Below are 60,948 nucleotides of genomic sequence, written 5' to 3' on the forward strand. Positions count from 1 at the left end.
CTCTAAACACTCATATACACATGAACCTCTCTTGGACTATTTTATTTCATTCACCAATTTGCCACTTTCTACACCAGTATCCCCCATTTCCAGTAGCCACATTTAAAAAGTAAAAAAAAAAAAAAAAAAAAGAGATTCTAGAAACGATTTTTGACATAGTCAGTTTTCTCCAATATATATCTTGTTTCAACTCATTTCCATACTGAAAATAAAATAAAAAGAAAGAGATGAAATTAATCTTGAGAATATACTTCATTGACTCCAATTATCAAAAATATTTTTCAACATGAAATCAATATTAAAAATTATTAATAAGACAGATCCACCAGAGGGCAGACAGCAGAAGCAAGAAGAACTACAATTCTGCAGCCTGTGGAAGGAAAACAACATTCACAGAAAGATAGACAAAATGAAAAGGCAGAGGACTTTGTACCAGATGAAGGAACAAGATGAAACCCCAGAAAAACAACTAAATGAAGTGGAGATAGGCAACCTTTGAGAAAAAGAATTCAGAATAATGATAGTGAAGATGATCCAGGACCTTGGAAAAAGAACGGAGGCAAAGACTGAGAAGATGCAAGAAATGTTTCACAAAGACCTAGAAGAATTAAAGAACAAACACCTAGAAGAATTAAAGAACAAACAAACAAAGATGAACAATACAGTAACTGAAATGAAAAGTACACTAGAAGGAATCAATAGCAGAATAACCGAGGTAGAAGAACGGATAAGTGACCTGGAAGACAGAATGGTGGAATTCACTGCTGCGGAATAGAATAAAGAAAAAAGAATGAAAAGAAATGAAGACAGCCTAAGAGACCTCTGGGACAACATTAAACACAACAACATTCGCATTATAGGGGTCCCAGAAGGAGGAGAGAGAGAGAAAGGACCCGAGAAAATATTTGAAGAGATTATAGTCAAAAACTTCCCTAACGTGGGAAAGGAAATAGCCACCCAAGTCCAGGAATCTCAGAGAGTTCCAGGCAGGATAAACGCAAGGAGAAACACACTGAGACACATAGAAATCAAATTGACAAAAATTAAAGACAAAAAAAATTATTGAAAGCAACAAGGGAAAAATGACAAATAACATACAAGGGAATTCCCATAAGGATAACAGCTGATTTCTCAGCAGAAACTCTACAAGCCAGAAGGGAGTGGCATGATATATTTAAAGTGATGAAAGGGAAGAACCTACAACCAAGATTACTCTACCTGGCAAGCATCTCATTCAGATTGGATGGAGAAATCAAAAGCTGTACAGACAAGTAAAATCTAAGAGAATTCAGCACCAGCAAACCAGCTCTACAACAAACACTAAAGGAACTTCGCTAAGTGGGAAACACAAGAGAAGAAAAGGACCTACAAAACAAACCCATAACAAGTAAGAAAATGGTCATAGGAACATACATATCGATAATTACCTTAAATGTGAATGGATTAAATGCTCCAACCAAAAGACACAGGCTCGCTGAATGGATAAAAAAACCAGACCCATATATATGCTGTCTACAAGAGACCCACTTCAAACCTAGGGACACATACAGACTGAAAGTGAGGGGATGGGAAAAGATATTCCATGTAGATGGAAATCCAAAGAAAGCTGGAGTAACAATACTCATATCAGATAAAATAGACTTTAAGGAACGTTACAAGAGACGAGGAAGGACACTACATAGTGATCAAGGGATCAATCCAAGAAGAAGATATAACAATTATAAATATATATGCACCCAACATAGGAGCACTTCAATACATTAGGCAACTGCTAACAGCTATAAAAGAGGAAATCGACAGTAACACAGTAATAGTGGGGGACTTTAACACCTCACGTACACCAATGGACAGATCATCCAAACAGAAAATTAATAAGGAAACACAAGCTTTAAATGACACAATAGACCAGATAGATTTAATTGATATTTATAAGACATTCCATCCAAAAACGGCAGATTACACTTTCTTCTCAAGTGCACACGGAACATTCTCCGGGAGAGATCACATCTTGGGTCACAAATCAAGCCTCAGTAAATTTAAGAAAATTGAAATCATATCCAGCATCTTCTGTGAGCACAACGCTATGAGATTAGAAATCAATTACAGGGGAAAAAACATAAAAAACACAAACACATGGAGGCTAAACAATACGTTACTAAATAACCAAGAGATCACTGAAAAAATCAAAGAAGAAATCAAAAACTACCTAGAGACAAATGACAACGAAAACACAATGATCCAAAACCTATGGGATGCAGCTAAAGCAGTTCTAAGAGGGAAGATTATAGCAATACAATCCTACCTCAAGAAACAAGAAAAATCTCAAATAAACAATCTAACTTTACACCTAAAAGAACTAGAAAAAGAAGAACAAACAAAACCCAAAGTTAGTAGAAGGAAAGAAATCATAAAGATCAGAGCAGAAATAAATGAAATAGAAGCAAAGAAAACAATAGCAAACATCAATAAAACTAAAAGTTGGTTCTTTGAGAAGTTAAACAAAATTGATAACCTTTAGCCAGACTCATCAAAAAAAAGAGGGAGAGGACTCAAATCAATAAAACTAGAAATGAAAAAGAAGTTACAACAGACACTGCAGAAATACAAAGCATCCTGAGAGACTACTACAAGCAACTCTATGCCAAAAAATGGACAACCTGGAAGAAATGGACATATTCTTAGAAAGGTTAAACCTTCCAAGACTGAACCAGGAAGAAATAGAAAATATGAGCAGACCAATCACAAGCACTGAAATCGAAACTGTGATTAAAAATCTTCCAACAAACAAAAGCCCAGGACCAGATGGCTTCACAGGTGAATTCTATCAAACGTTTAGAGAAGAGCTAACACCCATCCTTCTCAAACTCTTCCAAAAAACTGCAGAAGAAGGAACACTCCCAAACTCATTTTATGAGGCCACCATCACCCTGATACCAAAACCAGACAAAGATACTACAAAAAAAAGAAAATTACAGACCAGTATCCCTGAGGAATATAGAAGCAAAAATCCTCAACAAAAGACTAGAAAACAGAATCCAACAACACATTAAAAGGATCATACACCATGATCAAGTGGGATTTATCCCAGGGGTGCAAGGATTCTTCAATATATGACAATCAATCAATGTGATACACCATATTAACAAATTGAAGAATAAAAACCATATGATCATCTCAATGGATGCAGAAAAAGCTTTTGACAAAATTCAACACCCATTTATGATAAAAACTCTCCAGAAAGTGGGCATAGAGGGAGCCTACCTCAACATAATAAAGGCCATATACGACAAACCCACAGCAGCCATCATTCTCAATGGTGAAAAACTGAAAGCATTTCCTCTAAAATCAGGAACAAGATAAGGATGTCCACTCTCGCCACTATTATTCAACATAGTTTTGGAAGTCCTAGCCATGGCAATCAGGGAAGAAAAAGAAATAAAAGGAATACAAATGGGAAAAGTAGAAGTAAAACGGCCACTGTTTGCAGATGACACAATACTATACATAGAGAATCCTAAAGATGCCACCAGAAAACTAGTAGAGCTAATCAATGAATTTGGTAAAGTTGCAGGATACAAAATTAATGCACAGAAATCTCTTGCATTCCTATACACTAATGATTAAAAATCTGAAAGAGAAATTAAGGAAACACTCGCATTTACCATTGCAACAAAAAGAATAAAATACCTAGGAATAAACCTACCTAGGGAGACAAAAGACCTGTATGCAGAAAATGATAAGACACTGATGAAAGAAATTGAAGATGATACAAACAGTTGGAGAGATATACCATTTTCTTGGATTGGAAGAATCAACATTGTGAAAATGACTCTACTACCCAAAGCAATCTACAGATTCAGTGCAATCCCTATCAAACTCCCAATGGCATTTTTCAGAGAACTAAAACAAAAAATCTCACAATTTGTATGGAAACACAAAAGACCCCAAATAGCCAAAGCAATCTTGAGAAAGAAAAACGGACCTGGAGGAATCAGGCTCCCGGACTTCAGACAACACTACAAAGCTACAGTAATCAAGACAGTATGGTAGTGGCACAAAAACAGAAATATAGATCAATGTAACAGGATAGAAAGCCCAGAGATAAACCCACGCACCTATGGTCAACTAATCTATGACAAAGGAGGCAAGGATATACAATGGAGAAAAGACAGTCTCTTCAAAAAGTGGTGCTGGGAAAACTGGACAGCTACGTGTAAAAGAATGAAATTAGAACACTCCCTAACACCATACACAAAAATAAACTCAAAATGGATTAGAGACCTAAATGTAAGACCAGACACTATAAAACTCTTAGAGGAAAACATAGGAAGAACACTCTTTGACATAAATCACAGCAAGATCTTTTTTGATCCACCTCCTAGAGTAATGGAAATAAAAACAAAAATAAACAAATGGGACCTAATGAAACTTGAAAGCTTTTGCAAAGCGAAGGAAACTACAAACAAGACGAAAAGACAACCCTCAGAATGGGAGAAAATATTTGCAAACGAATCAATGGACAAAGGATTAATCTCCAAAATATATACAGCGCATGCAGCTCAATATTAAAAAACAAACAACCCAATCAAAAAATGGGCAGAAGACCGAAATAGACATTTATCCAAAGAAGAGATACAGATGGCCAAGAAGCACATGAAAAGCTGCTCAACATCACTAATTATTAGAGAAATGCAAATCAAAACTACAATGAGGTATCACCTTACACCAGTTAGAATGGTCATCATCAGAAAATCTACAAACAACAAATGCTGGAGAGGGTGTGGAGAAAAGGGAACCGTCTTTAATATACAATAATATACAATATTAATTAATATTGTATATTAATGCATATATGTGGAACCTAGAAAAATGGTACAGATGAACCAGTTTGCAGGGCAGAAATAGAGACACAGATGTAGAGAACAAACGTATGGACACCAAGGGGAGAAAGTGGTGGGGGGTGGTGGTGTGATGAATGGGAGATTGGGATTGACATATATACACTAATATGTATAAAATGGATAGCTAATAAGAACCTGCTGTATAAAAAAGTAAATAAAATAAAGTTCAAAAATTAAAAAAAATAGACTACGAAAGCAGAAATAAACATATTGGACTACATCACACTAAAACACTTTTCTTGGTAAAGGAAACCATCAACAGAATGAAAAGGCAACTTTCAGAATGGGAGAAAATATTTGCAAATCATGTATCTAATAAGGGGTTAATATCCAAAATATATAAAGAACTCACACAACTCAATATAAAAAAAATTCCAATTAAAAAAATTATTAATAAGACATTTAACACTCTTATTTTCATACTCAGTTTTAAAATCCGGTGTGAATTTTACACTTATAGCACATTGCAATTCAGACTAGCCAATTTCAAGTGCTCAAGAGCCGTACATGGCTGGTGGCTGTGGTACTGGAGAGTGGAAGTCTAGCAGGCAGAGGCCAAAATGTCACCTGAGTTGTGTGTCTCTGTGGTGGGTAGGAATGGATTAGAAGGGCAGAAGCTGAGAATGAAAACCTCAGCGTCACAACTTGGGACAATTCCTGGGGCCTCTCGGGTCCTTTGTGTGTGGACCCCCATAAACTCGCTGCACGCTGGCCTGGTGCAGGGCAGAATAGCCAACGCAAGTACAAAAAGCCCAGCTCCTTACCCCTCATGGGCTCTAGCTCTGCTGGCCACAGAGATAAGGAAAGGACCTCGAGTACTCAGGAAGTGATAATCTGGGGCCTGTCACAGGTTCCCCTTTCTCTGCTTCCAGAGGTACTTCTGTTCACAGCTTCTCATTGTACTTAATGAGCGTTGTACCCAATGCTCCATTTCCTTTTTTCAAAAACAGAGTGGTGTGGCAATGGGGCTCTGAGGAAAGCCCTGGCACTGGGGTTGAGGAGGGTGTGGTGTGAGGAGCCCACACTGTGGCTTACTCAACTGTGAGATCTTAACCCAGTGGCCCCCAGAGCTGCTGCGGTCCTTGGTGTCAGTGGTGACAGCCATGGCAGCCCAGCCTAGCACCTGGAATGGTGAGCATGAGCACGATTGCATACTGTGAGGGGATTTGCAGTGGGGTTTGAGGTTGGGGGTTGGCGCCTGGATGGGTGCTGGCAGTGCGCGACGAGGCAGGTGGCTGGAGGGCCCTGAGGATGGGGAAGCCAGCTTTGGCCTGGCCTGAGCCAGGCCAGGTTTGGGAAGCATTTGGACTTCCCAGCAGGCTTGAGAGCTTGCCCCCGGGTTGGCAGGAAGCTGAGAAATGTGATTATCCCCTGCAGGGCAGCATGCTGTCCCTGGGCAACGGTGGTGGCCCCATGCCCACTGCCTGACTGATTTCCAAATCAGCCCTACCCCAGCCTACCCTTCCCCTCCTGGCCAGCCACAAGAACCAACCCATGGTGGCAGGCTGGGCCAAGGTCTCACAGTGGACTCTGGAGCAGGAGAAAGGAATGTCGTCCTGTGGCAGCTGGGAGGGAGCTCTTCTTCACCTATCTCACACCCAGTTTGCCCGCGGCTGCCTTGCGGGGGCGGAGGCCCAGCATTCCTCTTTCACTCCTGCTGCTGCCTCCTCCAGCCCTGCAGCCTAGAAACTCTCAGAGGGATCAGACTCTCAGAGGGATCAGAAGAAACCCAACTGCTTTCTGCCTGGTCACCTAAGCTGAAGCCTCCCAACAAGTCGAGCCTGGGCCAGAGGAAAAGGACTAGGAAGACAGAGCAGCTTCACAAAGTGCCATATGCACATGGTGCCCTCACCCCAGTTCCACTGTGCCAGCTCCCTCCCCCAGCTGGCCAAAGGGTGGAACCCTGCTAATTAAGACTCATCCCTGAATGTCAGTAGCTCAGCACCTAATGCAGAGCCCGGTGCATACATGGGAGCTAACCAGTAGAGTTCCCATGGATGGATGGATGGATGGATGAACATGCTCTAGATTTTGTCTTTGCTGTACTACTTGCTCCCAAAGCCCTCAAACTAAAATCTCTCACATCATCACTTTAGTGCCTTCTACTCCAGGCACCTAGGCTGACACTAAACTCCAGTAACTAAGAAAAATTCCTGAGTACAACCAGCCCAAGGATTCCTGAGGGTAGGCTTGGAGAATGGTCTCACAACCTTGTCTCTCCTCACATTATTGCTTGTAGGGTCTTCTGGGGTGAATCATCCTACTTTGAGAATCAAGAGCATGGGGGTTGGGTTCAAGTCTCAAGCCTGCTTTTTCCTATCTATGTAACCTTAGTCAAAAGTCATTTTTCCTCTCCAAGACTTAGGACTCTGCTCTGTAAAATGGAGCTAAAAATACCTATCTGGGATTATGGTAAGGAATAAATGAGAAAATGTATTAGGTTGAACCCTAAGAAATTGCCCCAAAACAGTTGAACACCAGCAATTTTGTACGGTTCAACCTAATATATAAAGTGTTTTATCCCTTTCATCAGAATACAGGTCAAACTAATAGAAGCAACCACTTCTCCACCAATCATGGCTGCAGGCATTTCCTGCAGTAGTTTGGCCTGGGAACAGGGTGACTCGTGGCAGCTCCTGTCTGGAAATGATTTACCCACAAGAGCACAGTAGGAGTTGGCACCTTCTCCTGACCTGGGTGAGAGTGCCCACTCCCTAGGTCAAGTTGCAAGGCAGAGATGGCCCAGGACGGGCCTTCCTTCCCAGGGGCAGAGCCACAGGGGTCCCAGGCCACCAGGCACTTGGAAGAAACTGAAAGCAGCTGCCTGCCAGCTTTTCTCTGCCTAGTGACAGCTGTCAAGCCCAGATCCTCTTGATCCAGCAAAGATCCAGGCCTGAGAAAGCTCCAATTTGGAACTGACAGCTGTGGTGACCACAGTAGGAAAAGCCCTCTCACCATCCTACATATCTGCTACCCAATCCCAGCTCTAGCTGTAAAAGTCACAGGGATTTCAGGTGGGAGGGGGATGGGAGGAGTCAAGAGAAATGCCCATTGACTAGCCACGCCTTGGATGCTGGCGCCCCAGGCTGATGAGGACCACGGGAGCACTAAGCAGACATTTATAGAGTGACTACTCAGTGTTTCCCACCGAGGGCACGATTGTCATTTTGGTTAAGACAATTCATTGTATAGGACTGTCCTGTGCATTGCAGGACAAGTAGCATCTGACAGCAAGATAAGGATAGGGTGCACATTGTAAGCCTAAGAACTGGGTGAGTCCCAGCCACTGAGGCTCAGGAGAAGGGCCCCAGCAGAGTGGTAGCCTCTCCACCGTTCTGAATGGCACCTTGAAGGTGACTTTTTTAACTAGATGCTCCACAACTATGTGTTGGCCTGATGGCTGTGAGCTACCCCATGATCCTAGTGCCTGGGTAATCTTGCCTGGGCCAGTGGAGACATGTAAAATCACTCAGACCCGGCCTGGGACCTCAGGGGAGAAAAGCCAGGGAAGACATCCCCCAGGAGCTGCCCAAATTGAGTGTGTACCACTGGCAGGCAGTGAACCACTCTGCTGAGGGCCCCAAGCCCTGGCCAGCCTGTGCCAGAGAGTCCACATGGAGAGTGAGGCCAACTCGACCCACGGCCCAAGTGCTAGTTTCCCAGCATCAAGCAGGATGGCATGTGTGAAATTTGTTCAGGGAAGTGTGATGAATCTCCAACTTGAGCTACAGCATTGACTCCCAGAGCACAGAGGTGCCTGACCAGGAGTCCATGTACTTGGATGGGGAAAAAAATGACAACTTTGTCTTCACTAACCTCTAACTGAAATTTCGCCTTTCCTTCCCTAATGAATGCAGCAGCACACTGAAGTCATATTAGCACTACCTGCGACTTTGTCTCCAGTTAGAACTGCAGAGATTTTTCTATCTCATTACCATTGCTGCAGGTATTTTGAAATAACATTACACTCATGGCTACTTCAAAAGTGTGGTCGTTACTGGACCTGCCACTAGATCATGTTACTCAATGTGCTAATAATGAAATGTCTATTACTATATCACAAATTTTAAAACATATATATTTATAACCATCTTTAAATATGGTTGGCTTCCCTTGTAATCCTATGTATCTTATTTTATGCTTATAGAAACATTCCAAGAAGGAGTCCATAGGTGTCATCAGACTCCCAAAACGGTCCAAGCCATAAATGTGTTAAGAACTACTGGGTTCTAGAGTTGGCAGGAAATCAGGCTGATTGGGGTCAACAGGGAAGGCCTGGATGCCAGAAGAGGCAGCACGGGCTTGTGCTCTGCAGGCACCAGGAGGATGCTAAAGGTTTCTAAGCAGGAGACTGCACAAGATGATGCTGAGGTTTCCAGCCTGGGATTCCAGAGATGGTTGTAGCATTAACAGAAATAGAGAAGTCAGGAGGAAAGTTTGATCGGGGTGGTGGGAGAGGGTTTTGTTTTAAACATATTAAATTTGGGACTAAAAAAATGGACATCCAGGTGAAGTTGTCCACCCAGCTCTGGGAAATCCAAATGGGCAGACTGGGAGAGTGGCAACAGGAAAGATTTGGGCGGGGGGGGTCATCCTTCAAGATGGTCATGGAAGCATTTGGAGTAATTGCAGTCATCAGTGGAAAAAGGACAGTGGGAGAAAAGAGGCCAAGGCAAGGGGCTGTCATAGGCTGGCTTCTCTGGGAAACAGATTCTGAGATTTTTGTTCAGGTTTATGGGACTGGCTTCTAGAACAGCACCTGTGAAGAAGTAAGGGAAGCAGGATTGGTCAAAGGCAGGAGTTGAACTGCAAAACACAGTCACACTGGAGACCTTAGCTGACCCCGTGAGGAGCTCTGAGCTGGGATGGTCCCTTCAGAGGGTCCCAACTGAGGCTGGCGGCTGGGCCTTTCTCCTCCCACCACACTTGCCCCCATCTATTGACTAGTCTTTGGATGTAGGCTGCCCTCCCCCCAGGGAAGGAGCATTACCTTGGATAGGGACTCAACTGTGAGCCATCAGCCAACATCTCTGGCAGCTGGGGGATTGAGTGCCTTGGTCCTAAATGGCGAAGAGGGGAAGCTCAAAGTCTGTTCTCCCAGCCACAGGGAAAGTGCAAGTGGCTACCCGCCCCCAACCCTGCGCAGGCCTCTGAGCAAGTCCCACCCTGCCGTCCACAGCCAGTTGTAGGAGTCCCAGGGACAGTGAGTCAGGGCCTAAAAGGAATTTGAGTCCTTGGTGCCTGTAATTCAGGTCCTCAGTATCTCCTCCAACCTCTCCCATTTGGGGCTAAGCTGGGGGGAAGTTGGAGAGAGCTGAGCCGTTGCCATTCTCTGCAGTTTGTTTTTAAGAGGTTACCAAACTAAGCAAACCAACCACAGCAGAAACAGGTTCTGTGGCCTCTGTGTCCCTCCCTTCCTTCTGGGGCGACCCACATCTCAAAGAGGGGATGTCACCACAATTGAGGTTAGAGCCCTGCTCACAAGGCCTGCAGTCTGTCCAGGAAATGATACCGTTAGAGCTGCCAAATAAAAGGAGGTTGGGCTTCATTTTGAAAGCGAGAAACGTACAAACTTGACTTTTGATTTTGACATTTATGTCCTAAGACCAAAAAAGCAAACCAAATAGCAACCAAACTGATTAGGCACAAACTCTCCCCAAACTTTAAAATCCAGAAAAATTGATTCGTTCATTCATTCATTCATTCATTCCACAAAAAAATAACAGGTTCTGAGTTTGCAAAATGATAGGCTGACAGACCAAATGTGGCTGAAGACCAGCTTGTTGTTGTTGTTGTACATAGTTTTAAAAAATAATTTAAGTCAGTTGCCAATTCACTTTTTATTTTAACATCTTTATTGGAGTATTATTGCTTTACAATGCTGTGTTAGTTTCTGCTGTATAACAAAGTGAATCAGCTATACGTATACATATATCCCCTTATCTCCACCCTCTTGTGTCTCCCTCCAACCCTCCCTATCCCTCCCCTCTAGGTGGTCACAAAGCACCGAGCTGATCTCCCTGTGCTATGCGGCTGCTTTCCACTAGCTATCTAGTTTACATTTGGTAGTGTATATATGTCCGTGCCACTCTCTCACCTCATACCAGCTTACCCTTCCCCCTCCCCGTGTCCTCACGTCCATTCTCTAGTAGGTCTGCAACTTTATTCCTGTCCCGCCCCTAGGTTCTTCATGGAATCTAAGGGAAAAAAAAAAAGGTTCTGGAGACCCTAGGGACCAATTCACTTTTTTAAAAATTGTAAGATCTGACCACAATGAACCCGTCAGCAAGAACTAAGTGCTGCCCCCTTGTGGATGGGCGTGGGTCCCCCCCCTCCCCAGTTCACCTCAGACCCCATTCAAGCCTGCTGCTCTCCTCAGCAGGGGCCCTGTCATGTCAGCGTTTGTGTTCATGAACACTAGACCCAGAAAAGATGGATGCTAGGATTGCAATGCTGGATGGTGTTATGGCTCTTGCTCACAGGGCTGTCTCTGCTCTCTTCCGCTCACTACCTAGGGTGGGACTTGGACCCACCGACCTAGACATTGCAGACTCATTGTGTACCAACAGACAGGGCCTTGGGGAAGGAGCCACAAATGTGGTCAAGAGAAGTTGGGAAAACTTAACAGAGATTCTAGGAGGATGGGTAGACTTCTACTGGGTGGAAAAGAGGGCAGGGGTAGGGGAAAGAGGCGTGTCAGCACAAAGGAATGCCGAAGGATGGCGCTTCTAAAGGAAGTGGCACGTGTGTAGTGGAGAGGGGTGGAGGAGGCCTTGCCAGCCAGGCTGAGGAACTGGCTTTTTATCCCAGAGGTTTTGAGGCAGAGGCATGAGGTGATCTGACATGTGCAACTAGAAGATGACTCTGGTGACCCCATGGAGGGCAAGACCCCAGGCAGGGAGGACAGGCAGGAGGTTCCTGCCACTGTTTAGGTGAGAAGTAATAGGGCTTTGATTTGGGGAGGTGCCAGTGAGTAGAGGAAGGAAGCGATTCAAGAGGGATTTAGGAGGTCAGACTAACAGGTCCTCTTGATTCCTCAAGGTGGGTGGGAACTTGCACACCATGGCGCATTGCTGAGCTCTGCTGGCGGCCACAGTAGCGGGTGCCCTTTGTTCGGCACTTGCCCATCCGTTAATGCACTCCAACCTCAAAGCCAAAGACAGCCAATGGACTGTCTTTCCACAAGGCAAACAGCTCCTTGAAGAGCTCCCTAGCATCCCTCCGGACTCCCTGGCACATCCTGACCTTAGCCATAGTGCATAGTCTCCTCAAACCATCCTTTGCTTCAAAGCAAAGTCCAAGAGGGCAGGGACTGTGCCCATCCTGGTCATCACTGTATCCCCGAATGCCTGTGTGCCCAGTACACAGGAAGGACCCAATGTATTTGTTGAATGAATGAACTATTTTTTTGGCACCTACTTTGTGTCTGGTACTTTGCAAATATTAGTTCATTTCATCTTTAAAACATCCCCATGAGGATAAGCCAGGTGTGCTTATGATCCCCATTTTGTAGATGAGGAAAATGAGGCATGGAGAGGTGGAGAGACTTGCCCAAGGCCATGGGGCTTCGGAAGAGACAGAGCTGGGATTTGACTCCTGACTGATGCTGGTTCCCCTACAACACATTGCTCCAAAGTGTGCATTCAAACAGGATCTTGACTGAGAAGGTTGAGGTTGTCTCATTTTTTTTCTTGTTTATTAAAAAACCCACATATTTAGAGAAGTTAGATTTGCCCCTCAGAGTGCAAAGCATAATTTCCACTCAGTGAGAAAGTCATCTCACCCCAGTGGGAGATGCAGCTGAAACTCACAGGACTGAACATCCCCTGGAGGATGCAGGAACAGAGGGGCAAAATGCCTCCCTCTGGCCCAGGTGTCTTTTCTCTACCAACTTCTTCTTAATCAGAGTGTGATATGAGGACCAACAGCAATAGCGGCACCTGGGACCTAGTTAGGAATACAGCATCTCAGCACACACCCTCTTCCCACCTACTGATTCAAACCTTCATTTTAACAACATCTTCATGGGATTCATATGCATGAAAAGTTTGAGAAGCACTGACCGAGGGGGCAGCCTCTGAGAGTGACCTAGCTCCTCACCAGATCGGAGCTCCCTGAGGGCAGGGCTGTGTCTTGTTGTGTCCCCAGGTTCCTTGCACAGTGCCGGGCACCTAGCGAGTACTTAGTAATGTGTGTTGAATGAGTATATTGCTGAAGAAATCTAGCCACATACAGCCAGCTTAGGCACAGATAGAATCATGTACCAGGCACATTGTGCAGCCCCGCCCGCCCCTGTCACCCACTTCTGCAAGCTGCCCAAGGCAGAGGCCCAGTCCTGGGGCTCCTTCTTAGCCTATGGTCCCGTGAGGGAGGCCCAACACCAGGGAATTTGTCTCTATAGGCCTTAGACTTTGGACAGGATGCTGAATAGGCTTGCTTCCTCCATCCTCCTACCCCGAAAACCCCAAGGAGGAACTTCTGAGGTGCCCACACTCTGGTTTTTGCTCTCTTCACTGAGAGCCTGGCTTCCTCAGCACCAGTGACCACCGCCATCCCCATGCCACTTCTCAAATGTCCCCCCTGGAAATCCAGGTCCCTTCCAGGGTGCAGAAGGTGCTGCCAGGTGCTGGCTACCAAGCCCTTGCTGAGCGTGCAGCCAAAATAAACCTCAGTTGATATGGAAACGGGTCAAATTATTTTAAGAAAAAAATTGCTCCTTCATTAAGTCATGTTGTTATGGCAACTGGGATTAGGAAAGTAACTTGGCCGAGGAGGTTATGTGCAATGTTTTGGGACTGAGAGTTTTCAGAAGAGCGGAAAACAATTTGTGAGCTCATCTCCTCATCGCCTGGTTCTGCCTAGAAGAGGAGGAGGAGGAGGGCCAGTTGAGGATCAAGCCATCCCACCTGGGTGGGCTTGTGCAGGGGGACTGGGGGCCGCTCGCGGGGGACCCGCCTGTGGTGATGCAGGCTGAGGTCATAAAGGATACGTGGGAAAGGAAGCTACCCGGGAAGAGGATGTCCTGACCAGAGGTCCAGCACTGCGTGTGCAAGCGAGCCCTCCACTCTGCTGCCAGAGGAACGCCACAACTTCCTGGAATAAGGGGAAGGCAGGAGAGTTGAAGAAAAATCACAGTAGCTACTCTTGATTGGGTCCTAACTATGTGCTGGGCACTGAGCTAAGTTGACTCTCACATTCAATCCTTGCCACAACACTGCCAGGCATTATTATTACCTCAGTTTTGCAAATAAGGAGACTGAGTCTTAGGTCTGTGGAGTGACTTGTCAAAAGTCACGCAGTAAGTGCAGAGCTGGGATTGGAATCTTAGTCACCGCTTGTGGCCTTTGCTGCAAAGTCAAGGGACTAATCAGCTGAAACATGAAACCAGGTATTATCTTATGCCCTCATTCATTCATTCATTCAGTTAAAAATAATTTATGAAGCACCTACTCTGTGTCAGGTCCTGAGAAGAGCATAGACATATTACATTTGCTTTTTGCCTTCAAGGGGTCCAAGGACGCGCTGGGGGGAAACGTTGCAGTAAGTTGGGTACCAATACAGGCAGCCCCAGGCAAGATGCTGGGCAGCGTGGGGAGCCAGAGGGCCCTGCACAGAAGGAATGGCAAATTGGTCCCTCCTCAGAGGGGCCCTACTCTCGCTTCTTGATTCCCTCTCCCTTTCAGATATTCCAAAGGGCTCCTCAGACTCAGCAAACACTGGCCTTTGGGATGGGAAGAAGAGGGATTGAGGGTCTCAAGCCAACAAGGAGAGGGGTGGGAGCACCTGAGACTCCAAGGGTCAGGAAAGGAGGCCAATCAGAGGGCCCAGCCTCGGTCAAGTTTTCTGCTTCCTTCCCTACAAAGCTGGGCAACGCACTGTGAACCTTGGCAGTGGAGGAGGTTAGGAGGCTGCTGTGAGGTGTCCTGGGCCCATTAGAAAAAACGGGCTCCATCCCGCTAAGCTTTTATGCACCAAGGCTTTTCTTAATACATAGCAAAATCTGTTGCTGCTTTTGAAATTGCCACTTAGTATTAAATGAATAGTGCTGAGGCCCTTCACCCTCTTTTCTTTCTAGCCTTGAATAGGCTACTGTTGTGAGATTATCACCAGCCTGTTGTATGTTGGTTTGCTTGGTGTTATGTAGCTGTCAGCATGGGCTGGAGCCCAGCTGAATAACAAGGGTCTAAGAAAGAGCCCCTCACCCAGCCCAAGACAAAGCCTTCAGAGCCTGCCTGGAGGATCACCAGCCCAGGACCAAGCGGGTACACCCTCACCCCAGCACACCACAGTCAGTGCTCAGCAGGGAGCACAAAGGGGGTCCATCTGCACTCCGGAGACCCAGTGAGGGCCCTCACACGCAGATGCGCACACACACACGCGCGTGCACACACACACACACCAGGTCTTGTGCAGTTTTGAGTAGGGGAATAAAATTTGCCAGAAATTAAACATCCCCATTCCCATTTAATCCTCACTGTAAGGTAGATGCTATTTTTCCCATTTTATAAAAGATAAAACAGAGGCTCTCAGAGGGCTAGTGACATGCCCATGGTCACACAGCTGGGAAGTCACAGAGCTGGGATTAAGAACCACAGAGTTCTCATCTCTCACTGCTTCCAGGGCTAGAAGAACCCCCCAGAAAACTGCCTTATGACTCTGTCAACTGCCTCAGCAGCCCCAAGCACTATTTACATTCAGCTCGGTGTTAGCAAAGCCACTGCCCACTGGAATCACTGGGGATATATATGATTAAGAAATCATATCTATTTCTGCAAGCTGGGTTGGAAAATTAACTGTCAGAGAGACCTGAATTTAAGTGTAGGGCTACTCTTTACTGGCTGGGTGATTTACAGAGCCTCTCAATCTCATTTTTTAAATGAAAGCTTGTTGTAGGAATTAGAGATAATATATGTACGGGGCTTACCTAATGCCTGACATACAATAGGAACTGAATAAAGGTTAAAAAAAGAATCATCTGGAGAGTTTTTTAAAATAGCCCATGTTGGAGCCTTACTCCAGACCAAGTAAATCAAAATCCCTGAGGGTGGAGCCCAGGGATTAGTATTTTTAAGTTCCCCAGATAGTTCTAAGGTACAGGTGACATTCCAGGAATGACACCCACGGCCCCTCTCTTCAAGGAGCTCCCAACCAGTGGAAAAGACAGAGATCACCAGGCAACCACAGTCCACAGCAGCCAGGACTGCTGCCAGGTGCTGGGACCAGGATTGGGTAGCAGCTGACAGCAGGTGGTAAGCGCCATCGAAAGCTAAATTAAAGAATCACAGGGAGGGCTTCCCTGGTGGTGCAGTGGTTGAGAGTCCGCCTGCCGATGCAGGGGACACGGGTTCGTGGCCCGGTCTGGGAAGATCCCACATGCGGTGGAGCGGCTGGGCCCGTGAGCCATGGCCGCTGAGCCTGCGCGTCCAGAGCCCGTGCTCCGCAACGGGAGAGACCACAACAGTGAGAGGCCCGCGTACCGCAAAAAAAAAAAAGAAAAAGAAAAAGAGAAACCATGCAACAACCTAATGACAAGACTTTCACAGGGAATTCCGTGGCGGTCCAGTGGTTAGGACTACGCACTTCCACTGTCGAGGGTGCGGGTTTGATCCCTGGTCTGAGAACTAAGATCCCACTAGCTGCGCTGTGCGGCCAAAAATAAAAAAAGAGTTATAGCAGCAGTAGCAGTTCCAAGGTAGCATGTTAGCAGTGAGGAAGGGCTGCACTGATCCTCCACATACTCACACTCAGTCCCCCTCAGCATCAGGAGCAGATATTTGCAAGGACAGTTGGCTGGAGTGAGAGTCACTCGTTTATTCACTCAACATGCATTTACCCAGCACCTACTATGTGCCAGGCACTGTGGATAGGCTGGTGACCAAGACAGACAAAGTCCCTGGCCTCAGGGAGTTTACCATCCAGTGAAAGGCAAATAGACAGGAAACAATGAAATCAATAAACCAGAAAAGTTTCAAATGGTGGAAGCCCTATGAAGGAAAGCAAGCAGAGATGTGGCCAGGGCGACTAGGATCTGGGTACCATAGAATTGCAGGATCAGAGAAGGTCTACCTGAGGAGGTGATATTTGAGCAAAGACCCAAATGAAAGAAGGAAGCAAACCATGTGACTATCTGGTAGAAGAGTGTTTCAGGCAGAGGGAGCAGCCAGTGCCAAGGCCTTGAAGTGGGAATGGGCCTGGCATGTTTGAGAAGCAGCAAGAAGGCAGCAGTGACCAAAAAAGAGCAAGCAAGGAGAGTGGTAAGCAATGAGGCCAGAGAGGGGGCCAGAGGCCACATCATGGTAAGGACTTTGCATTTTCATCTAATGGGATGAGAAGCAATGGGAGGCTGTGGTGAGGAACAATAGAATATAATTTACATTTTTCTTTAGTAACAGGTTTATTGAGATATAATTCACATGCCATATAACTCACCCATTTATTTATTTATTTATTGACTTGTTTATTTATTTAAATTGAAGTATAGTTGATTTACAATGTTGTGTTAGTTTCAGGTATACAGCAAAGTGATTCAGGTATATATATACATATATATATATATATTCTTTTCTAGATTCTTTTCCATTATAGTTTATTACAAGACATTGAATATAGTTCCCTGTGCTATACAGTAGGTTCTTGTTGTTTATCTATTTTACACATAGTAGTTTGTATCTGTTAATTCCAAACTCCTAATTTATCCCTCCCCCACCCTTTCCCCTTTGGTAACCATAAGTCTGTTTTCTATGTCTGTGAGTCTATTTCTGTTTTGTAAATAAGTTCATTTGTATCATTTTTTAGATTGCACATATAAGTGATATCATATGATATTTGTCTTTCTCTGTCTGACTTACTTCACTTAGTATGATAATCTCTATCTACGTTCATCCATGTTGCTGCAAATGGTATTATTTCATTCTTTTTTATGGCTGAGTAATATTCCATTGTATGTATATATACCACATCTTTATCCATTCATCTGTCAGTGGACATTTAAGTTACTTCCATGTCTTGGCCATTGTGAGCACTGGGGTACATGTATCTTTTTGCAATTCACCCATTTAAAGCATACAATTCAATGGTTCTTAGTATATTCCCATATATGTGCAACCATTACCACTGTCTAATTCCAGAACGTTTGCAACCCTTTACCCATTAGCAGTCACTTCCCACGTCCGCCAACACCCACCCCCGACCACTGGTAGTCACTAATTTACTTTCTGTCTCTTGGATTTGCCTAGTCTGGACATGTCATATGAATGGAATCATACAACGTGTGACCTTTTGTGACTAGCTTATTTCACTTAGCATAATGTTGACAAGTTTCATCCATGTTATAGCATGTACCAGAGCTTCATTCCTTTTTATTGCCAAATAATGTTCCATTGTGTGGATATAGCACATTTTGTTTATCCATTCATCCGTTAATGGACATTTGGCTTGTTTCCACCTTTTGGCTATTATGCATAGTATTGCTACAAGCATTCGTGTACAAGATTTTGTGTGGACATATGTTTTCAATTTTCTTGGGTGATAACTACAAATGGAATGGCTGGGTCATGTAGTAACTCTATGTTTAATCATTTGAGAAACTGCAGCCTGTTTTCCATAGTGGCTACACAATTTTACATTCCCACCAGCAGCGTATTTGGGGCCAACTCCTCCACATCCTTGCCAACGCTTGTGATTATCTGATTCTAGCCATCTTAGTGAGTGTGAAGTGGGATATCATTGTGGTTTCGGTTTGCATTTCTCTGATGACTAAAGATGTCAAGCATCTTTTCATGTACTTACTGGCCATTTGTATATGTTCTTTGGAGAAATGTCTACCCATTTTTGCATTACATTACTATTTATCATTTTATTATTGAGTTGTAAGAGTTCTTTATATATTCTAGATACAAGTTCCTTAGGTAGATGATTGGCAAGTATTTTCTCAAGTTTTGTGAGTTGTCTTTTCACTTTCTTGATGGTGTCCTTTGAAGTACAAAAATTTTTAATTTTAATGAAGCCCAATTTATCTTATTTTTTTCTTCTGTTGCTTGTGCTTTTGGTGTCATAGCTAAGAATCCATCTCCTTATCCCTTGACTTTGAGAATGACTCTTCTGGCCATCATGCTGGGAACAGATGGGAGGCAGGGCTGCAGAGTACTGAGCAGAAGCAGGACAACAGTGGCCGTGAGGGGTGCTTTGAGTACTCTGCTTAGAGTACTGAGCGGAACCTTGGCCTCCTGATTGAGGGCTGGGCTCTGAAGCCTGCAAAGTGGCCCAGACCCAGGCACAAACACTGATATGCTGTCCATGTTTTCTTGCCTTTCTTTTATGCAAGTCCTGTTTCCTGCTCCTCTCCTGGTTTGAACCTGGTTGGGCAACTCAGACATCTGGAAAACAAGCTCAGGAAGTGATATGGATGGTCTTGGGTGGTGGGGAGGAGCCCCTGTCACACTAACGCAATGTGAGACCTGAGAAGACACCTTTCCTCTTTCTTGGCCCCAGTTTCCACATCTCTATTATGTGAGGGGCTGGACTTGGGTCTCTGGCTGCCCACAGGCTTCTGGGTCTTTAGCTCCCCAGTCTCACAGGGTAGCTGAATTAGGCTGGCAGAAAAGATTTATTGTGGGAGTGTGAGAGAGAGTTTAAGCAAACAAACCACAAAGCAATATTTACAGTATGATCCCTTAATTTGTTTGGCATAGGAAAATTTCAGGAAAGATACACCCAAGGTATCAGCAGTGTGTAGGATGATGTGTATTCTTTTCCTCTTTCAGTTTGTTTGTATGTTCTGATTTTTCACTGTGACAAACACATTTTGCTTTTGTAAAAGGGGGAAAAAAGAAAGGCATAAGAGAAAGAAACTAAATTTGACAATTTTTTTTGAAGAGAGAGATTGCCTAGAGGTCATTAACAGGAAAAGGGAGAGGGAAAGCTAGTCTCCAACAGGGCCGGTAGGAGCACGCCTCTACGCACCTTTCAAAATGCAAGGTGCTCTCTCTGCCAAGCGAGGTTGGGTGTCCCAGAAAGTGGACTCTGAGAGGGAGATGAGCGTGCGGGAAGTTTAGTAGGGAGGATCTTGTGATCGACAGCTGTGGAAAGTGGGTAAGGAAGCAGGATCGTGCAGAGGGGATAAAGTAAACTGTACCGCAGTCCTGACAACAGCCTCACTCGGTCAATCTAAGCGGGAGGCTCTGTCTCTGAGCCGGCCCCTCAGAGGTGGCCTGACTTGGGATGAAGGAGCCACCCCAGGAAGGAGGTGCGACATTTGACAAGCGATCCCCAAAGAGGGCTGGCAGTGCAATGCTACCTATGGCAGCTCTGCTGACACTTAGGAGACTAAGTTGTTTGTCCCTGAGGTGAGATCTGGGCAGCACATCACAGTGTCCGCTATAAGAGGACTGCCTTGCAGGTGACCTTCATGAAGGGCAAGGCCCTAGGCAGATATTAGGGGGCAGTTTCAAAGAGGAAAACCTCATTTTTGAACTCAGATGCCTGGCTGTTCTATCATTCTGAGCTCTGATCTCTATTCCTGATTTGTCTCCTCAGGCAGTGACCCTTGAGGGCCACCGATGGGCCAGCCTTTAGTTTAGGTACTTCCCAGGATCCAAAACATTGCTCCAGACTTTGTCTCCTAGGATCCTTTCATGGCTTTGGAATACAGACAGGGTGGAAATATTATGGGTGCATTTTATTAGTGAGGAATCCTGGGTTCAGAGAGGAGACACAGCTAGGTGGTGATGAGGTAGGCTCAGAGCCAGCTCTGTCCAGCCCCAGGTCCCACCCTCTTTCCCTGGTGACACAGCTGCCCAAAATTTCAAGTGATTTGTTTTGGGATCAAATGGACAAATCTCTTCCTCCTCATTAATGCTAAACCAGTTTGTTCCCCACACCTACCAATCAATTTCCGGATGAGCCCATCTCAATCCTGCAAATCACAAAGTGAAATTTGACTTAGTGGTTGCAACACAAAATGGCCCTTCCTCTTCTGGAAAGCTGCTCTCTTTGGAGGGGATCAGAGCTTTCTTGCACCAAGGACAAGCCTGAGCCTCCCCAGTTTGGGGGGGACATGAGAGGCTTCAGGCAGTCTGGCTGAGTTAATCTTCAGTTAATCTTATTAACCTGTGAGATCTATTGGCTGCAGGCACCAGACAAGTGACAGCACAGGCATTAATTCAGCAGTGGCCAGGGCAGCCTGACAGCCAGGGGCCGATTTATCAGTCTTTTTAATGGATGGGATTGCATTTAGCTAATTGAGTCTGAGACTGGCATAATAAGCCCTCTCTTCAGGCAACCCCCTTGTGACGTGGTGCTCCTCGGTGGGTGTCCTGCAGAGGGAAGGATGAGGGAAGGAGAAGAGAAGGCAGATGACAAGTGATGCCCCCTCCCTGACCACTGTAATAACTGGTTTGGGGATTCGGGTATCTCTAAGCTGCGTGCTGCTGTCGGGAGGCAGTGGTTCTCAAATGTGATCCTCGCAGCAGCAGGATCAGCATCCCTTGGGAACTTGCGAGAAATGCAGAATCTTGGACTCTACCCCAGACCTACTCGATTAGAAAGTCTGGGAGCGGGGCCCAGCAGTCTGTGTGTTAACAGGCCCTCCATGGCATTCTGATTCTCACTAAAGTTCGAGACTCAGTGGATGAGTTATGAGCACAAACTCTGGCACCAGGCACCCTGGGTTACTAGTATATGACTTTGGACAAAGCATCTAACCTCTCAGTGTCTCAGTTTCTTCATCTGTAAAATGGGGCTATAATAGTACCTGCCTTATAGAGTTATTGTGAAGATTAAGTTTGCAAAGTGCCTAGAGCAATGTCTGGGACATGGTAAGGGGCTGTATTTATAAATGTTAACAACTGCTGTTATTGTTGGAAATAATGGAGCCTAGGGCTTCTGTCTGCTCCTTCAGCATGACAGTGACTCTAAGTAAAAAACAGGATCGTAAAATTCCTATGATTTGATAAGTAAAACCATATGGTACAAAATTTTCTCTTTACTGTGATTGTACTTATGTAAAAATGGGTATGCACATGAACAAGGTAAAATTATGGGTGATTTCTTTCTCTAATCACAAATGTTTGCATGTGGTTAAATGTAATATACCTTTGGAATCAAAATATTAACTACATTCGACTAGATGATAAAAATGTATTGGATCATAGATAACCAATGGGCAGAGTTGAAGACTGCTCCAGAACACTCAAGATATAGGGCTGCCACATGTGGGTCCCTGTCTCCACTCAGGGACAGGACAGCAGTTCTGGGCTCATCAGGTCACATCAGAGCAAAACACGAGGTCCCTCAAGGTTAAAAGGGAAGAGATGTGAGCCAGAGTCTGGTCCAACTAAGGAACCTCAATAATAGCATGAAGGATGGCTGGGAGGTGGGCATGAGGGCTGGGCAATGAATTCATCCTCAGGAAGGGAGAAAGATTCCAGCTGAGAGTCAGCATGGCCTTGGGAGCTCTAAGACCTTGATGATTCCTGTGTAAAAGTCTGAATATTTGGTGAGAGCTTCAATTAAATCTCCATCTCTAAAGGAATAATTCCAGCTAGCCGGCGGGTCTATATCTCCATCTTGTCACCTACATATATCTAGGTATCAGGGGCCTCCTGATTGGGCTGTAAAATCCTGGCATAGGGCCAGGATAGCTGACTTCAAGATTAAGATCTAGGTCAAATTATTGGGGTAGGTGTGTAGTAAGCTTGAAACTTCAAACATGTATGCTACTCTCAGCTCCACTTTCCTCTTTTAAACTTTGGTTTAAAACCTAGAACAAGGACACTCCAGTTAGAGTTTACTAAGATCTGAGTATAGTGCTTGATTCTACAGAGTATTTCTTTGTACCTCGGTAACCTGTTTACTTTTAAATGGTAGCATATCTGTTGATACATGGTGACAATGGAATCTAATAAGACGTACTGGAATTTCTGCAGTTTATCACATAAACTACCCTGATCTCATCTTGTGGCCTTTGTTTTAATACTTGAGTATGATATTGTGGTACATTTCTGACTTACCAAGGTTATTTTTCACGTATACAACAGCTTTATTGAGACGTAATGCATGTATATACCATATAGTTCACCCATTTTAAAATGTACAATTCCATGGGTTTTAATATATTTAAAGAGTTGTGCAGCCATGACCACAATCTTAGAACATTTTCAACACCCCTGAAAGAAACCCTGAACCCCCTCCCCAGCCCTAGGCAAACACTAATCTACTTTCTGTCTCCATGGATTTGCCTATTCTGGACATGTCATATAAATGGAATCATTCACTACGTGGCCTATTGTGTCTGGCTTCTTTCACGTGGCATAATGCTTTCAATGTTCATTGATGTTGTAGTATGTCTCATTACTTCATTCCTTTTTGTGGCTGAATAACATTCCATTGCATGGCTATACCACATTTTGTTTATTTATTTATCCATTCACCAGTTGATGCACATGGGTTGTTTCCACTTTTGGCTATTGTAAATAATGTGGCTATGAATATTCATGTACAAGTTTTTGTGTGGACGCGTGTTTTCATTTCTCTTGGGTGTATGCCTAGTAGTGGAAGGGCTGGGTTGTATGACAACTCCATACTTAACATTTTGAGGAACTTACCATTTTCCAAAGCAGCTGCACCATGTTATGTTCCCACCAGCAATGTGTGAGAGTACCAGTTTCTCTACATCCTCATCAACATTTGTCTGACTTTTTGAGTCTAGCCACCCTAGTGGGTGTGGAGTGGGATCTCATTGTGTTTTTTATCTTCATTCCCCTAATGAATAATGATGTTGAGCATCTTTTTATGTGTTCATTGGCCATTTGTATATCTTCCTTGGAGAAATGTCTATTCAGACCTTTTGCCCATTTTTGAATTGGTTTATTTGTCTTTTATTATTGATTTGTAAGAGACGTTTATATATTCTGGATACAAGTCTCTTATTAGACATATGATTTGCAAATATTTTCTGGCATTCTGTAGGCTTTTTACTTTCTTGATGGTGTTATTTGTAACACAAATTTTTTTAATTTTGATGAATTCCAGTTTATCTATTTTTTCTTTTGTTGTTTGTGCAATTTGTGTCACATCTAAGCAACTATTGCATAATCCAAGGTCTCAAAGATTTACACCTATGTTTCCTTCTCAGTGTTATAATTTTAGCTGTTATGTGTAAGTCTTTGATCCAATTTGAATTTAATTCTGTATGAGTGTGAGAATGAATTCCAATTTCGTTCTTCTACATATGGAAATCCAGTTGTCCTAGAACCACTTGTTGAAAAGACTGTTCTTTCCACATTGAATGAATTTGGCACTCTTGTCAAAAATCAACTGGCCTTGAGTATGAGTTTATTTCTGGATTCTCAGTTCTGTTCCATTGATCTATATGCCTATCTTTATGCTATCAGCACTTTTTTTTTTTTTTTTTTTTTTTTTTTTTTTTTTTTTTTGCGGTACGCAGGCCTCTCACTGTTGCGGCCTCTCCTGTTGCAGAGCACAGGCTCCGGACGTGCAGGCCCAGCGGCCACGGCTCACGGGCCCAGCTACTCAGCAGCACGTGGGATCCTCCCAGACCGGGACACGAACCCGTGTCCCCTGCAACGGCAGGCGGACTCTCAACCACTGTGCCACCAGGGAAGCCCAGCACATTATTTTTTTATATAAATTTATTTTTTTTTAATTTATTGGCTGTCTTGGGTCTTGGTTGCTGTGCGTGGGCTTTCTCTAGTTGCAGCGAGCGGGGGCTACTCTTCGTTGCAGTGTGCAGGCTTCTCATTGCAGTGACTTCTTTTGTTGCAGAGCACAGGCTCTAGGCATGCGGGCTTCAGTAGTCGTGGTGCATGGGCTTAGTTGCTCTGCGGCATGTGGGATCTTCCTGGACCAGGGCTTGAACCCATGTCCCCTGCATTGGCAGGCGGATTCTTAACCACTGCGCCACCAGGGAAGTCCCAGAACATTATTTTAATTACTGTAGCTTTGTATAAAGTTTTGAAATTGGTGGGAAGTGTGAGTTCTCCAACTTCGTTCTTTTTTAAGTTTGCTTTGGCCATTCTGGGTCCCTGGAATTTCCATATGAATTTTAGGATCAGCTTGTCAATGTCTATTAATACAAAGAATCCAGCAGGGCTTCTTATCGGGATTGCTTGGAATCTATAGATCATTTTGGAGAGTACTGCCATCTTAACAATATTAAGTATTTTGATCCATGAACATAGGATGTCTTTCCATTTGCTTCAATCTTCTTTACTTTCTTTGAACATGTCTTGTAAGTTTTCAATGTACAAGTCTGGCACCACTTTTGTTTAATTTATTCTAAGTGTTTTATTCTTTTGATGATATTGTAAATGGAGTTATTTTCTTAGTTTTATTTCAGATTGTTCATTACAAGTATATTACAATACAATTTCTATATTGATTTCATATCCTACAACTTTGTTGAAATCATCTATTAATTTAAATAGTTTTTTTAGCAGATTCCTTAGGATTTCTATATATAATACAAGATCATGTCATCTGTAAATATAGTTTACTTCTTCCTTTCCAATCTTTCCAGTGCCTTTTATTTCTTTTTCTTACCAATGGCTAGAACCTCCAGTACAATGTTGAATAGAAGTGGCGAGAGGGGACACCCTTGTCCATTCCTGATCTTAGAGGGAAAGCTTCTAGCGTTTTGCTATTGTCATGTTCTTGTGGGTTTTTCACAGATGCCCTTTGTTAGGTTGATGAAGTTCCTTTCTATTTCTAGTTTGTTGAGAGGTTTTTTCTTTTTTAATCATGAAAGGGTGTTGTATTTTGTTAAATCCTTTTACTGTGTCTATTACGATAATTATGTTTTTGTTTTTCATTCTATTGATATACTCTATTTCATAAATTGATTTTCAGATGTTAAAACAACTGTGCATTCCTTGGATAAATCCTACTTGGCCATGGTATATGATCCTTTCTATATGTTGCTGGATTTGGTTTGCTCATATATTGTTGAGGATTTTTGTGTCCATAATCATAAGAGATATCGGTCTGTAGTTTTCTTTTCTTGTGATGCTTTTTGTCTAGTTTTGGTATCAGGGTAATACGGGCCTCATAGAATGAGTTGAAAAGTGTTACCCCTTCTTCTATATTTTGAAAGAGTTTGTGAAGAACTGACATTAATTCTTCTTTAATTATTTGATAGAATTCATCAAAGAAGCCATCTGTGTCTGGGCTTTTCTTTTTTTTTTAAGTCAATCTTTTTTTAAATTAATTTATTTATTTTTGGCCGCATTAGGTCTTCGTTGCTGCACGCGGGATTTCTCTAGCTGCAGCGAGCAAGGAGGGCTACTCTTCATTGCTGTGCATGGGCTTCTCATTGAGGTGGCTTCTGTTGTTTGCAGAGCACGGGCTCTAGGCACACGGGCTTCAGTAGTTGTGGCTCGTGGGCTCTAGAGCGCAGGCTCAGTAGCTGTGGCTCATCGGCTTAGTTGCTCTGCGGCATGTGGGATATTCCCCGACCAGGGATCAAACCCGTGTCCCCTGCATTGGCAGGCAGATTCTTAACCACTGCGCCACCAGGGAAGCCCTGGGCTTCTCTTTATGAGTAGTTTTGATTACTAATTCAATCTCTTTACTTAGATTTATTTGGAGTTTTTGTTTCTTCTTTGTGTCTTTTCAATAGTTTGTGTCTTTCTAAGACTTTATGCATTCTATCTAAGTTGTATACCTTACTGTCATACAATTGTTCATAGTATTCCTTTATAATCTTTTTTATTTCTGTAAGATTAATTGTAATGTCCCCTTTTAAATTTCTGATTTAAGTAATTGGGGTCTTCTCTCTTTTATTCTTGATCAATCTAGCTAATCAAAGTTCTTTGGAATTCTCATTTGGTCCTCAGTCTCCTTCTGCCTATGTTTGGGAGCATTGGCCAACCTAAGAACATACATATATTTCTTTTATAGTCAAGAAAATAGGTCTTATTCACACTCCAGCATGTGGAGCTCTCAATCTGAACCCCCAAAGCATACTATTCTGTTTCCTCGACTAACTGAGGCAGACTCATTGCGAACCAGACTCTTTATTAGCCCCTGGCTATAGCTCATAAAGCTATCACAATCTCATCCTCTCACTTTGAAAATTAAGCGTGCAGCCCTTTTAGCACATTAGCCATCAGCCAAGTATTGCTCATTTCTGAGTAAATATGGGGGCCTGGAGAAGAGCAGAAGGCAGCGGACCCTGGCCAGCTGGGACCCCCAAGCAAGGCATTGTGAGTAGGCCTGGGGCCTGGTCTTGATGAACAGTGCTCTTTGAGTCTTGAATGGGAGCAGAGGCAATTTAGAAGAGCAGAGGCCTACTGCTGTTCTGACCATTTGTCTCCTTGGCCATGGCACCCAGACTGTGCTGCCCTGCTTGGCAGGGATTCAGCTGACAGGTGGCAAAGTCAGGAAGTCAGGAAAAAGCATTTGGGATTTTGGGAAATTGCCGATTTTGACTGGTGTTCTGGGGTGCGTGGCACAGTTGGTGATCTTTCCCCTTCTCTCTGCAAAACTTAAGCCTGGCTGGGGTGCTAGGGCAGAAGCATCCATTAGCTCAGAAAATGTCTTCGAGCCAATAAAATGTTCGCTTAAAGATTATTTCCAGACTAATGGGAAATCTGTGTGTGCAAGCAAGTCCAAATTTTAAAATGGAGCAAAACCCACCAAGATTTCACTGGTAAGGAAGTGGCAACAAATCAACTCTTAGGGAGGAGTGTGTGGTGAGCTTGAAACTCAAACCAAGTGTGACAGCCTCAGCCCCACCCTGGGCTGCTGACTCAGGACCAAGAGGAAGAGGGAGCTGCCAGACTTCATGATTTCTGTAAACAGTTCTTGAAAGAGAAACCACACACTTGTCTTTCTGCCAGCCCCCAGCTTCTCCTGGGAGCTTACAGTTCAGCTATTGTCTTTTCTCTGACACCCGAGGGCAGGGCTTCTCATCTTCAGCTCTATGGACCTCCAAGGGGTGGAAAGAATTTAGGGGGTCTGTGAACTTGGATGGGAAAATTTTTTGATCATTTTCCACTAACCTCTAACAGAAATTTAGCATTTCCTCAAACTAGGAATGTAGGCAGCCAGCATAATAGTATTAATAGTATCTGTGACTTTATCCCCAATAGAAATCACAAATATTTTCATATCAGATTACAGTTATTGTATCTCAAGAAAGTTACTTATGCTCATCATCACTTCAAAACTTCTAATCTATAGACTTGCCACTCAGTCTTGTAACTTAATGCATTATTAAAGTAGTAACATAACTAGATCATAAGTTCTTAAAAGTATTTTGTAACTATTTCAATACGATTCATTTCCTTTTTAATTCTATGCATTATATTTTATGCATCTGAAAACATTATTCTGAGAAGGAGTCCAGAGGTTTCACCAAACTGCTAGAGGGACCCATGATCTAAAAGGGATTGAGACCCCAGCCCTGGATCTTGGCACTCTCCTGCTCCACTGGCCTCATTTCTGCTCCACAGAACTTTCCCTGGCTTACTGGAGGGCTCGAAAGCATTAGCATGCTAGTGCTGTGACATTGGGCAAGTTAAAATTTCCCTGCTGTTTCTTAACCTTCAGAATGGGGAATAATAACACTACCTACACTTTTATAGGGTTGTAGTGATGATTCAATGAGTTAATCAGTGTAAAGCGCTTAGTGCCCAACCAATAGTAAGTGCTAGTAAGTATTAGCTATTTTTATTGTTGTTGTCATTTCATATCAATTATCTCACTAATATCTACTATTATTATCTCCATTTTTAGAAAAAGGAAACTGGGGCTTAGAGAGGTGAAATGACTGACCCAAGGGTACACACAAGGAAATGGCAGAGCCAGAGTTCAAAGCCAGGTCTGTGGGATTCACAAGCCCAGCAGATGTCTCTCTCCACCACATCACAGATTGGGAGTGATGGTCCCCCAAAGAGGAGACAGGGACCATCAACAGGGGGCTTAGTCGGGAATGGACAACAAGCTCTGCACCCTCCTGCTTTTCCTTCCCAACTTATTCCTACTGTCCACACCTCCAACTTGATGGCGGGGAGGGGTGGGGAGGGGTGGTGCTCCCAGTTCCACTTGCATACCGTCAGCCCTCAGCCAGATCTCAGGAAGCCAGTCCTCCTCCCAAAGGCTACTGCCAGTGCAGCCCCCATGTGCAAAGGGGACAAATGAGCACCAAGCTCATTTGGGGTCATGAACCAGCCTCTGCTCAAGCCTTATGGAGCATTGGGGTCAGGGGCAGGGGAGTGACTGGGGACTCAGAAAAGCAGGAGCTTGTCTGGGGAGTGAAGGCAGCATCGTGGAGGAAGTGGTCTTGGAGTGGAGGAGATCGCCAATTGGAGTGGGGCCAGGAATGCTTATGAATTTTTAAAGCAGAGGGAATAGAGTGCGCAAAGGGCCAGAGGCATAAAAGGGCCCGGGATGTAAGGAAAGAAGAAAGTAATTCAGGATGTCTGGGGTTTGGACTGAATGGAAGAGGGAAGAAGGTTGGCATGGGCAGATGAGACGGCATAGGTAGTTTATTTATAACCAGCTAGTGAGGAAGGCCAGAACCGAGTCCACAAGTCTTCCAATAGAGGAAGGAAAGCCATTGAAGGGTTTTTGTATAGGAGCAACAGGAGCAGATTTGTGCGTTCAAAGGACCATGCCCACCCACACTACAAGCAGGCATGTAGAAGGTGGATTGATTAGGAGTTGAGACTGGAGGCTGGTTAGACCAGCAGGGAGGCTACTTCAGCAGTCCAGGGGAGAGATGGGGGGGGCTAAACTGGGTGGGGAGGAGTCTGGAACTTGTGACACTCCTTCTGGCTCACGTGTCTGCACTAAGTGGTGAGGAGGAGGTAGGACCAAACCAGCAATTCCTCGGGGCACTTGCCCTCCTCAAGTTTGGTTGTGGATGGAAAAGCTTCCTTGGGCCAGAGGACAGTCGCCATGAATTCACAGACTAACACCTTCCACTTTAGCCTCTTTCTCGTATTAACAGTACACAGCAAGAGCAGAATAAAAAGCCAGGGCCTTATTTTCTGGCCCTGCCCTCCTGGGAGAGTAGCCGAGGTGAGGGGCCCCAGCTGTACCCCTCTGTGTGGCAGGCAGGAAGGGCACAGGGGCCGTGAAGAACAGGTCAGAGCCTGCCCTCTGTCAAAGGAAATATCCACCCTCCTAAGCCTTTCAGAGACTATTTTCTTCCAAGTAGGTCCCGCTGTTACCAGGGCAACCGAGAACCCTGGGCTTTGTGTTTCTGTGTCTGTGGAGTCCCTGGGGAGAAGTGGCCTGCCGAGCTTTCCCTTGTCTGGGCAGGATGCAGGAAGTGCTAGCCGGAGGTAGAGCCCCCATCCCCATTTGGGGGTAATCTCTTGCCTTGTTAATGCCTGTCCTCATCCCCTGGGAGGAGCCAAGGCCCCAGGGGAGTCAGTTCTGGCGGTCAAGGGTTAAGGCTTAGGACCTGGTTTCTCAAAGTCAGATTTCTGCACTGATCCTATGGCACACCTCTCTCAGGAGGTGCGATCTAAGCAGGTGTCCTGGAGGGGCGAGCTCACACCAGATCATGGTACATGCTGGGGGATCATTGCACAAATATTTCTTGATTACTTACTGTGTGCTAGTTCAGGATCTCCAGGCTGGTTCCTGCTCCAGGGAACTCTATGGGAAGTCTCAGGACCAAACTGGCTGCTAAATATCATGCGGGCTAGTTGGTCCCCAATGCTCTTTTCTGTACTGGGCTGAGCTGGTCAGTAGAATTGCCTAGGGAGCTTTTCAGAAATAGAAATTCCTGGACATTCTGATTCTACCAGCGTGGGTTGTGAGTGTAGGGTGGAGGTTAAGAGTTATGGAGGTCTAACCGCTGGAGTTCACAGTAAAACTCTGCAAATGGAGCAAGTGACCTTGAGCTGCCGGTTTCCTCACAAAATGAATGAGAGGAACAGTGAAGCCTGCTTCACAGGCAGCAAGCTTTTCTCTGCCTTCCTCCATACCTTGGGAACAGAGTTTTTATGACTCTTGCCATCCTTGTCACCCTTCTACTGCCCCCACTCTTTCCTTCCTTCCTTCTTCCTGGCTTTTGCTCTATTTTCCTATTTTGGGCATGCAAAAGGGCTTCTGTGAGATGCAACCTGGTCACCTTCCATTGGGCAGCCAGGATCCCAGGTGGGCCCTGTCCATCTCCTGGGTCTCGCACTCACTCTGTTGCAGCAGCCCCAGAAGGTACTAGCATTTCTGGCAGCCATGGCAGTCTGCTGATTCATCCTGAGCCCCCATCAACTCAGGTTTTCAGATTTTTTTTCACAAGTTTCTTCTCATCCACATCTTCCCCACTCGGGCTTCTGCAGATGGTTTTCGGAACTTAACTGCAAGATCTCACAAGTGCACCTAGTAAAGGTCATTTCAGTACATGCTTCCAAGTTAGAGAGATTGCGGGGGTGCTCCTGATTCCATTTTGGAGGGGATCCTCTGGTCCTCCAAGCTTCATGCCATCTGCAGATGCCCTCGGCAAGCTACCTCTAGGTCTCCATCCAGCGGCCCATTTATTCACTCACTTCTTAGTTTATGTACCAAACTGGGGTTGCGATCCTACTGTGTATCCAGCCATGTGCTGGGCCCCAGGGACTAGGCAGATGAGGAAACTGTGTTCTGAGCAGGAATGGGACTCACATAGGGTCCCAAATCCAGTCAGTGGTGGGGCCGGAATGGAATCCAGGGTTTTTTCCCCTATACTCATAGGGCTCCCCACTGCAGGGGTGGGCAAGGCTGACCCTGCTCTTACTTTCCCCCGCCGGCTCTGATGGGCCATCGCACACTCAATCTGGGATCACCTATTCCCTACCTGCAATGGCGTGAGAAACTCCAGGGGGTGCTGGAGACTTTATCTGACCCCCTGAAGCAGAAAGGGGAACCCTAGTGCTCACTGATGCTGCTCACAGCCCCACAGCCCTGTCCCTCCCCAGAAGGGGCAGTCAGCCACACACTCATGCATACTCATCGCAGTAAACTCAGCCCTACCACTGGCCTGGCTTGCTCTGCAGGCCCTTCCCTGCAGGGCAGAACTGACTGGTTCTGGAGCCTCCAGAGAGAGGGCACCTGATGCATACCTGGTTGCTTTGGCAAAGACCCAGAATCCAGTCAGGTTGAGGCTTGAGCTCGTCAGGGGGCTTTCCTGGGAAAGGGCATGGAGTATCAGAGTTGAGAGAGTATGGGTCTGGGAGTCACAAAGACCCAAGTCCCCCATGCAACCTAATATCTCTGAAATTCAGGTCCCTCAGCTCTAAAAGAAAACACCATTACCTGCCTCACTGAGTGTGGGAATGAAATGTGGTGCAAGTGTCTGGCACACAGTCAGAAACAAGCTGGCTTCCTCCCTCCCTCCCTCCCCATAAAGAGGCAAAGCAAGTGCAACTCTGATGCCTGGCTTTGTTTCTCACCGCACGCCTGTACAGTGGCAGGGCAAGAGGACAGGTGGGCAGGACAGAGCAGACCCGGGAAACAGGAGGGCCACTGGAGGGGAGGCAGAGAGGGGCGAAGCATCCCTGGAGCTGATGAATGGGCAGCTGCGGTGCTGTGATAGAGCCACTTAGCAGCTGTAAACTTTGGGCCAGTGACTTCTCCTCTCTAAGCCAGTTTCCTCATCTGTAAGATGGGGGTGAGATGAAATGAGATAACGGATGTGTAGTGCCTGGAATGGCACTTATACCTGGTAGGGGGTATAAGTCCATAAACGTTCTCACCCACTGTCCCAGGGGAAGAAATTTCAACTCATGGCTGGGAAACTTGAGCAAATCCCAGAATGGGATTCAGTTTCTTCTGCCCCCACAATCTGTGAGGAGCAGTGAAATCTTGCTGGAGGGTGTCTGCGTGGACTGCTCTAGGGATGTATTTAAAAATCTTCACCAGCTTTCTCACTGGTGTCCCATAGCACCATCTAGTGCCAAGAAGTGGAAGGGCCCTCCCCCTTCCCCGATGTGGGCCCCCTCCCTCCCTCCAAAGTCCTGTGTGTGGGGGTGTGTGCGGGGGGTGTGTGTGTTTGGGGGCCAGGGGGGCAGCACTGTTATAGGATGGTAGGGTAGGGCTAGACCACTCATACCTTTATGTCTTTATATTAGTGGAGAACTAATGCTGTTTTTCAAGATACCTAGTCCCTCCACTTCCCTCCTGACAACTTCTGCCATCCACAAACTCGGTAGGCTAGGGTCCTTAGTTTCCTCATCGAAGGACGTCAAGCCTTCAGGCTAGGGTTGATCCAGGCGAAGTGCCTGGTAAGTACCTAATGCCTCCTAGGTGGGCTTCTGTGCTTGCTCAGTAACCCAGAGAGACACAGTCTTTACACACCCTCTATCTTTTTTATTGAGGAGAAAGCTTTAGCATACAGAACGATTTCTCATCTTCACAACACAGTAATGCAACAATATACAATAACACATTGGTTTCAAACGATTTCTTCCCGGGTCTCTGGGAATCTGTGGGCAGCCTTCATACCCCTGCATGCATCCCCCCCATCCCCACCCACCCCTCTTTCAACCCAAGAAAGCACCCAAAGCCCATAGTTCCTCTTACAGCCCTTGTGGCTGTTACATCACAATATTGAAGACCTGGGAAAAGGGGGAAAGAGGGTGAAAGGGAGCCCAAGCCCCCTTGCCACCAGAGGGCCAGAAACCAGCTCACTGCTCATCTGCCCTTTCCCCGGCTGAAGCTACACGGGCTCAGGACGAGAAGCACCATGGGAACAGGCAGGGCCTGTGCTGAGGGGTCCCTGGAGATGGGTGTGCAAGGCACCTGTCCTTTGCACTTCTCTGGCAGGCACGTGGGCAGCAGGGCCAGCGTGTCGACCATCAGCAAACAGGGTCCACGGCTTTGAAGAACAGCGGTTCCCCTTCTGGAACTCTCTCCTGAGGAAATAGCTGAAAAACAGACAAACTTTTCTTTACAGGGTTATTTACTCCTGCACTGGTGGGGATGGGGGAAACCAGGCAATTGACATGTCCAACACATTAGGAGAATGCTTAAATAAATGATTCAGTCTGTGTGACTGCATAGGTGGCAGCCATTTTAAATCCTGCTGATCGAGAGCTCGCAGGATGGTCTTGGCTTTGAAAAGACGCAGTGAGGGGGCTTCCCTGGTGGCGCAGTGGTTGAGGGTCCGCCTGCTGATGCGGGGGACGTAGGTTCGTGTCCCGGTCCGCGAGGATCCCACGTGCCGCGGAGCGGCTGGGTCCGTGAGCCATGGCTGCTGAGCCTGCGCGTCCGGAGCCTGTGCTCCGCAGCGGGAGGGGCCACAACAGTGAGAGGCCCGCGTACCGCTAAAAAAAAAAAAAAAAAAAAGACGCAGTGAGAACACACTAGAAAGAAAGTGTTAACAGTGCTTGCGTCTGTGTGGTGGGATTCTGAATGTTTGGGGCTTTGGGGTTCTTATCGTTTTCTCTATTTGCCAATTTTCCTATAATGATTATGTATTACTTTTCTCTTTGGAGGAGGGGGGTAGTAGCCTTTTTAAAAGATAGCAACAGGTTATAGGAACTTGGCTCCACCGATCCCCAGGCTGAGAAATGTGTGAGCAACAAAAGGGCTTCTTACCTCCCACTGATGAACAGAGACCTCACCAGAAACCAGCCGGAGGACTGGGTTTCTCCATGACTCCTCTTCCTCCAGCTCCTTCCTCTTGCCTCTGGGCTCAAAATCCTAAGGCTGGGCTGAGGTTACCTATCAGACTCCGGTGAGGAACAGAGGCTTAATTTACTATGTTTTCCTCCCTTTGGCCTCAGACACTTCGGCTGCACTTGCCCAGCTGCCAGGCCCTGTGCAGGAAGCCCAGTGTGGAGGGCAGTTCAGGCCAGCAGTGGATCTGACTGGCATTCTGTGGCCAGAGTGACATACTGTGTATTTTTCACTGCAGAAGCAGTGTTTTCTGGACCCAAGGCAAGCAGCAGGTCTCTATGAGGGCCCCTAGGTTAGGACCCAGAAGCCCCAGGAGTTACTAGGAGGCAGTCAACCGCTTAGGCCTCACCGCCTACTCGATGCCCAGCGCCAGGCCATGGCTTGCCCCGAATGTGAGACACAAGGTCATCCCGACTGCAAGGCTGCAGTGGGTGAAGTCTCTGTAGAGAGGACCTTCCTCTCTACTCTCAGAAATAAGGAGTCCTTTAAGTTGGAGTTGAAGAGCAGGCCTTGGGCCTCTCTCTCTGGCAGTCTGGGAAGGGAAGGCCAATTAGGCCACCTCTGGAACCCCAAGGATGGCAAATCTTCTGCCAAGACCTTTGGCTGGAGACTGCAGTCCAAGGCCTGGCCGGGGGAAGAGACCACCGTCCCTAAGGAAAGAGTCACTCCTTACAAGGTCAAACTGAGTTGTTGCTGCTGCTTTCTCCTCCTCTGGCTCCCCCACCCAACTGCCTACCCTCTAGGCAACATCAAGGAAAAGGGTAGGGCATGGAACATTGGGCTCTGTCCACTGGGGATGCCCAGGAGGGTAATGTAGTAAGAGGAGAGGGTCCCAGATCTGGAGAGCCCTGAGGCCCTGAGCCTGTAGTCTGTGGGAAGGTGGAACCAGCTTGCTCAGTCAGTCAAGGTCAGGTCTCAGCTGGGTGGTCCACTGGACACGTGGTTTTGCATACTCTCACTGGGCTAGAGGGAGGGGGTTCTTCAGGGCCCTCCTGCTGGAGGGGTGACCTGAAGCAAGTGTAGGCTTCCAGGACCGTTTCTTGATAGCATTTGCTCTCCACTGATTATACCTAGTAAGTGGCCTCAGTGGCTTTAAGAGTTCAGTGGAGCCTGTCCTTTCACTCACTGGGGCAGAGCAGTGAGGCACTGGGTGAAGTCCTGGTTAGCTAGTCAGAGGATTAAACCATAGAACACAGCGTGAATAAACGCAGGAGAGGTGAGGGCTGGGAACAACTAGAGGGGAAATACAAGAGGGTGACCAGTTCATTTACAGGAACAGGCCCAGACACCTGCTCTCTAGCTCGCGGCAGGACGGAGCAGAGTGCACACCAAGAGGGCAGCTACTGCTGAGCCCTCCTTTCCCTGGTGTCACTCCCCGGTCACAGTCGCAGGAAGGTCTGGAGTTCTCCAGGTCTTCTTCGGGTTCTGCAGGTTTGGAACTCCCTTAAGTACTGGTCGGTCAATGGGGCAGGTGTGGCAGCGAAAGCAGGGGCAGGGGACGCAGTGGAAGGGTGTGTTCCGGGGTGGGGGCAGCTCGCCCCGGCTCTCACACGCGAATGCGGCCCCGCGCAGCCCGGTGGCCCCCCTGCCTCGGAGTGAGGCGGAATAGCACCGGGGGACGGCGTCGTATTTGGCGTTGCCCCAGGCGACCTGCCCGGCGAATCAGTGGCGGCGAACTGTAGAATGGTGAATTGGTACCTGGAAGGCCCTCCAGAAGTGGGACTCGATTCTGGTTCCTCCGTCTGCTGGGCTGTATGATGGGAGGTGACACATCTAGGAAATTTTCATGATAGTAGCCAGAAGTCTGGGATGAAGCATTGGCATAGGTGGGCTCTATCTCCATCAGCTCATCCAGGTCATCATCTTGGGTCTCATCCTCTGTCTCTTGCTCCTGTTCTGGCTCCTGCTCGAGCTCCTGCTCCGGTTCCTGGCGGCCACCCTCATGCTCATCGTCTTTCTCATCCTTATTCTGATCTTCCTCCTCCTTCTTCCTCTTCTTCCTCATCCCCTCCTCCTCTTCCTCCTCTGCTTCCTCCTCCTCTTCTTCCTCCTCCTCTTCTTCTTCCTCCTCCTTGTCCTCCTCCCCTTTTTGTTTCAGCTCCTTCTTCCTCATCTCTTCCTCCCTCTTCCCCCTCTCCTCCCCCCTGGTCTCTTGCTGAATAGCTCTCACATGCCTCCCCTGGTCCTTGTCCTGGAGCTTGCGCCTGCATGCCTCTTCATCTTCATCCCCACTGTGGCACTCTTCTCCCTCTTCACCTTCAAGATTACGGTCTGCTGCAAAAGGGAAGAAAATATTGCGAACCCCAGGGAGTGGGATTGGCTTGGGGACACGCACTTTTCTTTCTATCTCCACGCACTCGAGAATCAGCTCGTCCAGGTCGGCCATTTCAGTTGACCATAAGAGCTCCTTGCGGAAGAATTCTGACAGGCCTTTGAGGAATTGGTTTTGAAGGCGGCAGTCATCCCAAGACAAGAATTGAGCCAGGAACTGAAAAGCATCTGCATAGCTGCCCAGGGTACAGTCTCCCTGCTTGAGCTTGCGGATGGCTTTTTTTGCCACACTTGGGGGGATGGGGCCACAGAATTCCTTACGAATTTCATCCAGGAAGCGCGGGAAGTTGGCATGCAGGGGGCTTCCTTCCTGGGTGACTGAGACGGCCCAGTCCTTGGCTTCACCAGCGAAAAAGGAGATCAGAAAGGACACCCGCTCAGCGCCCCCGGGGAAATGATCCTCATGGTCGGCTATGAAAGTCTCTAGCTGCATCAGGAATTCAGCCAGGTAGACTGGGTCGCCCGAGAAGGGTTCTATCTCGGGCCGCTCCAGCGGCGGCAGAGGAGGCTGCGGGGGCAGCTCCTTGGCCGAGGGTGGGGGCAGCGCCGGCGGGGGCGGGCTGGGCAGCGGGGGTGGGTCGGCGGGCCCGCCGGAGGTGCCGCAATCCTGGATCACGCTAATCAACAGTTCGTCTGGGGCGTACTCGGGCTCGGCGCGCGGGGGAGGCCAGCACAGGAAGGGCAGTTCTCCCTCAGGAACGGCGTCAATCTCACTGAGCGGGAACTCAAAGTTCTCCTCGGAAAGGACGGGCACCACGGGCACCGGCCAACGCATGTAGCTCGAGACATTGCCCCGCAAGGAATTGACCTCGGCCAGGGCTCTGCCGAGCTGAAGGCCCAGATTGGCATTCTCCCCGCGAAGGGCATTTAATTCTTCTCGCAGGGCCACGTTCGCCATGCGGAGGCTATTGAGATTCCCGGCCGCCTCGGACATCAGGACTAGCCAGGGGGCCTGGGGCTGCGGGCGGGGGTGGGATGGGGAGCCGGGGGCCGCGGCGGGGCGCGCGGGAGGCCGAGCCACACCCACCAGGGCAAGGGCCCGGCGGCTCGGCCCAGGGCGCGTTACCTCGTCCCGGGGAGCGCAAAGGGCGGGCGGCGGCGGGAGCCAGGAGGCGCCGGGCGGAGGAGGCGGGCGGCGAGGCAGCGAGGCGAAGATCGGGCGGGCGGAGGCTGGTGGCGAGGGAGAGAACGGACTGCAGCACGATCTGTCGAGGAAAAATCTTGCGGCTGGCGCGTCCCCGCCTTTTAAGCGTGGCCCGCGCCACCCCCCCCCCACCCCCGGCCGGGGCGGGTCTTGGGGAACCGCGGGCGCCCACTGGCCGCCGCGCGCCGCCCCCGGCCCCCCCCCTCGCCGGCGGCGCCTCTCACTGCCTCTCTCCTTCCCTAGCTGCAGCTAACTCGGGTCGGGAAAATGCGACAGCGACTGCCCACTCGAGGTCGTCATGGCGACAGCCAGTGAACGTGTTCCTCTCCTCGGGCAGGCCCCCGAGTGTAGAGGAGCTGCTTCGCGAGGCGCAGCTCAATCTCCAGAGCCTGTTGCAAGGTACTGAGAGGGAGGGGGGCTGCGGCCGGAGCCCACGGGACAGATGCATAGCGTCTGGAGGGAGGCGACGAAGAAAGAGGACAGGGACTCGCGAGATAAAGAGAGAGAATAGTAGAAAACCTATTGAGAAACAAAACACACACTTTCCATCTTTCACCTTCCAGACTACTGACTCCAAAAGCCCTAATTCTATGGGCTGTTTACACCCTCTGGTCCCCCTCCCTCATTTTTTTCAGTTCAGTAGTCTCTGGGGGAAAAGGGACAGAGGCCGAGGCAGGGCCATGGGTCAAGTCATTTACAAAGAGCGCTGGATGAGAGACTCCGCAATATGGGCCCGCATACCCTCAGGCCTTCTCTTGCAACATCACCCAAGTCTTTGGAATCCCGGTGCCCAAAGACAAAAGAGGCATCTGCAGGGTCTCCCACTCTGGGCTTCACTCACTCTGCTCTTGCAATAACCTTGTCCACATATCTCCTGGGTCGCTCCTGCCTCACCAAAGTAAGCCCAATACACAGCACTCAGAGCTCACCTCATCCCCAATTCCCAACCGCATGTCTCTGAAGTATACTGATGAGCACCTTGTACACAAAGCTGGGTCCACACAGCCCAGAGAAACAGCCCAGCCATAATGCCTGAGCAGTCAGATTGCCTGCACCAGGCAGAATGAGAAAACCGAGACTTTGAAATCAGACAGAGTCAGAATCTAATTTGAATCCCACACCTAACTAGCTGTGTGACATTATGCAGATTACCCAACCTCTCTGAGCTTCAGATTAGTCAGTCATCTTTAAAATGGGGATTCCACTTCCCCACATGGCATGATTTTGTGAGAATTAAAAATAGGGTGTCCATAAACTGATTAGCAAGAGTATCTTGCAGCTGGAGAGACCCAGATAAGATGCAACATCTACTCCCAGTCTGTGTCCTTTGGAACATAGGCTGATTTAGACACAATATTAAAATTAATGTAAAAGAAAAAAACAGTTGTGGTCCCCGATAGGACCTTACAATGTGAAGAACGTACACATTGACCAGAGGGATTTATCCAGTGTAAGTGGCAATAGGATTAAAACTCAGTGCTATGAGAGAGACTACTGGGGTGCTACAAATATCTGGATGGCAGTTACAAGGGGCATGAATATGTCAGAATTCACTGAGCTGCACACTTAAGATTTGTGCACTTTAGGTAAGTTAGATCTCGAGAAAATAATACAAATAAAACCCCAGTGCTAGTCACAAGCTCCTTACACCCTCCAAGCACTCACTCTCCCATTTGGGCCTCTTTTCCAAGCCTAAAAGCCCTTACTCCCTCTTCCCCACTCCAATCCTTACACTTTCTTCCAAGTTCTATTCTTGCCGCATCGAAAAAGACCTTTAACACTAGTTCTGCACTTTGCATCATTCCCTCCCTAAGCACTCATACGAGGCCCTTTGTACCATCCAGCTCAAGAGGACTTGTATAGTTCCGAACTGATTTTTCTTTCATTTGTTCATTCATTTACTCATTCATCTACTAGTCCTAGGTATATGTTTTGTCCACCTAACCAGACTGGGCTTCTGAATGTAAAGGATCACATCTCTTACTACTCTCCGGTTTCCAGAAGCACCGGGCACAGGGCTGGATCCCCAAGAGGATATTTGCTGAGTGAACATTAAAAGTGAAAAGAGGTCTTATTAGCTGTCATTTATCCATACCAACAAAGGGTAACTTTTACGGAGAACTGAAAACTGCAGAGGGGCCACCCAACTGAACAACGGCCATGACCCCACCTCCCTGCCAGGGCAGTGGCAAGCTTAGAGAAGCAAGATTCTAAGGGACACCATGAGCCTTGTGTTCAGATAAGAGAGGAGCTGCTATGCAGAAAGAAAGAGTCAGTGTGCTCTGTGTTGCCACCATGGGCAGAATGAGGACACGTGGGTGGAAACCTAGGGGGAGGCCAATTTACCTCAAGATAAGGAAGAACATTCTTGACACGCCTGAAAGCCCCAACTGTCCTTGGATGGAATGAGCCACCTTGGGAGGAAGGCTTCTCCCCTCCTCTGCAGGCAGGTGTGTGTGGAGGCTGAAGAAACACCTGGAAGGGATGCTGAGGAAGCCGGAGCCCAGAATGGGATGTTGGACCAGAGAACCCTCGAGGCCCCTACTGACCCCAAGTTTCTATGATTCTTCAAATCTCTGTTCAAATGTGCAGAGTCCTGACTGTTCTTTAGTCTCACTTCCTTCACTCGTTGAATTCATCACTTAAATGAAACCCATTCAAATCTTCTGCATCCTTCTTATTCCGCAACGATGCCCCCGAACTTCTCCTTTCTCCTCCGCCACTACCTCCACCTTCCCTCTCCTTCCTGGACCTGATATGCCCCCCACAGTGGGACTAAGGTGCAGGGAACCGAGCCCTCAGAGGCTCAGGTAAGAGTTCTCAGCATCCAAGGGAGCATTCCATGTTGGACTTCCCAACGCAAATTTCTTTGTGCTTCACACAGGTCATGTCCCTGGTAGGGTTGCAGAAAACCTGAAGAGATGCAGGACTTCAAAGAGAGAATCTTGCAGCAGAGAGTAGCAAAAGGCGTCTGCATCCTGAGCCTCTTTCCTGAGTTGAGCACTTAAGGTGGGGGCCATGGAGACAAAGGCTTGGTCCCCGAACCAGCACAACTCAAATCCATTGACTCTCTTTTCTCCTCATAGGAAGTAGGCATTTTTCCATTCCCAAATGGCTCAGACGCCGGGAACTATCCTAAAGAAACAATGAAAGTCAGACCTGGCAGCTAGAGCAGGAGCCCCAAGCTCATGGTCCTTCCCTGGCCCACCGCTTGGCCGTGGCTCCCTAGAGTGTGTATCCACTGTGCTGTTTTTCAGAAGAATATGAGGAACAGTACTCGGAGGCCAGACTTCTGGGGCAGACCTTCCGCTCTGCTGATGAGGCCCCTGAGCCCACTCCCAGCCCAAGGCCCCAGTCTGCCAGGCGTCTGGAGTTTGTACTGATGGTGAGTTGCCTCCTCCCCCACCTGGGAGAGCCAGCATGCAGAGCTCGCCCCACACCCATTGACGGGGAACCTGGAACTGCTTACATTACCCACTGGAAGCTGCTGCTCATCTCTGCTCACCAGCAGAGCCATCCTGAGGCCCTGCCGAGATGGGACCTGCACGGCAGGCGTCCGGCCTGGCAGCCTGTCCACACTTTCCTGCCTCCCAGATGAAGCCTCCAACCACCCTGCCTAGACAGCCATTCTGTGGGCACGGCTCGTCTCCAGTCGGGAGCACACCCTTCCCATCACCTTCTTTCCCAACAGCCCACAAAATGGCAGCTGAGCGAGGATGAGACTACCATGCAGGGTGTGAGGGCCCCTGAGGCCTCCCTGAGCCTGCCTACCACAGCCGACAAGCAAGCTGCCTGGAATAGTCCCTTCCCTCTGCCTGTCCTAGAGGAGAAGCGATGGCTTCAGCCTTGTCCCACGCACTCTGACATCGTGCCCATCAATGTCTCCGGTAGAGTTGTTTAGCATCGCCTCTGTTCGCTTCCCTCCATGCCAACTACAGATCATCCTCTCCAAATGCACTGGGTGCTGGGGGAGGGAGCGAGACTTTCTTTGCTACTGGCTCACCCTGCACTGTCAAGGTCATGGCTCTCGCCCGGGAACGGAGGCATGCTCTTTCTTCACTCTCTACTGGCCCTGCCACACTAACTGAGACCATTTGATGGCAAAGGAAACTCTCTTAACAGAAAACTCTAAAACCTTATGAATTCATGTGCTCTTTGGAGCATCTGTGGAAACTTAGAGTGTATGAGTTATGTTTGGTTTGGGGAAAGAAGACTTCTTGTGCCAGAAGCCGGGTTTGGAGCACACAGATAGGAGTTGCAGGGGAAGTGTGGGGTTCAGAGTGCTGGTGGTAAACGGGAGGATCAGTATATGTGCTGCCGAAGCGAGCACTAAACGGGAGGATCAGACCCAGAGTACAGACCAAGGGCCTTGTGGCACTTTGAGTCATCACTCAGTCTCCTAGTGAGGTGGGCCTCTTGCACTTGTGTGAGACCAAAGAGGGATGCAGTACTACCTTGAGATGGGGAAAATAATGTACGCAGCTCAGCTGGTTGTGTCTCTGGGGACATGTGGCACCCTGTACCATGCCCATTATTAATTCATTCTCCACACTTCACCGGCTGTAAGTGGAAGAGGAAGAGGGTCAGTCATTTCAGAAGGAGATAGGGCCAATGGCCTGATGAAATCAAGACCTCCTAACCCAAGGGGACCAGAGGCACCCTGTGAGCCAGTGCCAGCCCATGGTGTGCTGGAAAAAGTTGATGAAGATGTTGAGGACAGCTCTGGCCACAGGCGGTGACGCTCCCTGGATATGGGGTAATCCAGCGCCACTGGTGTCATCTCAGGAAATTAGAGACAGGAAATAGAGCCCAGAGCCTAGGGAGATGTACTATGAGGTGTGAGGGCTGAGAGGAGAAACTCACAAAGTGATGGTGGGTGCTTTGTTTTTGAACTTCTACCTTGCTGTCAACGAGGTTGGCCCTGTGTTTTGCCCACAGAGCCACTTTCTGTGGAGGGGGGTACCTATGTGGCCATGGGGCTGAGAGGGGAGGGTTTGGTTAGGCAGCCGCTGAATGAGAGACAGTGCAGGGGAGCAGCAAACCTCACCCCACTGCCCCCGTCCTGCCCCTGCCCTAGCAATTCCATAGGAGCAAAGACTGAGCGGGTGCTTTGAGAAAAACAGATCTCAATCACCACGCAGGGGCGAACTTTGATCAAATGTGATCAGGTGCCTGGAGGGCAGACTATCAGACTGCTTCCTGGATAGTGGGGAGGGATGGCGCAGCTTCTTGGAGACACTGTCTTCATCGGCCTGAATAAAGGCTTTGATCTGAGAAGAGATTGCAATCAAGCAATATCTAGTCTCAACATGTCTCTCCACTCCAGTGGTTCTCACCCCGGGCTGTACATCTGAACAATCAATCACCTGGGGAGTTTGAGAAAATGCTTCTATTTGGGCCCCATTCCCAGAGTATTAAGTGTTCTGAGGTGGGGTCTAGTTATTAGAGTTTGAAAAGCTGCCCAGTTTATTTCGATATGTAGCCAGGGTTGAAAACCATGGCTCTCGGCCACCTAAGACTCACAGGTGACCTCGGGTGGACCTCTGAAAGCTAGCATGCGTGCTTTGGAGCTGCGGGTGCCCGGGGCCAAGTTGGGAGGGATGGGGAAGAAGGGTCACCTGCCTGGATGCTATTCATGCTCATCGCTACTGCCATCATCCCTTCTCTCAACCTCAGGCCAGTTTCTGCCATACTGTAAACAGAAACCAGGATGCACCCAAGTGTCTTTATTTTGGCTACAGGGCAGCAGTTTGATAAACATGCAAGTTTGCGACACTCGTTGTTTAACACAGAGACAGCCGTGAACCCCAAGTCCACCCTGAGGCGGAGGCGGACCATTATTGGATTCTCTAACTATTCCCAGCGAGACCAAGGTGACCCCACCATAGCTGATCCCCCAAACCCTTCCCCTTGCTCACTCTCACCATTTCTGCAACCCAAGTGGTATTGCTGTGACAGGGAACAGGAATGATTGGGGGGGGAGGGACTTTGGATGTCCTGAAAAAGCCAATATAGTAATTAAGGATAACCAAGGACCTTTTGTCAAGGGCAGCAACCAAATATGGAGAGCAGGTCTCCCAGGCTAATAAATTCGTTATGTATATATTTCCCATTATAAGTGGAATATAACTATGTATCTCGAATTTAGGCAGATAGATGCCTAAGAGGGGGAATCATCGCTAAAAGTGCCATCTTCACAAAACCATCACTGCCATTAAATGAAGGCCATCCAAAGAGCACAGACCAGAGAGATATGGATACAAATTCTGGCCTCTCCACTTACTAACTGTGAGGCCTCAGCCAAGTTCCCTAACCTCTCTGAGCCTCAGCTTCTTCATCTGTAAATTGGGGATGATGATTCCAACCCGGTGGAATGTTCCTGAGGATCAGAGTTATTGTATGTAATTTTCCTACCATGTGCCTGGTACATAGTATGTGTTCAGCAAATGGTGGCTGTTATTCTAAATTATCATAAGAGTAGTCGTCATCATCATCATATAACATCATCATGATATAATAATTGTTGTGTATATGAGAAAATCTTTGGGGATTTTCAACATCTGAATTGTTTCCTCACATCTGTAGGTTATTCTCACTTTTTCCTATTGCCAAGTTAAAAAGTGACAGGTGTCAAAAATGCAACCAGACTCTGAACTTTCCAGCTGTGGCATACTCCCAATGCACTGCTGGAGCTGAAGTTCACACTGCTGTCCTTTATCAGTTCAAAAGCCTCTGCTCTCATCTCAGAGGAGGTGAACGCTGAGGTCTGTGGTCGTTTCATGAGCCTGGGGTGAAAGCCTGGAAAAAACCCATGGTAGTCCCACGTGCCACTTCAGCTCTGAAAGGCATATTCAAAGCTGGAAAGTCTTTGGAAGCCATCTGGACAATTCAAGGGCACCCTGTGACTCACCGTGTGGTGATGGGCAAGGACCCAATGTCCCCAGTATCCTCATCTATGGAAAGGAAGAACCAAGAAATTCTGACCAAGCTGTTGGCAAATGCTTCTTGGCGAAACTTTGGTGCTCCCGTCTCTTTAGTGACAGCTGCTGCTGGGGGATCCCTGGCTGCACCACTAACATTCTGTGTTTACCTCCCCCAGGTCACAGCAACAGCCCCACAGGCAGTGTGGCCTGCTCTACCACCTCAGACATCAAGCCCAGCCATTCAGTTCCGGGAGGTGTTCACGGAAGAGTTGCCATCAGTCAGGAAGCTCAGTTACCAAATCTCACCTCGCCAGTATTGAGAAATCCTTCTAGTGATCCGGAAGAACCTCTCCAGGCACGTGGTGGCACAAAAGTCCCTGGCATGGAGAGCATGGGGATGGTGTACAGCGTCCCCAGTTCTTGCAACGGACCAACAGAATCAACGTTCTCCCCTTCCTGGAAGGGAGATGCTTTTACCTACGTGACTCCAAGTGCCACTGCTCAGAGCAGTCAAGACAATGAAAATGGAAAAAGTCCTTCCTCTGGGAATTCTTGGATCTCTCTGCACACATTGCCACCTCTGGTTCCTAAGGAGGCTGCTACCTTCTTTGTCACTCGTGATACCCCAGCAGGATGCAGTGGGTCTGCTGGCTACTCTGAGCATTCTACTCAACGAAGGCACGTATCAGAACGACCCTCCAAGATTGGCCTCCTGACTGGTGATACCTCAAGGCTGGAGACAGGCCCAGGTGGGGCCAGCAGGTTCCGGGAGCGGTCACTGTCTGTACCCACAGACACAGGCACCACGGATGTGGACTATGACGAGGAGCAGAAGGCCAGTGAAGCCTGTGCCCTGCCTTATGCCAGTACAAGTTCTGAGGGCAGTAACAGTGCCGACAACATTGCCTCCCTTAGCGCCCAACAGGAGGCCCAGCAAAGAAGGCAGAGGTCCAAGAGCATCTCACTCAAGAAGGCCAAGAAGAAGCCTTCCCCACCGACTCGCAGTGTCTCGCTGGTCAAAGATGAACCAGTCCTCTTGCCAGACGGTGGGTCAGCGCTACCCAAGGACCAGAGGCCCAGGAGCCTTTGCCTCTCCTTGGAACACCAAGGACATCACTCATCCCACCCAGATACTCAGGGTCACCCAGCTGTGCCAACCTTCAAAGACCCAGAAGGTACACAATTCGCCCACCACTGGTATCTTACTGACTGGAAGTCTGGTGACACCTACCAATCCTTGTCCAGCTCCAGCACTGCCACTGGCACCACAGTCATTGAGTGCACCCAAGTTCAGGGCAGCTCAGAGTCTCTCGCCTCCCCTTCCACCTCCAGAGCCACAACGCCTTCCCAGCTTTCCATTGAGGTGGAGGCCAGGGAGGTATCCTCCCCAGGAAGGCCCACTGGGCTGATGTCACCCTCCAGTGGATACTCCAGCCAGTCAGAGACACCAACACCCACTGTCTCCATGTCCTTGACCCTGGGCCACTTGCCCCCTCCAAGTGGCAGTGTCCGGGTGCGTCCAGTGGTACCTGAGAGGAAGTCATCACTACCCCCAACATCACCAGTGGAGAAAATGTCCAAGTCACGGCTATCGTTTGACCTACCGTTGACCTCTTCAACCAACCTGGACCTGTCTGGGATGAGTATCTCCATCCGAAGCAAAACCAAGGTGAGCCGGCATCACTCGGATACAAATTTTGGGGCCAAGCTGGCCCAGAAAACTAGCCCCAACCAGCCAATCATGCCCATGGTTACTCAGTCTGACTTACGTTCTGTTCGCCTGAGGTCAGTCAGCAAGTCTGAACCGGAAGATGATATTGAGAGCCCTGACTATGCTGAGGAGTCAGGAGCTGAAGTCTTCACCTTGCCAGAGAGAAAGGCAAAACCTCCCATAGCCGAGAAGCCCCCACTGGCCCGAAGGCCTCCAAGCTTGGTCCACAAGCCACCATCTGTCCCCGAGGAGTACCCACTAACTTCGCCTACCTTGGCTATGACCCCCAAGACCTCAATTCAACATATGAGGCCACTCCCTCAAGATATATACACGGTGGTGCGGAAACCAAAGTCCTCCAGCTTCCCTGAGGGCAGAACCCTGGGGGAGTCAACAGCACCCTCATCTCTTGTTTTCACGCCTTTTTCCAGTTCCTCTGGTGCTTTCTTCTCAGGAACACAGCAACCTCCCCAGGGAAGTACGGAGTATGAGGGCCCCAAGGGGAGAGCCCTACCTGAAAGAATTAGCCTCCAGAGCCAAGAAGAAGCTGAGAAAAAGAAAGGCAAGATTCCACCTCCTGTACCAAAAAAGCCCAGTGTGCTGTACCTGCCTCTCACCTCACCTGCAACTCAAATGGAGGCCTACACGGCTGAACCAAGGCTGCCTCTCAGCCCCATCATCACCCTGGAGGAAGATGCCAAGTGTCTACCAACTAGCGACCACCTGCCATTGGCGGGTACAAGGACAACCTCCACGCCACAGGCTCACAGTGAAAGGGAGGCAAGCCCTCTGGGTTAGTAAAGTGTCTGCTGGCTTTTCCTTTCAATCCCAGGAGAGGTGAGGGTGAGGACAGAGTGCCAGGGGCAGAAGCAAATGCCCCCAGATAATGATCCTGATCCCAGGGCGACCAAATCAGTAGGGTACACCTCTTGAGGGTTTGAGTTACTCTAAATCCGTCTCACTGCCCTTGGGATCGGGACCAACCCAGGGGTGGATCTCCAAGGCCCAGCCTGGGCCAGACTACTCTGAAACCACCAGTGCTGAGCTAATGAAATCAAACTAGGTCTTAGCACCCTAGGACCTTAGGAGCTTATCTTCCTCCTCAGGCAGGCATCTCCTGCCCTAGGCACTGTCTCTCCACGTCACCGTATGGCACTTTTCACCAGCCACACTGAATTTAGTTTCATGCGCGGGACTCAGTACCCTCCCAGCCTGAGTTTCAAGCGCCATGGCAGGCTGGAAGGCTTCAAGCAGTGGAATATGTTACCAGCAGCAGCTTCTCTTAGTGTTTTCTAGAGGAAAGGGGGTTCATTTTCTTGGATGGCTTGAGCCTTGCTCTTCCTGGAACCTTAAGACCAGGCTAGAAAATGTTTCTCATCCTTTTGGGGGTTTTTCTTGTCTCTCTTTGTTTTAATTGTGGTAAAATACATATAACGTAAAATTTACCATCTTAACTATTTTTAAGTGTACAGTTCAGTAGGTGTTAAGCACATTCACAATGTTGTGCAACTATCACTACCATCCATCTCCAGAACTCTCTTCATCTTGCAAAACTGAAGTCTGTACCCAGTCAACAATAACTCCCCATCACCCTCTCCCCCAAGCCCCTGGCAACCACTCTTCTACTTTCTGTCTCTATGAATTTGACTCCTCTAGGGACCTCACATAAGTGGAATCATACAGTATTTGTCTTTTGGTGACTGGCTTATTTCACTTAGCATAATGTCCTCTAGGTTCATCCATGTTTCTCATCCTTTTTGAAACCCTTAACACCAAACATCAAAATCTTATGGCCTTCCTTAAGCTGATTTGGACTTTCACCGTAAGTTAAATCATTGCAACTAAAACAAGCAAACAAATCAAAGCCACAGGTAATTTTAGAATCTGCTTCCTCAAACTCCACAGGCTCCCTCTGAGATTCAGATAGGTCCCACTCCCACCCACTGGTTGAGTCATTGCTTTAGATTGCTCTCAGCTCCTTGAGCTTTAAAAATGATGCATTTAAAACGAGAGAATGCTCAGGCAACCTGTTGTAATGGAAAAGGCACGAGAGAACAGGGACCCAGGCTGATCTTCATCACTCCCCTCCATGTTTTGTTGGCCAAATCACTAACCTTAGGAACATTTTGTTCCCCTGCAAAATGGAGACAGCAAGTCTCTGCCCTGCTGCCCTCCTGGAGCTGCTTTGAACATCACATGAAATACATATGAGAATGTGCTTTGTCCTAACAATTGTGGTCAAAGTCATTCCTTCTGGTTCTTATGCCTAGGGAGCTCGATGGAACCAAGAACCGGAGAAAAAAGTGTAATCAGTGATAAAACAGCCGAATGGATTGCGGAAGATGATGATGATGTGTTTGTGGCTTCACGAACAACTGAAGATTTATTTACTGTGATCCACAGGTCTGGACCAATTTCCTAAATTCCTATTATAATTGCCTTTCCTTCTTATACCAGAAGAAAAACTGCTACCTCTAAGCAGAATGCTTAGAATGGAAACTGGAGACTAAGTTCAGATACCCACGTAGTGAACCCAGTCCAGGGCCTCACCACCTCCAATTCATTGACATCTTTGGGTGAAATGGAAGAGAGGCAGGCGGGGAAGGGAGGACCAGGTGCAGAGTGAGAGGCCCCTCGTCTCCTAGCAACCCCAGGGCCTATTGTGGCTCCATCTGCTTTCTCACAGCTCTGCCTAGAGTCAGAGACATTTAACCCTTCACAGAATTCCTTGTACCAAAAAATCTCATCAAGAAGTGAAGTGGGGCACCAGGCCGAGCATCAAAGCAGGAGCTTAGGCAAAGGGGGACCAGACGGGGACCCAGTTATTGGACAGAAGCACAAAGCACGGGCTCCATGATGAGGAAATGGGAAAGAGCCCAGTTATTGGAATTGGAGCACCAGTTCAGAACAGGATCAGCTCATGGGCTGTCTTGATTCAGAGTCATTGAGCTACTAGCTTTGACTCCTTAAATTCTTCCTTGGTACCAGAACCTGGGCAGGACTGAGCCTGCAGGCATAGGCCAAGTGACTCTAGCTGTGGGCATTGAAAGGAATGTAGGGACAGGGGGCCAGACAAGGGACTCTGAGGACTTAGTGGAGAGAAAGAAAGCTGGTAAGTACGACTGCTCACAAGGCTGTTGCATAGAAGTTCCCAGATTGTGTCACTGGCATTCGTGAAGTTATATGAAGCATTAGGAAATGTCTGCCGCACAAATTCACTCAAAGTAAACTTTCTCTCATTTAGGTCCAAAAGAAAGCTGCTTGGCTGGAAGGAGCCTGGTGAGGCCTTTGCTGGTGGCAGCAGACCAACCTCCCACTCACCAATAAGGAACACGGCTGAGTCTCCTATCAGTGAGTTGGCTGCCTCTGCAGGGTCAAGCGGCAGTGCCAGCCTAGATGCTGGCAGAAATGATGATTTCAAGGCCTTGCTACAGAAGAAGGGAAGCAAGGCAACTCCAAGGTCCCGCCCCTCAGCAGCAGAACTGCTGAAGACCACTAACCCACTGGCTCGGCGAATTATTGCACAATTTTCAAAAGACTACGAAACCCCTGATAACCCCAGTACCTAAGCCCTGGGTTCAGCAAGCAAGGTTGAGTTACTAAGTTTGAGTAGAAAAGGGGGAAGAGAAAAAGGGTTTTAAAAAGGAACCATGGAAATAACAAGAGAGCCTGCATTTCTTTTACATTAACTCACACTCTGGACAACAGGAGAGAGGCCACATCCAGAACTAAAATCATCAGGCACTTTAATCATCTTCAGACATTTTATGTTCTCATACTTACAATCTTGCCATTACTAACTACCGATTTTCTCCTTATTTCCCCCAAGTGGTATGCACTCAGAAGAAATTCTCAGATGCAAGGGCACATATGCCATCTTTTAAATCAATGACCAGGCTGCTCCATCCCTGGCTCCTATCACTGAGGGGCACAGTGAGAGAGCAGATTGGGGGCTGCCAAACCCAGGGGACACAGGGTGCCATTGCTGATTATTCACTTTCCCAGCAAGGCCCTGATGGCCCTGCATGGAGAAACAGAAGGACCCTGATGCCTCTTCAGCCACAGTATAATTCTCCACCACAAGAGGTTTGCAGGTGTGCACTTGTTTCGGCATGAGGTTGATTGGATGGCTTTTGTTGTGCAAAATATGAATGTGACTCTGTCCTGAACTTCACACCTTTTTCAGTTTGATTGTCTACACGGAGATCAGGGTGATGAGTTTTAGTAAACATATAGACCCCCCCTCCCCACCACCCTTTGCTAGAAAAGGTCAGGACTGGGTTGCTTTGGATGAACCAAGCTTGGCCAACAAACAAGGCAGCCGTTTGTTCGCTCAGATCTATCCAAGGTAACTCACACGTGCGCCTTGAGATCCTTCAAATGTCTGCCAACAACGGTAGCTAGTGTCTGTGCCCAGCTCATGCTGCATTCGAAGAACTCTCGCTTCATTTGCTTATAGTATTCATTACAGGAAGTCTTTAGCTGAAGGAATAGCATCCTCAAAGTCCCAAGGAGGAGAGAAAGTAAGTGTAACTTGCCCACCACCATTCACTTCAGATTGTGGTTTGTGGTTGGTTTGGTCTTGTTTAAAGGGAATCTTCCTCTGTTTCCAAACCGAGAACGTATAGACTAAAAGGATAGATCCAAAATCTGAAAGGCAGCCTTGCAAGTTGCTATGGCCCATAACCCAAAAAAAGGGCTACTTTTTGCCATTTACTTTCTGCTGTTTGACCAATTTTCAATTAACCTTCTGGGGGAGAATGTAAGGACTGGGGTAAATGGGATACTGGATGCTGACAGAGTCCCAGGACAGTCATTGTGACCCCTTCTCCCCACCCCCTGCCAAAGCTTATAGACACTAACTTTCCTTGTCAGTTCAATTTTCTAAGCAAAGCAAGAGCCGTGATTCATTTGAGTTTCATATGTCTGGTTTCTGGGAGGTTGGGGGGGAAAAATAGCACTGAACAAAGAAAACTGGCTGACTAATAATGGAGGATTAATTGTCCACCATTCCCAAGAGGGAAAAAGGAAAGTCAAATGAAATTGTAGCCTGCTTCACAAAGAGAGTCCCCTGACCTCTTCCTCCTTCACCCCCCACCCAACAGATTCATTGGTCAACCTCTTGGAGGATGTGGAAACTGCTCCCAGAGACAAGCAGATCTTGATTTTGGCAGGTCTCAATAAGAAGCAAGCTCTTTAGCCCAACTGCCCACACAGCGGAAGAGCAGCTGGAAAACCACACTGAGTGCTGAGGGGACTTGGGCCTCTCAAATAGAACCCCTAGGCCTGGGCCCTTGGTCGGTACAGTTCTGAATTCTAGACTTCTGAGTACAGGTCAGGCCCAGCGCCTCCCCCTGATTTAGACAGAAGCCACCTCAAATAATAGACAGTTCTTGAAAGCCCAGTTGCTTTTGAAAGTGAACCAACTATTTATTTAGTTCAAGGGTCCTGACCAAATTTCAGAGGTTTTGCCTGAAATAAAATAAGATTCATTCCTGGCCTTAATTTATATATGAATGCCACACACTTGTCTGCCCTGGACTCAGAATCCCAAAGGATGGAAACATTTTCCTCTGTGGGGAAATGAAGGAGTGTTTGTGCTTTGGCCCAACAAAAGTGAAAGGCTGCCGGGGCCCTCTACTCCAGAACCATTATGAGCTCTAAAGCGGAGTATGAGACTCACACAGTATAGGACTTGTTACTTCCGCTAACTTTTCTGGAAGCTTCTTGTTTGGTACTTCTAGTGGGTTTTGCCTCTCCCCTCACCTTGCCACCTCTGGTGGTTTTCCAGAAAGATTCTAAAGCTTAATATCCAGACACCTTGACGTCTTTCAATTACCTTGAGTCTTGCTTTCCCCTGCAATACTCCGTATGCCTGGAATTTTTTAGAAGGTCTTCTACATCTTCACTATGGCCCTCCAATGCCCAGTGGTGTTGCCATTAGCATAAGAGGCTTCGGGGCAGAGATGATGTGGTCAGAGGTAACACTGAGGACCGGTAATATTCATTTAATATTTTGCAACAGGTGGACCTAGTCCCAAACAACCAACCAAATTGTAGAATTTCTACCAATCTCTGATTAACATAATACCAGACAACTCTCCTAGTCCTCACACTCAACATCTCGCCTCCCCTTGGGTATCACAGCACCAACTCTGTCTTCCACCCAGGCACAAGCCACAGTGTCTGCTGCCTCGTGCACCTACTCTGCCAAGGCTGGAGAAGAGAGGCTGAAAGCCCCTTCCAGGAGGCCTTTCAGAGAAGTGACTGTTGCCGCTATTACTAGTGTGAAGAGTGATTACAATTTTTGAAGGTGGAATACAGAAGGGATACAGGTGAAATGAAGTTGGCCCCAGGAAGTCAGGTTCCAATTCAAGTTGTTCCTGTCCCTTTGTTTCCTCTGATTCTAACCAATAGCAGCAGGTGGCTCTACTGGACTGACTTCTGCCTAGGCAGGAGTAGATGCAGTCGTCCCCAGGGGAGGAGGTTAATCGGTAGCTAAGAGCACTTTGCCCTTGGTGGGTGTTCATTATGTATTTGTGGTTCAAACATTGAGGGTAGGGAGCAAGTCGTTCTCAGCACAACAGGAAGCTTCGCTGCTGTCTCCTGTCCTTTGCCTGTCTCAGTCTCTCACCTGGGCCTCCCACATGGCCCCAACTTGCCCCTCAGTCCCTATTTCTTTGAACTGCATCCCTAGCCGACAGCTCACCCTTTAAGGACGCAAGACCGCAGGCAGCAAAATAGCTTGCATTAGCTTACTGACCACAGATCGACCAGTTGATCTGGAATCATTACTTTGAATGTTCAGAGACAGAGGAGAGTCTGCAAGGCTCTCACAACAAGCACGTCACCGGACACCCATTTTAACTCTCCGACAACGTGGGTCAGATTGTGATCCCGCTGGACCCATCAGTCTGAGCAGATATGTCCACGCCACCTGCCCTCTTCCTCATCAACAAACTACTTATTAAAAAAACAAGTTCACAGTCAGTGCTCTGTTCCTCCAGAGAACCTTCCATTATCATCAAGTCTGTAACACAATGTCCAGGCTTCACTTTAATATGATTTGCCAGGGCCAGGACTAGAGTGGGGTGAGTGAGGTGCCTGGGGTGCAAAATTTAAGGAGGCACCCACTCTCAGGGCCATGTTAGTGCCTTACCCTCGTCCCGGCCTTGCGATTTGCACTCTATAAAGTAATATTGGTTTATCTTCTTTCTATGGACGTGTATGGTTCTTCCGATTTCGGGGGGTAACTCCCCATCTGTTGCACCAAATGTTTTATTGCCATCTATTTTTCCATTGCTCTAAACCTTTGTATGCCTACACATCAAAGACTCTTCAATATTATCAGAAAACATGGCCGATTTCTAAGTAACCTACTCCAAGTGGCAAGTTAGCACCCATTTCAATAGGGATGCTGACAGGGACAGCCCTTCAGCAAAATAGTGAATGAGTTGGAGGTCTGTCATTGGGATCCTCCGTCTCCTCTGTCTGCTCCATTCCCCCCGACCTTGCTTCTTAGCACCAACTCTGAGTGCGTCCTCGTTTGTCCTCCTCCTTGCTAAGGAAAGCATGCTCTCAGGAAAGGGATAAATTCCTTTACTTTGAGATTATAAGGCTTAATAATACCTCTTTGGAGGGTCACTTGCATTTTAACAGGGAAAAAGCCTTAAGCCAAAGGAATGACGTTCTACTTGTAGAATTTTAGGCATCAATCAGTTGCAGACGTGTATTTTTCACCATGGAAAGGTCAAATTCCCTGATGACTAACTCCCGAATATAGAAAAAACCTTAATCTCCTGGAACTAAGTAAATTGCTGATGGTCGATTAAATTCTCCTGATTCTCAGTGCTGTTCAGTATGGTTACTACCAAGGGACTCTCAGAAATGGCTACTAAAGCCACTGAGAAGGCCCAGATAATTATTATACCTTAACATTTTTACACAAATGGAATTAATACTACTTATTATTTGAGTAAAGAACACAAGGATTTAAAGAGTTTGTGAAAATGTGTCCTGTCTATGAAAGGTGAAACTGTCCAATCAGTGTCAGATCAATGTCAGCTGTCTGGTATCTCTGGTACCAGATTATTAAACTTCCTCGAGGCGCAAATTTACTGCATGCAGCCTCGGCTGCCCCCCAACGCTTATCTGTGTTTCGTGCTACTACTTCCCCTTGGTGTGAGAATGAGACCAGATCTATTCCAGAGCACCCAGTCCCTCCAAAGCCTTTGCGTGTATTTCAGCTGTACTTGACTAAACTATTTGGGATTTAAACGGATGACTAGGAAAGAGGTACAAAAGAGCTACATTTGTCAAAGGGCAGCAAAAATGATGAGGATTTTAACAAGGATATGAAATAAACAAATTTTTGAATACTCTGAAATATTTGTAGAGGAATACAGTAGGAAATGGTTATAGGCACACATTTAAGGCACTTTTAGTAAGTTTAACAAAACAAGAAATTTGCATAAGTAATGGGTTATGTGAAATAGGTATCTACTTTTGCTCAGTAAAGCCCAAAACCTAGGCCAGTGGTTCTCAAAGCGTGGTCCCAGGACCAGCAGCAGCATCCCTATAGTGTGTGTATGTGTGTGTATGTATATGTGTGTGTGTGTGTGTGTGTGTGTTCCAGTGACGTTACTTCTTCAAGCCCCCGAGTCACTGTAGCCACGACTTTCCAAACGATTCCAGCCTTTCCCATCTTTTCTACTCTCGTTACATTATGTGATCAGTCTCTGGCCATGTGATTTATATTGTCATGTTGCTCGGATACATTTTTATTTGCTGTTAAGAAATTATCAGAATCAATTACTTGCTCAACCTGCAAAACCTTTGATTTGACTGAGCCAGCACATCTGGCCAGTTTTTGGTTTAAAAACAATTTTGTAATTCACAAATAGGAAAGAGGAAAATGTGTTACATTCATTTGGTATTGCCAACCCTTAAATGTCTGTCTTTCCTGTGGTGGCTGTTGTCTAGGAGGGCTCTGGCAGAAATAGATTTGATTTTAAGATTTTGCATATTTGTGGAATTTGATATCAACAAATCTGTAAACAAAATCTGAACTGGAACAACCAGTTAACTCCTCTCTAATTCCAAGCTTTATGAAAATGTATTCCTTATGTGGTGTTGAGCTCTTTTTAATGTTCAATTTTATAAAATGTTCTGCATGCAAACGCAGCATCGTGCTCATTGTACAAGTCACCTGACACTCATCTCCTCCTCCATATGTGTGATGGTGAAGAAACAGCAACATGTATGTTCTTACCTCTCCTGAATCAATTGTAAATTACAAATCTTTTCATTAATTTTTAAATGAGATATATTTACTCTGGCTAGTAGTTAAAATTTTATTCTTTTTATTATATTTCATTGCTACTTTTTTCTACTGACTCCAGAGCTTACTTTGGGGACTATTTCTTATTTCTAGATTGCTGTATTGATCTTATTTCTATATTTATCTGTAGTCATGGAATGTTAGAGCTGAAAGAGACCAACCTCTCCTTTTACAGAGGAGGAAACTGAGGCCCAGAAAGTCAAAAAACTTACACAAGGGCTTCCCTGGTGGCACAGTGGTTGGGAGTCTGCCTGCCGATGCAGGGGACGTGGGTTCCAGGAAGATCCCACATGCAGCAGAGCGGCTGGGCCCGTGAGCCATGGCCGCTGAGCCTGCGCGTCCGGAGCCTGTGCTCCGCAGCAGGAGAGGCCACAGCGGTGAGAGGCCCGCGTACCACAAAACAAAAAAACAAAAAAACCCCACAAACTTACACAAGATCACACAGTGGCAGGGCCCAGCCTCAATCCCAGTTCTCCTGCCTCTGGGCCCAGTGTTTTTTCATCCAAAGCACTGCATTTATGGAAGAGCCACAGCTGGCTTCTACTTTTATGACACATGAATTTCCCAGGTATTTCAGCGAGCAATATATGTGCTTTAAGGAAAATGTTCGAGTTCTTTAGCTGATGAATCCAAAGACAAATCTGACTTTCAGTTTAGAAACTTTCATTTCCCTCCAATTTCAATGTATGTGCCCTACTCTATACAGTGGATGCTTTCCCTAAAAGTTATTTGAAAAATGAATTTTTATAGATTAAATTTCATTTTTTTAGTAGAGAAGTTTCCTATGGAAGGGAGTCTTCTGGTGACTTCTTTTGAAAAGTGAAAAATCCTCTTGTCAATGTCCCCTAATGCCTCTACTTTTTTTTTTTCAGTGTGAACTTTTGTAAGTGGCATTTATTTAAAGTAGGGCAAACCAATGTAGGCTTTCCTAGAATCTACTTTATCCTCCCCTTCTTAAACTTTACAAGATAGTTTCAGACTGTTAGGTGTTCGTGAGATACTTAGTTGTATTCTAGAAACTTCTTGATATTTTAACAATCCCTGGGCTCAAACTCTATCTCAATCTTATCAAACGATAACCAAATTTCCTAATCAGTACTGAGCTCTGCATGCAGTTTCATTTCCAGAACATTCTTTGCCTAATGCTCCTTAGTATGACTCTCTCTTTAGCTATTCTCAGGCTTCCTTCCATAGCTCCTGTGTACCTCATTAGTCTGGTTTAGTAGAGTTGCAGGCAGTGCTCGTCAGATGGAGTGGTATTTCCAATTATCCCATTGTTCCAGTCCTTCTCCTGGACCTCCCCTGGTTTCCCTTTACAGGAACGCTCAGAGATTGGTGGGATTTTCCTCATCATCTAGACCAAGGTTTGACAAAGGTTTTCTATAAAGGACCAGAAAGTAACTCTTTTAGGCTTTGTGGGCCACAGATGGTCTCTGTAGCATGGTCTTCTTCTTTGTTACTGTTTGCTTGCTTGCTTGACAACACTTCAAAAATGTAAATACTATTCTTAGCTCTTGGGCCATACGAAGCTGCAGATTGGATTTTGCCTGCTTGTCATAGTTTGCTGACCCCTGGGACGGGCATTTCTGTGAGCCACATGATGACTGAGTTGTGTGCTGGGTGATGTGGCTCACTGCCCTCCCATCTCCCGAGCTATCAGGCCGGCCTGTGCAGAGGGGAGTGGAAAGGGGCTGCATTTGCCAACTAGTACTCTCCGATAGATGGACTCTCTCATCTGTCTCTGTCTCTGTGTCTCACTCTCTAACTACCTCGGTGTAGAAACCCTCATTCTTTTCTTTAGATCTCCTGTACTGGTTATCCAATGTGCCTCGGCTTCCTCGAGTGTGGGGTGAGCTGGCAGGAAAGAATGGATATCTGAGGTTTCTTATTTCGTTTGTCCCAAACTGTGGTCGGGGACCCCTGCCCTGGATCATCTGTCCCACTCTGCCCTATACTGCCATCATGTGTTCAGGGCCATCTCTGGAAAGTCTGGTAGCCCAGGCCATGAAATTCCAGTTCAGTCTATTGTTTCCTAGGGGAATCACTAGCTCTCTTGGTTACAATGGCTGGTTTTAAAACCCAAAATGTCCATGTGTCCATTTTAATGTGATTCGGACCTGTTCTAGACTCAGCCCCAGCAATGAAATCAATGAGGTATGGAAGGTGTTTTGTGCCCACAGTTTTTCCCCACCTTAACCCTCTGCCTCCTAGACCCCCAGCCTTGGGGATCAGCTCCTTGGGATGCCCCATGCAGCACCACAGCCAGCGGTCATTCAGCACACCACCACCTCCTGTTCTCTGAACCCCTAAGAGGGTTCCTTAAAGCTTCTTCACATCTCTCTCATCTCACTCCCATCTCTACCTTTCATGCTACTTGGGGGTGTAAAGCTCAGTTTCACATTTTCACATTTGCTCGTATAAATATTGGGGGATACGGCTGAATGACAAGGTGTGTGCCTGTGTGTGTATGTGTGGTTTCTCCACCTGGACTAGGAAGGTCCCATTTACTCGTGTATCTCACACACACACACACACACACACACACACACCATCCAGTTCTGTCATCAATTCTCTGGTCCAGTTCCAGGTCTGATGGGGCTGGTCAAGGAGGAGGGATGGTGGGGCTCCTGAGGCATTTCCCTTTTCTTGTCTCTTGAAACCTTCTTTCCACTGGCTTGTGCTGGCTTCTCCCTGGAAGCCATTGGAAGAAACTCCTCTGGGGCAATTCTGGACAGGCCAACATACAAAGAGCTAGGACTTTAATTCCATATGAACTCTGTCACTTAAGACATACCTCTCAGGCTGCAGGATTTTTTAAAATCTAAGAACATTGTTTCTTGGGACCTTTAGTTTGCTTTCTGTCATTTGAGCCCAGGGATTTACCCACTTACTGAAATCTAGATTTTAAAAACTCAAGACACGAGTAACTTTAGGATTTCCTTATTTGAAAGCATCCATGAAACAGTTTCTTTCTGCCTTTTGTTTAGGATTTCCAGCCTTAAGAAGGAAACCAGGCTTGCACCTTGGACTCTAAAACAGCAAAAGTACCACACTTGCCAAAAGCAAAATGAGGAAGGAGGATTGGCTAGGCCTACTCTGCATAGTCAGGAGAAGGACTTGTTATGTTAGCGCTCACCATTCAATGCTTACTGAATGCCAACGGTGCACTCAAGAAAAATAAGGGAGACAGGAATTTGCAGACCGAGATCCTAAACTGGAAGGCAGAGATAAGGCAATTCCCTCAAGTGATGAGAATGTGTCCCTGGATAAAAATATCAAGAAGCAGCAAGAGAGATTGTCATCCCGGTCTTTTTAGAATTCCAACACAAAATGGAAGGGAGCCCTCTGTGGGGTGATATTACAAAGGGTTTTTCTTGTCTTTCTTTCTTTTTCTTTTTTTTCTTTAAAAGAAAAAGCATTCCTTACTGGCTTGCTACCAGCAATTGAACTGTATTCTTTATATAGCTAGAGCTGTTTGTGTCTTCTTAAAATAAACTTTTTCTGTTAAAATCATTTTGTTTCACCCTCTGATTCTCATTGTAGCAATGATGACTTTATCCAGACACTAAGCCCAGTTTGTGAGTATGTTTTCCAGACCACACAAGTGTGGGACCCACAAACATGAGCTTTGATTCTCACAAACCCCTGAGAGCCCAAAACAGATACGCGGGACACAGTGTCTTGCAGAAACCTGGCCCACCGAGCTGTGAACCTAAGTTATAGGGGCAGGGAATATGTCTTTGAGGACTTTGTCTCAGGGATTCTAGTTCAACTGCTCCTAGAAGCAACAAGGGGCCTCAGACAGGCACAGCTCTGGTGAAGTAGGCACCGGTCACCAGGCTCCTAAGGATAGGAGGTTGCCATAGCAACTGTGCTCAGGGCATGCACTCCCTCTTTGTTCTCTGGCTCAATGAAGCCACCCAGCAGGGAAGACCAGAGTGAGTCAGGGCTGGGAGCAAAAAACACAGACCAGATGTGGCCCAGATCACTTCCATCCCTCAAGAAGGGTATGGTCCCACCATGCAGGTGGTGACAGCTATATTCAAGGGTCAAGTCCCATCCAAAAGGAGCTTTGTTCTCTGGTGCCAACTGGCTCAGGCCTCTAAGGCTGAGGCCCTTGCAGCCAGTATCCTTGTCTCCCCAGGCCCCGTGCTAGCTCACGTCCCCTGACACCACTGGGCTGATCTTTCAAAAAGACACCACAGAGCCTGAAACAACCTAGAAAGCTTACAAGGGAAGGGAGAGGGGCCAGGGCTACTCTCAGACAATAGCAGGTGTCAAGACTTAAGACCAAGATCAGAGAAGGAGACTGGCTCGAGGTGGGCCTCACAGCAAGCAGTACCTCGGTGAGACCCTGTGGTTCAGGGGCTGGTGTTGACCCCGGCAGGGTCTGGGCCTGCTTGTGCCCCCCCACCATGAGCTGGGGGAGCTTTGAGGGATTGACCCACACTGACCAAACTCACAAAAGGCATGTCAAAGCCAGGGGCCGGTAAATTAACCAAAGAGAGAGTACACCTTTAAAGCACAGGTCCTAAACAGGAAGCCTGCAAACTGAACTGAGTTCTCATACATTGCCAGGAGTACACAATGCTGGTTTTTAATTTTTCAAAAGGTAGATGGGGCACAAACTCTCCACTTTACCTAGTTCCCCACCACTCCCTGTTATATGAAGCACAACCAGCTTCATTCATTTATATCATGTGCCAGGCTCCTGAAGGCATTTGAGCCTTGTTGCGGGTTGGGTTCCCTGGGAAGCAGACTTGGGAATGGAGTTTGGTGCACGGGATGTTTATTAGGAAATGTCCGAGGGATCGACATCTGTGGGAGAGAAGGGAAGGAAATAAGCTTAGGCTGAAGAAGGAAAAGGCAGCAACGCAGGTGCCACAAAGCCTCAGCTGACTCAACAGAGAGCTCAGGCACTAACGTGACCCATCAGAGTTGTCCCGCATGGGCCCTGCTTCAGTCAGTCC

The 60,948-nt window shown here is 47.2% G+C and overlaps 2 protein-coding genes across 3 annotated transcripts; one reads left to right on the forward strand and one right to left on the reverse strand.

Moving 5' to 3' along the window:
• Nucleotides 1-33,197: 33,197 nt before the first annotated feature.
• RTL5 (retrotransposon Gag like 5) lies at nt 33,198-37,890 on the reverse strand. Of its 2 annotated transcripts, none has more exons than XM_033416200.2 (2): nt 34,449-37,890; nt 33,198-33,775 (listed from the first exon to the last, which is right to left on the reverse strand). In XM_033416200.2, the coding sequence occupies exon 1, from the start codon at nt 37,792-37,794 to the stop codon at nt 36,076-36,078; it is 1,719 nt and encodes a 572-aa protein (XP_033272091.1). In that variant the 5' UTR covers nt 37,795-37,890; the 3' UTR covers nt 33,198-33,775; nt 34,449-36,075. The 2 variants fall into 2 exon arrangements, with proteins under 2 accessions (XP_033272091.1, XP_012394421.1); XM_012538967.3 differs by having other exon boundaries at nt 33,198-34,174.
• Nucleotides 37,836-59,491, forward strand: NHSL2 (NHS like 2). The gene is made up of 7 exons (XM_033416197.2): nt 37,836-38,403; nt 41,262-41,389; nt 41,696-41,891; nt 43,746-43,877; nt 45,104-47,431; nt 48,909-49,041; nt 49,883-59,491. The coding sequence occupies exons 1-7, from the start codon at nt 37,836-37,838 to the stop codon at nt 50,205-50,207; spliced, it is 3,810 nt and encodes a 1,269-aa protein (XP_033272088.2). The 3' UTR covers nt 50,208-59,491.
• The last annotated feature ends 1,457 nt before the right edge of the window (nt 59,492-60,948 follow it).

Source organism: Orcinus orca, chromosome X, assembly GCF_937001465.1.
Source record: "Orcinus orca chromosome X, mOrcOrc1.1, whole genome shotgun sequence".
Taxonomy (NCBI): Eukaryota; Metazoa; Chordata; class Mammalia; order Artiodactyla; family Delphinidae; genus Orcinus; species Orcinus orca.

What these genes read in the sequence shown, in the direction of transcription:
- RTL5 (XM_033416200.2), bottom strand. Translation starts at nt 37,794, where the DNA reads ATGTCCGAGGCGGCCGGGAATCTCAATAGCCTCCGCATGGCGAACGTG.
- NHSL2 (XM_033416197.2), top strand. Translation starts at nt 37,836, where the DNA reads ATGGGGAGCCGGGGGCCGCGGCGGGGCGCGCGGGAGGCCGAGCCACAC. An exon ending in GTCTGGAGTTTGTACTGATG is followed by an intron (nt 41,390 to 41,695) that starts GTGAGTTGCCTC and finishes CTTTCCCAACAG; the next exon opens with CCCACAAAATGGCAGCTGAG. An exon ending in TTATTTACTGTGATCCACAG is followed by an intron (nt 49,042 to 49,882) that starts GTCTGGACCAAT and finishes TCTCTCATTTAG; the next exon opens with GTCCAAAAGAAAGCTGCTTG.